Source organism: Lemur catta, chromosome 12, assembly GCF_020740605.2.
Source record: "Lemur catta isolate mLemCat1 chromosome 12, mLemCat1.pri, whole genome shotgun sequence".
In the NCBI taxonomy this organism is placed as follows: domain Eukaryota; kingdom Metazoa; phylum Chordata; class Mammalia; order Primates; family Lemuridae; genus Lemur; species Lemur catta.
The window spans coordinates 49,000,933-49,073,021 of NC_059139.1; the positions used below are offsets into that span (position 1 = coordinate 49,000,933).

Consider the following 72,089-nt stretch of genomic DNA (forward strand, 5'->3'; position numbering starts at 1 on the left):
CTATTGACTTGACAATAGGGTAAAACCTTTAATTTTTCATATAATGTGTTTTGTAGAAAGGCTCTTAAGGCCTAAGGAAGAATGTGTGCAGGACCTAGAGAGAGCAGGTCCTGGCTGGAAAGCTGTTTGTGATAGAGCTAGTAGGCAGTGCACAGGACAAAAAGACACACAGAACAGTGTTTTAAAATATAAGTTTTATTATCATTCAGGTATAGTGAGGCCAACAAATTAGGAGATGATTTACCATTGAAAAGATAAGTTTATTACTCACAGAGCCCAAGGGCACACCAAGCCTACAGGGCCATGTGGGGAAATACCAAGGTCCATAAGGAGGCAGAAGGAGTGTGAGGAAACGTGGCAAGAGCCTTTATTGTGGTTTTCGGTGGGAAGAAATGGAAAAGGTAAGAGAAGCAGGCTTAGGACTGACTAGTTTGAATAATTTCAGTGGGTTCTGAGGTGTAGGGCTTGTCCCTAGTAGTTTGGTACCTAGCTCTGCAATGATTAGGATACGGTTGGAGTGTAACAGCCTGCTAAAGGAGCTAGAAGGTTGGTGGGCTCTGGACCGGTTAGTTTGCATATGGCACGCTTGGGGTGAGTTGTTTGCTATCTCTAGGAATTATTAGCTAACCCTTGAAAGGGCAGTCCCTCCCTAATCACGGAGGCCGCAGATGCCAGAGCATCAAGAATACAGGAAATAAACATAGTTAATGGAAGTGGTCGCTGATTCTCATGTTTAGCTACGTTCAGTAAACATTTATGGATACCTGCTCTGTGGCAGGCGCCGTGCTGGCCCCAGCATGACAGTTGCTGACCCCCGGCAAATCTCAGGACCAGCACTCTGAGCTCAGGGTCTAATTCTAATTGACCTTGGGGAAGGAAGGAATTGTGTTCCAAAGAAGTCCTCGTCAATTTAAAGGCTGGTGAACCAATGCCAGGGTCACGCAAATGAAAGACCAAATAAATCCACCAAACTAGAGCATTCTTCTATTCTGTTCTACAGAATATCGTCTCTTAGTCTCTTATTTCCCTACGAGGGATTTTTTTTTTTTGCAACTCAGACCTAATGCATTTCCTCTCTTTTTCTTGGCCGGGGGGAGGGGCGGGGGGTTCTAAACTGAGGAATCTGCAGAACGACTAAAAAGCAGAGCATCAGAACAGTACGTTCCAATCCTGGTTTATCATTATCTGTGTTAATCCCTGGCATATCATCTGTGGGAAACTCAGTGTTCTCAGCTGTAAAACAAGGAGCTAGGAAATGCACCTGTACAAAAAGCTTTTTCAAAGAGAGCGGCAAGTGCAGATGCCTGAGAACAGAGGCTGCAAGCGCCGCATCACTCCGGGGAGTCGGTAACCACCTCCACACCTCCCCACGCTCTCACGTGCGACCGCCTAGCCTACCCGCGGGCAGGACGTGCGCATGTGCACTGTCAGGCACATCCCGCTTCCCGTCGCTTCCTGTTCCGGCTCGGCCCCGCCCACCGCTGGAGCCATTGTTTCCGGCTCAGCCCGGGAACTGCCCGAGCGTTTGTGGCCCGTGCTTTTCTGGCCCGCCTACTTCTCCAGCGCTCCTCCCGCTGTCTCGGTCGCTGGGGAAGGTAGTTACCAGTAAAGTTTTCCGATTTCAAGGTCGCGCAGATCCGGCGGGGCCGCCTTCCGTCCTCTCGGTCGTTGCCCGAAGCCCCGGTCGGCTACAGGCGACGAGTTTCAGGGCGTCATGACCAGGGGCCACCGCGGCCGGCCGGCTGTGAGGCCGCCTTTCGCTGCCCGCACGCTGCCGTGGCCTCTCGGTCCGCCCGCGCCCGTCTCGGCCTGAGCGCAGCCCTCCGCGCCCGTGGGCCGCCTCGCGCCTGGCCTCATGGCCTCCGAGGCGCCGTCTCCACCGCCGTCGCCTTCGTTGTCGCTGTCGCCGCCCACCTCCCCCGAGCCTGAGCTAGCCCAACTGAGGCGGAAGGTGGAGAAGTTGGAACGCGAACTGCGGAGCTGCAAGCGGCAGGTGCGGGAGATCGAGAAGCTGCTGCATCACACAGAACGGCTGTACCAGAGCGCCGAAAGCAACAACCAGGAGCTCCGCACGCAGGTGCGCGGTCCGCCTTCAGCCCCGCGCCGCATTCTGCCGGAGGCGAGGCCTTTGAAGCCTCTGATAGCGTCGGAAGGGTCCCCAGCAGGGCTCAAAACTACTTTATAAAGTACCTGAAATAAATAAATAACAGCTCAGCGCATTTATAATTCCAAGTACATTTGGAGCAAACCCAAGAGTTCAGGTTATTGATTTAAATAAGTGCCCCGCAGGTGGCGTGAATTGAATTTAAGTACTTCAGCTTACGTTACTTCATTCTCACTTGTGCCAACGTCCCATTGGCAATAGGCGCATTTATAATATTTTATTATAGATCACATTCGGAACTTGAATCAGAATCCCATCTCTACCACTCACCCTATGTGTAAACTACTCCTGAGCCTCATTTGCCCATAAAATGAGGATGATGCTAGCACACAGTTGTGAAGGTTAGATAGACATGAGCATACTGTTTAACAGTTTTACGCTGTTGAATGCTTACATGTGTAAGGTTGCTGTTTGGGCATTTATCATCTTCAGTTTTCTTGTAGAAGCAAGGAATATATAACCATTTTTGTGGAGACATTAAGCAGCTTGTTTCATGATACACAGTAACGACAGATACTTAAACTGTCACATTAAAAGAAAACACAAAGAGGTTAATATTTTTTTGCTGCTTGATCTTTTGGGCAGTTGCACTCTCTTTTGCCAAGTTATTTCCACGTAGTTATTAATTTCAACTGTTGTCTAGTCTTTCAGAATTTATTGGTACATTTCCTGAAACCACATATATGGGCTGAATACTAAAACGTCATCAGACTATTTTGCTTTGTTACTAAATGACCTATGAAAATAACTGCTGAGTTGCAATGACTTTGTGTGCCCATACAAAATTCTTGACATTATGACATTATAGAAAGTTTTTATTTTCTGAACAGTTCTTTCTTGAACATGTATAATATATAAAAACTGTCCTAGAAGGATATAAATGTGGTAAAATTATGGCGGGAGGGAAGCAAACTATGACAGCCTTCTAAAAACCCTTTTATAATTCTAAATTGGTAAAGTACTGGTTGTGTTAGAGATCCTAAAGAAAGCATTGTTTGTTAATCTTTGAAGAGCTGTTTTGGTTATTACTGTTAATTTGATAAATCAGATTGAGTAAAGGGACTTTGTGAAACAGGATCCTTTATTTCTGAAAAAAAAAAATGTTTTTATGCTAAAAGGTCAGCAGTTCTCCCTGAAAAATTAGAAAATTTAAAAACCACAAATTCCCATTCCTACTGAATTATATAATACCACTCAGTGCCATCCACCTGGAATTAACTATTCACTTAAATATGTTAATGCCACTTAAAATCTTCAATGCACATTTTTCTTTAAATAGTAGTCTTATGACTAACTGCAGTAGAAGGGAAGAGAGAAGGTGACTACCAGAGAGGGGCATCTGTCCTCCATGTGCCTCACGCACCGAAATGTCCTTGGAAGGATGCTGTCTAAGCCAGAGCAACAGTGTGGAAATGCCCGTAAGCACATGAGAGGCTGTCTCAGTCAATAAACTTTAGTCAGCCAGGACTTCAGTGTGAGACAATGCCTGCTACATGCATAAAACAAACTAAAAAACAAGCTTCTAAATATTTCTTCAGTGATACGAAAAACTTAAAAAGAAAGCTAGGAAACGAGTTGCTCTTGGCATTTCTCTAAAACTTTTACCAAGAAAAACAATTACTTGTAATAGCAGGAGAATGGGGTATATATTATTAGATTGTTACATGATTTCTTTTTCCTTGTTTTCATTTTTTTTTTCCTATTTTCTTTCAGGTGGAAGAACTCAGTAAAATACTCCATTGTGGGAGAAATGAAGATAATAAAAAGTCTGATGTAGAAGTACAAACAGAGAACCACACTCCTTGGTCCACCTCAGGTATTCAACTCTTATTGTGAGGATATCCTAATACTATTCTTATCATGTTAACATAGAGTTTTCTTTAAATTTAAAATAGGCTAAGATCTAGATAAATATGAGAACCATTAGAACGTTGACTTCTCTGTATGATTTGGTGTTTTCAGATAATCAGTTTGCTCTTCTGGTGGAAAAAGTAGAAATGTATTGTCAGTGCTGTAATTTCTATAATGTTACTAATGTGTTTCACTGTGGCATACTCACTGAGTAATTTTTGCTGTGCAGTAAACCATTTATTTTCATATCTGGGCTTCCTTGTGACCAGGGGCATGTATTTTCTTGATGCATTCCCCTTAGCGTTGTGTACAATGCCAGTTTACCATGGCCTCAGCAGTGTCATTATGTTGTAAGGCAAAATAATAGATAGATAGCAAGTTTTAGTATTAATATATATGGGTCACAAGAAGAAGTAATCTTTCCCATGAAGTTTTGCCTTGATTTATTCAGGACATAATTTAGCTAAATTGCTAAACATAGCAATAGTACTAACCTCACACATCTGTATGATGTATTTTTTTAAAAGTCAACATCAGGGCTGGGTATAATGGCTCGTGCCTGTAATCCCAGCACTTTGGGAGGCCAAGGCAGGAAGATCACTTGAGCCTAGGAGTTAGAGACCAGTCTGGGCAATGCAGAGAGACTCTGTCTCTATGGAAAGTTAAAAAAAATCAGCTGGGCCTGGTTGTGTGTGCCTGTAGTCCTAGTTACTTGGGAGGCTGAAGCAGGAGAATCCCTTGAGCCCCTAGGAATTTGAGGCTGCAGTGAGATATGATTGTACCGCTGAATTCCAGCCTGGGTGACAAAGCAAGAACCTGTCTCTAAAAAAAAAAAAAAAAAAAAATGTCAGCATCAGGAGAGAAATTGGACAGAAAAATCAACCCCTGGTACTTTGCCTTTATTTCATTGTCAATTGATAAGCAATATTAAGGTATGTGGTTAGAAATTATTAAGAGTTGCTAAGTTTTTTTTGACAGAACACAACCTGTCTACCTATTTTATTTTTAATCTTGCTGTGGAAAATCGAAATCTTACCTTTTGTTTTTTAGCTTGACAGCTGGAGTATTAAAGGAGACATTAAGATCAAAGATATATACTTCTGCAGAAGTATCTGCACCATGAGTTTTAATCTTTTAAAATGTGTACAATTGTAGAAATTGTGATTTATTTTGCAATATGTGCTGTTTGTGTTTAGTGCCAGTGTTTTGAAATTAAGTCCTTTTTATCTATACTGTTCTGATATGACATCACTTAATTTGTTTTTGCCACAGATTATTATTATCAGGCATACTATAATGATGTTAGTCTTCCAAATAAAGTGACTGAACTTTCAGATCGGCAAGCTGAAGATACTGAAGCTGCTACTTTTAATTCTAATGACCAGTTCCAAATAGAAAATGATTCCTACACTGGTACTGATGGAACAGAAAATGTTCAATATAGACAAGACCATTTTGCCTCAAATTCCCAGGTAATAAAATGCTAAATATGAAACTGTTGATGCTCAAGAACTTGTCCTTCTTTGTTGTGACGTAGAAAAGTAGACTTCTTTGGTCCATCACAACATACACAAGGATTGTAAACATTCTTATGTATAATTATGCAAAGAATATTATAGTTCTTGAAGAACAAAAATTAGCAACTTATTTTTATGTGTAATTGTGTTCCTGTGACATTATGTTCTAAAATCTTATAATATACATAAACTAAAACAAAATCTGTCAGTATATTTTCACTCAACCAGAGAGAGAACTTTGGACAACTACCACAGTATCATGTTCACACCTAAAAATTTTAATGCTTCCTTTATGTCTAATATCTTGTCACTTTTCAAGTTTCCCTAACTGTTTTATAAATTTGTTTTTACGGTTTGTTTAAGTCAAGATCCCCACCGTGTATGATATATGTCATTTAATCTGTAACTTTCACCTCTATCTCTCTTTCTGAATTTTTTTCCCCATTGAACAGGTAATTATTGAAGAATCTAGATAATTGTCATATAGAATATTTCAAGGTCTGTATTTTGTGAATTGCTTTTCTATGGTATCATACATTTATTTTTAAATAGTTGCCATTCTAGTGTTTTCAAAGCTGGGTCAAAGTTGAATTAACTGACACACTAGTAAATATTTTTTAAAAGTAGTTAAAATTGTAATTGATTGTAACCCTTTTCCATTATAGAAATTGAAGTCATTGTTTAAATGTAGTTCTAAGTATTTATTGTTTCAAATTCTACTAACTTTTAAATTGATATACAGAAGTTTTTGTCTTATTTGATATGACTGTCTTCTGTAGGAGCCAGTGTCTGGATTGGCAACAGAAGATACATCTCTAGAAGGTTCCTCATTAGCTGAAAGTTTGAGAGCTGCAGCAGAAGCTGCTGTATCACAGACTGGATTTAGTTATGATGAAAATACTGGACTGTATTTTGACCACAGCACTGGTTTCTATTACGATTCTGTAAGTATCTCAGACCTTTTAATACTGTATGGTTATATGCTTAGTGCCTGACACCAAATATTAAACCCCAAGCTGAAATAAGAAAAGCAGAAAGCTATTTGACAAAAGAATTATAAAATAGCTTATGATGCTACACATCTAGGTTTTTAATTGTGATTATTATAGATTAATGTTTTAGAGTGGCCTAATAACCTTTTATGTATGAAGTAACATACAAAAATGTTAGAGCTTTTATTAATAAAAGTAGATAATTAACTACATTCTTATAAAACGTTTAAGGACCTAAACTAATATTTTTTTCATAGAATTTCTAGGGAAGTGAGATTGTTAATTATAGGCTTGCGGTGAGATTTTTAAAAATTGTCTCAAATACTTTTATGAGTCCATTTTATGCCACACCGGGAGACTTTTTCTTGAATTCTTGTGTTTATTATTAGTCAATGTTTTATGTTCTGTGTCTTTTAAGCATTTCACTTTTAAAAAATCAGTCTGTTAACAGTGAGAACTGGAGAATTAAGGTGGTCACAAATACAATGGACAACTGACTAGGACATAACCAGAAAATAAAGTTCTTGATCTATACGGATATTGAAGTCTAATTCTTATTTGGATTTCATTCAAGATTTGATGAAAATGATGAAACTCACCCTCATACCTCAATGTTAAGGATCTAAGAATATAATCTAGATCGTTGAAGTCCCCTAGGGAATTACAGAATGTGGTGCTCAAAAGTGGAGTAGGTGTTCAACCTTCCAGTTACTGAAGCTGTTGTTAACTAGTGTAAGGAACTTAATGATAGTACTAAATAAGAGATTTCATTAGCTTGTCAATCTGCACACAGTAGACATTGTAATTTTTTAAGTCCTTTGTGAAGAGAGGGTTTTCTTTCACAGGAGTATGCTAATTGACAATGCTGATACCCAGAAAATTAATATTTAAATTCTTATCCAAAGGTAGTAGCTATTACCTACTGGGTTTCTGGGAAAACAGTGTTTCCAAGTAGACATTAGCTTTTGTCATTCTTCGACCTTCTTTTCTGTATCCTTTCTTCTGACATCAGCTCTGTAAATAGTTATATTTGACAGGTTATATATCTGAGTAAATTAGGGACTTCATTGTGTTCTATTTTTATTGTGCTAGTTTTCATTTTATTTTAATTACTTTTTTCTTGTATTTTGAAAGTGTATGTTTTGTGTTGACAGACATAGCAGATTAGAAAGGTTTGAGTTAGAAATAAAGATTGTAAATCTTCCATTCAGTTTCTTAGTTAAGGGAAAGATCATGAGAATTCTAAATATTTTTCTAAGAGATTTGCAAAATGCATGGGATAAAGATGATAAATTGCAATAGTACCAACAATTAGAAAAATAAATTATTCTTTTTCAGGAAGTTTTAGTTGCTCAATCTCAGTACATCATAAGATGTTTCCAGGTCTGGTCTGCATGGATTTATGATGTAAATAAAATATAGACTGTTCAGTTAAATCTTGGTTATGGAGTACTGGCCAGTATCTATATAAATGCAGGTGATTACATAATTTTCTCTCTCTAGTTTTTAATCCATAATTTGCCAAAATTCATTTTTGCATGGCTGTTTTACTCATAAGATTACTTTACTGTATAATTAATCAATTAATGAAGAGGGAATCGTGTATCGATTTCTTTCTATAGAATGTTACATTGTGGTATTTATGAGCCTAACTTTATTTTCAGATTTTTCTTCAGTGATTTTTATGTAATGAACTCTAAAAGGCCAATCTTTGTTTTGTGACATTGAGATGAGGGTTTGGGAGCTTATACTACCAAACCATTATTACACAATCATAAGAATAATGAGTCTTGAATTGCTTTCATATGGTCAGCTTTTCCTTATGCATGTCTTAGTTTTCACGCCTTCAAAGAGATTTTTTTGTCATCATTCTTTGATGACACGTTCAGCTGAACCCTATGAATTGCCATTGTGTGTAAAAGATGGTCAAGTATTGGCAATTTCTAATGATTCCATTTAATATTTAGATTTATTCATTTTTAACACTAGGAAAATTAGAGCAGATAATGGTAAAGTATGGAAAATTACAAGCATTTTTTATTATATTATCTTTATTATGTTCTGAAAATACTATTGTTATTAAAAGAAACATTAACTGTATTTGAACGCATTTGACGTATCTCTTTTATTTCATCTTACATGAGTAGAACTTAATTGTTTTCTTAACTTTGAAAGGAAAATCAACTATATTATGATCCTTCCACTGGAATTTACTACTACTGTGATGTGGAAAGTGGTCGATATCAGTTTCATTCTCGAGTAGATTTGCAACCTTATCAGACTTCTGGCACAAAACAAAGTAAAGATAAAAAATTGAAGAAGAAAAGAAAGGATCCAGATTCTTGTACAATAAATGAAGAAAAGGTAATGTCTTCATAATTTTTGCATAATCATGATAACATTAACTAAAATTTTTAAGGAAACTGAAAATCATTCAATAACTCTATATTTTAAACATATCCATTGAGATAAGATGTCAGTATCCAACCCCAAGGAGATTTCGGATGGAGCAAACATGGACTTTTTCACAAATTCTCGGTCACTGGAAATAGAAGGCATTTCTTAAAATTTGAAGAAGATAGATTTAGGGCAGATAGAATATCTTATATTTAACTTGGAAGAACAACATTCAGACCCTCAATTGTTAAGTTGATGTCAGTGCACAACTCACAATAAAAAATACAATTTGTAGGTAGACAGGTTCAACTTTCTTAGTCATGTTGAGCAATTTCTTGCCTACTAAATTAGCAAACATTTTTAAAAAACCTATTGCTGGCAAATACGGAGTGAGGTACATATTTATTAGGATTAAAAGTTTAAATGGCCTGCAAGATACTGGTTAAGAAAATGGTGGTACATGTAATTGAAAAAATATTACTTAAGCATTCAAATCGTACTTTATAAAGGGAATTTTAAAAATGTTTATGATATGCATTCTGATATAATGTTAAACTGAAAGAAGGAAAATATAAAAAATGTTGGCCGGGCGCGGTGGCTCACGCCTGTAATCCTAGCACTCTGGAAGGCCGAGGCGGGTGGATCACTCGAGGTCAGGAGTTCGAGACCAGCCTGAGCAAGAGCGAGACCCCGTCGCTACTAAAAATAGAATGAAATTATCTGGCCAATTAAAAATATACAAAAAAAAAATTAGCCAGGCATGGTGGCACATGCCTGTAGTCCCAGCTACTCGGGAGGCTGAGGCAGGAGGATCGCTTGAGCCCAGGAGTTTGAGTTTGCTGTGAGCTAAGCTGACGCCACGGCACTCTAGCCCGGGCAACAGAGCGAGACTCTGTCTCAAAAAAAAAAAAACATGTTACCAATGTTCTTGCTACTCCCTAAACAGATAAGGTTGGTGGTTTATAGTCAGGAAAGTAGGCTTATTTGTTGTATTGAAATTTTGTGAATTGTGGCAACTATATGATACTTAACTCTTGAAATTTTATCTCCTGTTTTTCTCTTCTTAAGCAGAGAAAAATTCTTAAAATAATACTAAATTCTAAAGTTCACATGTAGAATTAGGATTCTGTTGGATTTATTTTCTATTCTCTATTTGATTTGTTTCAAGTATTACTCTGTTTTTCACTGACAGTACCTAGGAATAGAGGAGTATGTGACTAAACTACAAAAAATTATTTTTCTGTTTGCTTTCAAGACCTCTATTTTAATGGCTCATGACTATTTCCAGTGGTTGAACTGTTTGAAAAGCTAGGTTGTGAAAGCACCTCTCCCTGGCAGTGAGAAGAATGTTTAGAGACCCACAGATGGCCTTTCCTGACAAAGCATTCCATGATACTTTGGTCCAGCCTATCTCCCATAACTGCTTATCTTTACCATCCTTCTTTGAAAATACATGAACTCCAGGACAGGAATGTAAGAAAAATCCTGATCGAATTTTGAGAATTCCCTGAGGATTCTCAAAGGTAACTGTGAAAGTATGAGAGACCGGTTAGAGTATACTCATCATTTTCTTTATTTTTAAAGATACTCTTGAGCCATGCTTTTTGGAAGTAAAGGGCATGTGGAAGGAAGACAGTAGTGTGAGGAGATGTCAGTAAATAACTTGAAATATACATATATGCCTCAATGCCCGTGTGTAAACACCCTTTCTTATCTCTTAATACCTAACATGGTGTATTGGCAAATAGCTTATAAAAAGTAACACCTCTGGCAGTTTCACTTATGTTCCTCCTGCATATGTTGTCAATAAGCAATTAGTAGTAATAATAAAATATACAAGATTGGAAACTGCTTTTTTCAAAAGTATATATAGGTAGGGAAATTTTTTGCTATAATTTATGAGGCTTATAAAGCTCCTCATAGTTTTCCAGCTCCTTGCCCTTGTTCTTGTCCTTGGTGAGTTTGTATTGCTTCAAGTGTATATAGTTTATCACACTGTGAATGTTTAGCCAGTCTCCAAACTGAATTTATGTTGCTATTAAAAATATGTGTATGAGATGCTCTCATATTTTATAAAATAACAGAAGAACATATGAATTCACTTCATCATGTTGCTCTGTTGTAGAAAGAAAACTGAGAGTATATTACAAACCAAAGGAAAAAGAGGAAAATAACTCTTTGCTTCTTGTAAGGCTAAAATAATAGATTTGTCTATTATACAGCATGGTGACTATAGTTAATAACAATGTATTGTATTCTTGAAAATTGCTGAGAGTAAATTTTAAGTGCTCTCACCACAAAAAATGGTATGTGAGGGACTGTACATGTTAATTAGCTTAATTTAGCCATTCCACAATGTACACATTTCAAAACCTCATATTGTACATGATAAAAATATATAATTTTTATTTGTGTTTAAAAATAGATTTCTTGATTTACTACAAGGCATGCTGGCTATATATGTACAACAAATTTATAACAGTTATGCTCTGTATGTTGAAATTTGGGGATAAAAGAGATATAACTAATTTGTGCTTCATACTTTTGTATATTATGAAGTCAGTAAAGTACTACATTTTAGCAAAAGCATAATTTTGCTACATTGGGTACATTTCAGTCTTTAAATTCATATTGTAAGTGAAATCAATTCTGTATTTTATGTTTTGACTTGATAATTGGTTAAAAGTTTAGAAGGAAAACTTATAGTAGATGTGTACTCTAGGCCTGCATTATCCAGTAAGCTAGCCACTGGCTACATGTGTGGCTAATGAGCATTTGAAGTGTAGCTAGTCCAAATTGAGATGTGCTATAAGTGTAAATACACTCTGGGTTTTTAAGACTTAGTACAAAAATGGATATAATCCACTTATTAATAATTTTTTTAAATGTGGCTACTAGAAAATTTAAAAGCACAAATATGGCTTACATTATATTTTTATCAGAAAACATTGGTCTAGGTTATCACATGTTTTAGGCATATTTGATGAGGGCCTGGACTGGGAATGTTAGAACATTTAAGAAAAGATAGGGGGACAGATTTGGGATACATGATAGATGAATTCTCTAGCACTTAGTAATAATTAATTTCATATGGTGGTTAAGGGGGTGTCAAAGATAACTATAATATTTTTAATTTGGATGATAAAAGGATGATAATATCATTAACCAATAAAAGGAACATGAGAGGAAGAGGGGATACAGATTATAACTATTATTATTTTACTGTACATTTATCTTTACTAACTCAGTGAAACTTGATGTGATGTTATACTGTGTTTAAGATGATTCTAGGGGCTGGGCGTGGTGGGTCACGCCTGTAATCTTAGCGCTCTGGGAGGCGGAGGCAGGCGGATCGTTGGAGCTCAGGAGTTCGAGACCAGCCTGAGCAAGAGCGAGACCCTGTCTCTACTAAAAGTAGAAAGAAATTATATGGACAGCTAAAAATACATATAGAAAAAAAATTAGCCGGGCATGGTGGCACATGCCTGTAGTCCCAGCTACTTGGGAGGCTGAGGCAGAAGGATCGCTTGAGCCCAGGAGTTTGAGGTTGCTGTGAGCTAGGCTGACGCCACAGCACCCATTCTAGCCCGGGCAACAGAGTGAGACTCTGTCTCAAAAAAAAAAAAAAGATGATTCTACCATGTTCCCACCTATATTACTCACCCTTCTCCAGGATGTGAATTCAGAAGATCAAAAAGTCTCCAGTGTAGAACATATAAGCTGCAATGAAGGAGAAAATTTTGCAAAGGTGAAAAAGAAGGCCAAAGTAGACAATCATTACAAAAATAGTCCCCCAGAATTCACTATTCCAATTAGTGGAAACACTGCAGAATCTCCTCATAATGAAAGCATCTCTAATTCAACTTCACTTAAAGATGAGGAAATCACAGAGACTGATAGTGAGCCAGAGGAAGGTGAAATTACAGACTCTCAGACTGAAGATAGTTATGACGAAGACATTACCAGTGAAGACCATGTAACTGCAGAAGATACTGAGGATGAAGGTGAGTAAATAATCATTGTTTTAACTTAAGTCTGGTAATTATAAAAGAGCAAAACAATTGAAATTGTTAGTGACTCACACAGTAAGTATATCTATCAAAGAGTAAACAGATTATTTTAATGACATTATTGAAAATTATGTGGGCTACCACTTGGGTATTTTTAGAGAGTAGAATGTGAATAAATGACTAATATTAATACTGGGACCTTCAGAAAGTTTCATTGTGGCTTCAAGGCCACATGTGTCCCTCCAGATCTCCAAGTGCAGCCCATTGACCGAATCCAGACTTCACAGAAAAATTCCTTTAGTAAAAGGATTTGTTCTGTAAAATTTGGATTCAGTCAGAAGGCTGCACTCAAGGATCCAGAAGGCCATATATGGCCTGAAGGCCAAAGGTTCCCTGCCCCTGAATCAGTAGAACATAAAACCAAGCTACCTACATTCTAATCCTAAAGTATACATTAAGTCTGTTTTAGTGGGCTAGATATTTGTAGTCTGTTTTAGTAACTAAGTGGGAAAAGGCAAGTTGCCTTTAAAAAGTGTAGTTCATAAATTCAGTTACATAGGTATTATGGTAAATCTAATATTTTTTTATTTGAAGATATAAAGATACATTTTTAAAACACGGGATTTTATATTACAGTTGGCCTTCTGTATCTGTGGGTTCCACATCCATGGATTCAACCAACCTCAAATGGGAAATATTCAGGAAAAAAAATGGATAATTGTGTCTGTACTGAACATGTACAGACTTTTTTTCTTGTTATTCTTTTAATAATACAACTATTTACGTAGCATTTACATTGTATTAGGTATTGTAAGTAATCTAGAGATGATTTAAAGTATATGGGAGGATGTGCATAGGTTCCACGCAAATATACACCATTTTATATAAGGCACTTGAGCATCTGTGGATTTTGGTATCTGTGGATGGGTCCTGGAATCAATTCCCCACAAACACCAAGGGACAACTGTGTAGTCTATTAACTTATTTTGTTCTTTTGTTCTCAGTGGAATTTCGCTTTTTTTAAAAAAAGTGGACCCAATTTTTGTAACTTAAAATAATTTGAAAATTTGTTTGGGATATTTTCAAATTCTAAGACCTTAAAAAGGAGAGAGTTGATTGTTTTATAACTGTGATAGATGCTAAATATGCTGCATACCTTTATGTTGGTCACTTTAATAACAATGGTAAGCCTTACTCATTGCTATATATATGATACATGGCAGAATTTAAGAAGCTTGTTTTAGTCAGGATTAAGATTTTCAACCAGTATATTTTATTTTATGGGTATCTTCTAGGTATCCCTATGAAATTTTTTTTCATAGCATTTAAATTAATGTTTACCCACTTTTTTCCTTGACAGATGAAGAAAAAATTTGGCCCCCATGTATTAGAGTAATTGTTATTAGATCACCAGTGTTGCAGACAGGATCACTTTTTATCATTACTGCTGTAAACCCTGCTACAATTGGAAGGTAAAAATGGTTAATATTATTCTATCATTCTTTCAATTATTTCACAGAGGCTCTATTGAGTATGTATTGTATATCAAGCATTGTTCTGTGTGATCTGGATACAAAGAGGTCTAAGGCAAGATTTCTACCCAAAGAAAGCACAGTATGAAGAAAAAAAAAGACATGTAAACAAATAATTATTGTGTGAAAGCACAGGAAATCTAGAATAGCAGTAAGGAAACTGGGTAATCTATAACCAGGAGACTTACTTTTATAGACTTGCATTTTAACATTATCTGTTTTTAAAAATTCTTTCCTTGTCACTCTGTGTGGCATTTATATAATACGCTTCATCGTTTCTTGGCCTTTTGACTAAGATCAAGTATATAATATACCTCAAAAATTATTAAAGACGCTTTTCTTTGCAGAGAAAAAGATATGGAGCATACTCTCCGAATCCCTGAAGTTGGTGTCAGTAAGGTAAGCTCTTGATTTTTCAAATATAGTCTCCTAGATGTAATTTGTAAAATCATCATTACAGGAGAAAGCTTATGGTTTTTCTCCATTTCATAGGAAGTGTAGTAATGGTAGTGAAGACAGTGCAGATTTGCTTATTCCTGTGTTGGAGAAAATAAAAATTCTTTGTCATACTTTGAATAAACTAAATTATGTTTATTTTTTTTAACAGTCTGGAGCAGGAGTAGAAAATGTAGATTAATCTTACTATTGAAGTAGTACCTATTTAACAAATATTTATCTAGTGAAATAAATATGCTACATTTTATGGTAGTTCAAAAATGAATCATACCTGGGCTCAAGCTTCTTTAGTAGGTGGTTACTTTGAGCCCAGAGTATTTTACAACCCACGAATAGTCTGTCTTCTGCCACCCAAGGATCTTGTTTACAGCTTTTCCCAGTTGAGCTTCCAATGGTTTCAGAAAAAAGAACAAGTGAGTTTTCAAAAAAACTGTACACAACAACTGGGTGAACCTCATGACTTAATGTTAAGCCAAAGAAGCAAAATAAGAGGAATATATGAACAAAGTGCTATGGAATAAGGAGGGAATGATTAGTCCCAAGTATTAAAGATCTGGAAAATTTCTGTGAGAATTTGGCCTTGAGTATTTCAGATCATGTTTTGTATTAAGAATTTTTAATGTTATGGACAAATACTGATATTCGGTGAAAATTTTCAAATTGTATATATGTAGTATAACCTTTATATTAAAAATGTAGAAGAGGTGGGACATATACTAAATTATTAATGGTAATTAAAGGTAGAATTATAGATAATTTTTTTCTTCTATAGCCTTTATATTACTGTCAGAAGCATATAATAATTTGTATTCAGAAAAACATATTAAAAATATTAAAAGTTATTAGGGACTAAAGTTCACATCATACCATAGAGAAATTGTTATCCATAGTTTTAAAAAAAGCATAGTTCTTTATAATTGCTTGATTTTTGTTTTCTAAGTTTCATGCAGAAGTTTATTTTGACCATGATTTACAAAGTTATGTCCTTGTGGATCAAGGCAGTCAAAATGGCACAATTGTTAATGGAAAACAGATTCTTCAGGTGAGTGTATATGTATTAATTACCTACACATTATTTTTAAAACAAATGAAATTTTTTATTCCTGAAGGCCATAGTCATTATAGATATTTGGTTCAGATTAGAGTCAAGCCCAATTGTGTTATTTGGAAATTTGGAAAAGGAACTCCCAGAGACATCTAAAAAAGTATATAATCAGGATACTTGGCTGTTGAGTTTTGACTTCTAGTTATATATCTATGCCTTATTTTTAGATATGAATGCATTGTAAAGCCATTCAGAGTAAATGCTCTTATATCAACTTTAGAGATCCTCCTCCTTTTTTAAAAAATTGTCTTAATGGAATTGTTGCTAAACTGGAAACTCCTTGAAAGCAGGGGCTATGTCTGTCTAGTTAGTGCTTATATCCCCAGCACATAGCAAAGTGCTTGGCGTATAATTAAAAAATACATGGGAAGAGGGGAGAGAGGGAAAAGAGGAGATAAGGAGGGAGGCCTTATTCTTAGTCTATAAGAATAAAAAATGAAATAAAACTGAAATATCAAGAGAAAAGGGGAAAAAAGGGAGATGTGATGCATTTATTCCCTTCTCTTAACACTTCATTTTTTTTTTTTACCATGGTGATTACTTGTTTTGTTAATAGATTGTTTGAGGTCTAGTGTTGAGTATTTCTGATAGGATTACATGGAGATAGGGAGATTGATGGGTTTTGATAAGATAAAAGTTACAAGTTGCTTGGTTCAGCTATCTTCTCCATTAGTAGAACTTTTTTATGGGTCATCTCTCAAGTTGAGAAAATAGGTGCATGTGTGTTTCTATCTCATTGAGAACCATTTGAGATATGTTTTAGAAATTATAGTCAGACATTACTTACAGTAGACATAAAATAACCAACTATTTTGGATTTCTATTTTGTAAAATATTTCCTCTCTAGCCAAAAACTAAATGTGACCCTTACGTACTTGAGCATGGAGATGAAGTGAAAATTGGAGAAACCGTGTTATCCTTTCACATTCATCCTGGCAGTGATACCTGTGATGGCTGTGAACCAGGGCAGGTTAGAGCTCACCTTCGCCTTGATAAGAAAGATGAATCTTTTGGTATGTGAAGTATATGTCACATATTGGTATAACTTTTTGCTTTAATTCTCTGAGTGTTCTAAAAAAGTATCAGTCAGCTACTGGCTTTTGATGTGATACCATATTGAGATATATTTATACAAAGCCATCAGCCTTGGATATAATTGATATAATAATGGAGGGAGATATATTTCAGTAAATATTATCAAATGAGTCTTAAGAAATAACTTATATTTAAAATTTGAGACTTAGTCTTATAAATTATGATTATAGTTGATTTTTCTATGTAGTAATTTAGCTAGGTGATGTTATGGCATTAGATTGCTTTCTGACCAGAAAAGAGACTGATTAGTGCTATTTTAGTAGGCTTTTGAAGTAGACTTCAGTGGTAGCTAAATGTCCTTCAAGAATAATTTTACTTGAAAATTACCAAGAGAGTAGATTTTAAGTGTTCTCACCACAAAAAAAAAAAATGACAAATATGTGAGATAATGCATATGTTAATCAGCTTGATTTATCCAGTTCACAATGTATACATATATCAAAACATCATGTTGTATACCATATATACATTTTTTACATATATACAATTTACATATGTATAATTCATATTTTACATATAAACAATTTTTGTCAATTAAAATAATTTTAAAAGTAATTATGACATAATTATAATGTTGATTTCCTTTTAACTTCTGTTTACTGGTATGAAAACAGTCATCTACAGTTAAACCCTATCATATAATATTAACATAGAAAATCATAGGCCAAGGCATTAAGGATTATTGGTTAAGTTTTCTGTCCTATTGATTGTTTGTGTTGGTATATTGTCTGTATGTACCATTATTTTTTATAATAGCACTGTAAGATATTGCTGTTGTGCTTTAAACCCACCCATCTAAAGCTCCTAAAACTTAAATAGATACTTTGAACTAGTAAGAAATAATCTTTTTTTCACATTAATTTTTCCCTTAGGTGCCCAGTGTGCATGTTCATTGTTTACTTTTTATTTTCTGATACTAATTTAAAAATGAGTATGTCACATTATACAATAACATGAATTTTGGATTCTGCAACTTTTGTTTTTATTTTGCACATGCCTATGTTCCTTTGGAAAAATTACTTATTATTTCTGCATTTTACATTCTGTTATAATAATCATAATGTAAAATTGAGATGTTCATTGTTCATTTTGGTATCTATACTGTAATCTTTCTATATTACTTTCTGAGTAGGTTTGGTTACCAAAATGTTGAAAGAACACAACCCAGGATCCTTATATCTGAGGTCTGAAAACTCCTGGGCCACAGACTGGGTCTGGTCCGTGGCCTATTAGGAACCAGGCTGCACAGCAGGAGGCGAGTGAGCAAGCCAGTGAAGCTTCATCTGGATTTACAGCTGCTCCTCATCACTAGCCTCACTTGCCTGAGCTCTGCCATCTGTCAGATCAGTGGCGGCATTAGATTCTCATAGGAGTGTGAACCCTACTGTAAACTGCGGGTGCGGGGGATCTAGGTTGCACACTCCTTGTGAGAATTTGTCTGAAACCATATCCATCCCCCGTTGCTGCTCCCATCTGTGGAAAAATTGTCTTCCACGAAAGCAGTCCCTGGTGCCAAAAAGATTGGGGACCCCTGCTTTATATTAATGTCGATTTCAACTTCTGGTTAATCTGAATGGGTTACTATTAGTATTTTATTAATTAAATATCATTAATATTTTCTACAAATGAGATCTAATGCATTTTTTTTAACCAAACTTTTTTCCTTTTAGTTGGTCCAACATTAACTAAGGAGGAAAAAGAGTTGGAAAGGCGAAAAGAATTAAAAAAAATACGAGTAAAATATGGTTTACAGGTAAGGATGTTAAATACTGTTTCAAATATTAAGCTATATATCTGGGTTTGAGCAAAAAATGCCTTTAGATATGCTGAGTATATTTTATATATAAATAAAGTTACTTAGTATGATTTTGAAATTTGTGTGATTTCTATTATTTATTCTGATATTCATAACCTAAGAAACTGTTGAGGTTGCAGTAAAAAAAATGGATAATAGCCAACATTTGAATAGCAATTTCTAGTTTTCAAAAAACTTGCACTAAGGTGCCATTCAAGTAGCTGAGAGCAGTGGTATGTGCATGTAATCCTAGCTATTTGAAAGGCTGAGGTGGGAGGATCACTTGAGGCCAGGATTGAGGCTGCAGTGAGCTGTGGTTGTGCCTACGAATAGCCACTGCATTCTAGCCTCGGCAACATAGCGAGACCGTATCTCTGGGGGAAAAAAGAGGCCATTGAAAAACATAGTTAGAGGACTAATACTTCCGATTTCAAGACTCATTATAAACTGTAGTGATTAAAACAGTATCATATTGGCATAAAGATAAACAAATGAATGGAACAATATAATGGGGCCAGAAATAGAGCCATGTATACACATATATGGACAACTGGTTTTCAACAAAGATGTGAAGGTAGTTTGGTGGAGAAAAGGTGATCTTTTCCAGGAAATGGTTCTTGAATAACTGGATGTCCATATGCAAAACAACAACAAAAGAGCATTGATCCATGCCTCCTATTATATACAGAAATGAACTGAAAATGGATCATAGATATAAATGTAAAACCTAAAACTTTAAAACTCTTAGGAACCCTTTTTTAAAAAATGGGAAAGATTTCTAAGATACCTGGACACCAAAAGCACAATCCCTAAGAACAAACTGATAATTTGCACTTCCACGAAATTGAAAACTTTTCCTCTTCCAAAGATACTTTTTAGAGAATGAAAAGATAAGCCTCAGACTGGGAAAAATATTTGCAAATCATATATCTGATAAAAGACATATCCAGAATACGTAAAAACCCTCAAAACTCAGTAATAAGAAAGCAACTCAATTAAAAACTGGGCAAAAGATTTGAGTAGACATTCCACCACAGAAAATAGACAGATGGCAAATAAACACATGCAAAGTTGTTTAGTATCACCAGTCTTTAGAGAAATGCAAATTAAAACCGCAGGTAGATACCACAGTGAGATACCACTACTATTAGAATGGCTGAAATTTTAAAAACTGACTATAACAAATATTAGAAGGGATGCAGAGGAACTAGAACTCACGTTGCTGGTGGGGATGTAAAATGGTACAGTTGCTTTGGAAAGCAGTTTGGTAGTATCTTAAAAAGTTAAGTGTATACCTATCATATGACTCCGCCATTCCATTCCAAGATTTTACCCAGGAGAAATGCAAACGTGTTCATACAAAGACTATTAAGCAAATGTTCGTAGCTATTTTTTTTTTGTAATAGCCCAAAACTGGGAAGAGCTCAAATGTCCATCATATATGGATAAGCAAACAATAATATATCCATATGGTAAAATACTACTTAGCAATTAAATAGCAGGAACTATTGATGTAAGCTACAACCTGGATGAATCTCAAAATAATTATGGTGAGTAAAAGAAGCCAGACAAAACGAGTATATATGCACTATGCTTCCACTTGTGGAGCAAGTTCCCTGTGCACTGGTTTCCAGCTTTTCTGAGTTCTATGAGATAGAACACATTCATATGCAACATGAAGCAGATTTATTACTTACAGATAGGCAGCAATGGACAACAGAAGCCTGGGATTCATTGTGAACCAGGCAAGCTGCCTTCTGGGCAGATGGAACCTTGACTGTGTGTCCCACTGGCACAGCAGATGAGGGACCCTGGAAAGCAGCCTCCCTTGACTTGTATACCCTGGGGCCGTATAACTCACTGGGCTAAAAAATGTTGAAGGTCATCCATTTCTAGGTGGGGACTAGAACAGAGCCCTGGCTATTCCAGCTATTCCCTCCTTATCTCAGGATATTGCATTCCAGCATATGCTAGTTATTTTTGAGAACTATAAGTAAGGGGAGAACTGACTTGCACCATTTATATAAACTTATAGGAAAGCAAACTAATGTATTGGGACAGAAAGATAAACAGTGGTTGCTTGGACATGGGGGAGGAATGATATATAAGGAAGGTCTGGAGAGCTAGATTACAAAGAGGGACAGGGACACTTTTGGGTGACATGGATATGTTTCTTATCTTGCCTAGTAGTAGTAGTTCCATAGGTATATAGATCTCTCAAAAGTATCTTGTACATTCTTAAGTATGCATAATTTATTGTATGTTAATTATGCCTCAGTAAAGCAGTTTTAAAAAGTTACCAGTTACTCTTATGAGTAGACCAGGAAGGTAAATAATATTTCCAGTTTACTTTTGAGAAACTAAAGCTCAGGATCCTCAGCTACTAAATAATAAAGCTAGATGTAGAATTTAGGCCTTAAGTATATTTGTTCAGTGCTTTTTGTACTTCGTAAAAATGTGGAAAAAGAAATTGCTGCCAAAAAATAACATTTTTCTGCAAAATCGTATTTTTTGCTGTTTGGGTGCTTTACTAAGAGAGAGATCACAATAGAAAAAATGTCAGGGTAGGCCAATTTGGGAGGAAAATAGAAGACATATAAAGAGAGATGAAAATTTTCTCAAATTTTAACTCAATTTTATCATCTTCTGGGGGAAAAACTCACTAGGGTAGTTAATTTTATATTTTTCTTCTCTGTTTAAAAGCAAAATTAAGTAAAAACTTCTGTAGTACTTTCCTTGAGTTGCTCTCCAGTCCCTAGCATGTGTCTGCATGAATATCATTCTTTTTATATAAAGGTCAATAAGTAATAGCAAAAGGGAAGGGAAACCTCTGGAGCCCCAAGCTGAACTGACTGCCTCTTCTTTGTGCCACTGTCACACCTTTATTGTTGAACCAGTCATACTGTAGCAGGCTAAAGATTACGTGTGTCTTCCCTCTGGGATTATAAATTTCTTTGCATTCTATCCCCTAGCATGGAACTTGACATTAGTCATATAAATGGAATGATATCGAAGCAAAAAGCTGTTAGTGCCAGGGTAAAAGGGTATTTGCCTTTTTCTCATTTTCAAAAGTCTTTTTGTGTTTTTCCCTTCCAAGAAACAGTATCAAACTATTCTAGGTCCTTTGGAACTTTCAGTTCCTTAGAGAAAGGGGGAAATAGATTTTTTTCCCTAACTTCAAGGGTTCTGTATTTTTCTTTGAATTCTGGTAATTCATATGACAATGTTAGAACACAGCATTAAGTCAAAATATACTATATTTTCACCATATTATCTTTTTACCATTTATGTTGTGGTATAACTTGAAATAATATAAGAATTTTAAAGGAGATAGAATATAAATAGCATATCTGATATCACAATTGTCTTTCTATCATAGCTTGTTTATAAAAGCCACATTGAACCACATTTGCTAAGTAAGGCAAATGTACAGACATTGTATTTTTATTTGTCAGCTTTCTTTTCTTCAATGAGTATTTTGTGTTTGTTAAGAATACAGACTACGAAGATGAAAAGGCATTGAAGAATCCAAAATATAAAGATAGAGCTGGAAAACGTAGAGAGCAGATTGGAAGTGAAGGAACTTTCCAAAGAGATGATGCTCCTGCATCTGTTCATTCGTAAGTATTGAATTACAGTTGCTTGAAACTTTCTTTGTTCCATAATCACATTCATAGGGTGGTCTGACTTACAGGGCTATATATTCTAATAAGTAGCCTTTAAAGGAATGGTTTCAGAGCAAGATGGAAACACTAAGTCTACTTAAACTTTCCTCTAATATTAGAATTCCATATTTCCCCCCAAAATTGCTGAGAATGTACATGAGCACATATACTTAAACATTCATATGTGCATAGCTAACCTTCTAACCACCCAATTGAGTGAGTGTACTTTTATATACTAGATATCTAAAAGGCTGGACCAGTAAGAAATTGGTATGAACTGATATATTTTTTAATTATTTTAACACTCAAATAGTATTGTTCTTATTGACCCTAAAATACTGTTTTCTTATTTATTTTTCTTTGACTCAGTTATTTTCTCTTGGTAAAGTAGCTTTAATATAGAGGAAAAATGTGATTTTTGAGGCCTACAATGTGATATTTCTGCATTTAATCATATACTAGCTAAATTTTTTTCCTTTCTCAGAATATAACTTTTGGGTTTAGTTAAAATTTAAATCTTCCATGTAGAACTGGTAACTAATTATAAAATTTTGATTAAATATCCTATTTCTTTGATTCTAAGATATATTACTTGTGATAGAGTTTTACAATTATAAATGGTGGCAGTGTTTTCTTAATGGTACATAAAATTACAGTGCATCTTACAATTGCTGGAGTCAGATCTATCATCAATGCTATATTTGATGCAATGTGATAGTACAAGTTCAATACACTAAGCAACACACATTAGAGTTAAATAAGGTAGAAATAAATAATGAAACACATTGGTTTGACAATGTTTGGTTTATTGTTATTGAAGAGCTAATTTAGCACATTCTGTAGAACTGAAAAGATAATCTGATAGAACATGAAATTAAAATATCCTTAAGTTAGCAGAATACAAAATCATAGGACAAAATGTAGTTAGGGAGTGAGAGGTTTTATTTCACTTTACCCTTTTAATTAATGTATAGCATATGTACAGAAAATACATAAATCGTAAGTATATAGCTATCAAAGCACGATATAGGCTGAACATTTAAACTAAAAAGAGTACATAGCTCAATGATACATCATAAGATTAACACATTGCAGAATATACATTTCTTGGACAAGAAATAGAAGATTGCAGTAACCCAAGAAGCCTTACCGTCCTTGTGGCCCTTCCTAATCACTGTCCCGTTGTCCCCCCCAGAGGTAACCACCAGTCTGACAGTAGTAGATTAATTTTACTCATTTTAAAATTTTAAATAAATGGAACAAAATGTTTATTTTGTGTCTGTATTCTTTTTATCTCACATTTTGTTAGGTATAGTTTATTTTTATTGCTGTGTAATATTCTATTGTATGACTATACTACAGTTTATCCATTTTAACCATTGATGGACATCTGGATTGTTTCCAATTTGTTGCTATTAGATTTGCTGGAAGAACATTCTAGTTCTTTTTTTTTTTTTTTTTTTTTTTTTGAGACAGAGTCTCACTTTGTTGCCCGGGCTAGAGTGAGTGCCATAGCGTCAGCCCTAGCTCACAGCAGCCTCAAACTCCTGGGCTTAAGCGATCCTACTGCCTCAGCCTCCCGAGTAGCTGAGACTACAGGCATGCACCACCATGCCCGGCTAATTTTTTCTATATATATTTTTAGTTGGCCAGATAATTTCTTTCTATTTTTTTAGTAGAGATGGGGTCTCGCTCTTGCTCAGACTGGTCTCGAACTCCTGACCTTGAGCGATCCACCTGCCTCGGCCTCCTAGAGTGCTAGGATTACAGGCGTGAGCCACCACGCCTGGCCAGAACATTCTTACAGTATGTCTTTTGATGCATATGTACCTGCTCTTCTGTTAAGTAGTATGTGTAGGAGTAGAATTTGTGTGCCTTCAAGTTTATTAGGTAATGCCAGTTTTCTAAAGTAGTTGTATCAATTTTTAATTCATGAATTTATTATAAATGTGGCCTAAAACATCTTTTGTAAATTAGCTATCCTCTTAATTTTCCTCAAAGTGAAATTACTGATAGCAACAAAGGTCGGAAGATGTTGGAGAAGATGGGTTGGAAAAAAGGAGAGGGACTGGGAAAGGATGGTGGAGGAATGAAAACTCCGGTAAGACTTGCATTTTCTTTCATTCATTCATTCTTACAGCAAACATTTACTGTGTAACATAATGTGCCAGGCATTGCTTAAGTGTTAGGAATATAGTAGCCAGCAAAACAGACATGATTACTGCCTTTGTGGTATTCACAATTACCAAATATATATGTGTGTTTTATATTTTATGTTTTTAGAAAGCCTTATTTAGAGTTTTTTCCTACATCAAAGCTGGGATAGTAGGTGATGTTTCCTGAGCCAAAAGTTCTTCTGTCTTTTAGTTGGGTTTTTTTGTTTGTTTTTGTTTTTCCTTTTTTTTTCTTTTGAGATAGAGTCTCTCTCTCTCTCTCTGTTGCCTGGGCTGGAGTGCAGTGGTATCATCATAGCTCACTGCAGCCTCAAATTCTGGGACGCAAGCCATCCTCCTGCCTCAGCCCATGTAGCTGGGTCTACGGACACATGCCACCACGCCTGGCTAATTTTTCTGTTTTTTGGCAGAGACTGGATCATGCTCTTGCTCAGGCTGGTCTCAAACTCCTGGCCTCAAGCAGTCCTCCTCCCTTAGCCTGCCAAAGTGCTAGGATTACAGGCATGAGCCACTAGGCCTGGCCTTTTAGTTGTTTTTAATGACTTCTTTACTATACCTGGTACTGAACATTGCAGGAACAATCACAGTGACAGGCAGTTTCTGTATAGCTAGTACAGAATCTGTTAGGTTCAAGAATTAGAGCATGAACATGCATACAGAGAGTAATATCTGGGAAACAAAATAGTGTTTTAATTCTACAGTCCCGTAGTTCATAGGAGGTTTGGGTTATCTCTCACAAAAACTTTAAAAAGTAACCTGACTACAGAACTTTCATGATAACTACTTGGTACCTAAAGAAATAATAGATTGATCAGTGTGAGTATATACTAGTTTTCTCATTTTTATTGAGGGGCAATGGAAAGAACAAAAGTTTTGTAGTCTGACCTCAGTTAGAGTGTGTGCTCTTACCATCTACTAGCTGTGTGCCTTTGGGCAGGTTTAGACTTCAGTTTTCTTATGTAAAAATGGGAATTAGAAGAACAGTTTTTCAGGGATGTCTTGAAGATAAAGTCCCTAAAGCATGGTACCTTACATTAAGCATTCAGTAACTGGTAGCTTTTAATGTTCTTAAAATATTGGGAAGGCCTCCCCTTCTGTTAGGAAAATAATGAAATTCTCATTACAACTCTTATAAAGTTTAGCCTACTTGTTCACTTACTTAAGTGAGGATAGGACAGTAGGTTTAAATATGTCCATTGCCTTTATTTCTAGTTCTGTTCTGCATGTAAATTAAATTTGTTGATTGCTGTTTAAGGAGCACCTTATTTTCTGTAGAATTGCCTGTTATTAATAGGCAAGACAATGTAGAAAAATAAGTTAAAGTTCCATTTTTGATAGTGTGTATATTCGTCTATGTATTTGATGCATTTAACAGGTTTTTCTTTTGCATAAATCTTTAATAAATCAACAAATTATAGTTAAAGTACCAAGTTGGACACAGCAGATTTCAATGAGTTTAGACTCTAAAATAAGTCTTCTGCTTAACTTTTGGTAACAGATCCAGCTTCAGCTTCGGCGAACACATGCAGGTTTGGGGACAGGCAAACCATCCTCAATTGAAGATGTCCATCTTCTCCAAAACAAGAGCAAAAAAAACTGGGACAAAGCACGAGAGAGGTTTGCTGAAAAATTCCCAGAAACTAAACCTCAAAAAGATTCACCAGGGACCATGCCTTGGGTAAAAGGGACTGTCGAATGATGGTTAATCATAGAACAGTATTTAATCTTTTTTAAAAAAGAGTTTGGAAACTCTTATTTTATTGCAGAACTTTTCTCCCCAAAAGATTCAGTGGTACAAAGGAACTGTGTCACAGTTTACTCTCTCATGATTCAGAAATGTGTAATAAAGTGTGGTTTACAGCTTTTAAAAATCATTTTTTAAAACTAATAAATAATGACTGAATCAAGTTATGCAGTAAGTGGACTAAAGTTCACAAGACACGGAAAAGTTTATCAAATTTTGTTATTTTACATTGTCATTTACAACATCCATATAAGCAACTAGCCATATAAGTAAAATTCATATAACCACTAATGACTTAATTGTATATTTGTCTTCTGGAAGAGTTTATCAAACTTTGTTATTTTATCTTGTCATTTACAACATCCATATAAGCAAGTAGCCATACAAGCAAAATTCATATAGCCACTAATGACTTAATTGTATATTTGTTCTCGTTTCCATGTATTCATTATTGTAAGGTGCACAGGAAAAGAAAGAAACATCAAAAGTTTATAAAAACAATTCTGACTGTACACATCCTTGTTTAAGCCGTTTAGAACCTAGATAAAAAATGTTGAGAAAACATGGGTAGTGGTGCATAAATTGTATTATCCTTGAAATAGCCTAAGTAATATTATCAAAGAACTAATGAACAGGTGACATGTTGTAGTAAATTAGTCTTTTATTGCTTTCTTCTGTGAAGAATCTGTTGATTGTACTATATATTCAGCATTTACCTTTGGTTTGTTTCATAGCTAATGGAGATATTTAGGTATGAACAACTGAGTACAGTATTGAAATATTCAGTGTGCTGGCATTTGTAGTTTTGATAAATACCATTGCGGGCAATGGAGTTGTGCCAGAGAAATCTGATTTCTGGTGCGAAAGGAATACCTAGCCAAGGCCTCAAGCTCAAGATACTTATTAAACATGTCCCCAAATGCAATAAAAACATTATAAAATTAAAAGGAATGATTTGTTGAACCAATAATTTAAACATACTGATACGCTTTGAATTTGCAACCAGCTGGAATTTTCCTCTTAAAGTCAGCAGAGCAGTAACAAAGGAGAGCCTCAAGTATTGAACTGTAGTGCAGCTTTCTGGGTGCAGGTGTCACTGCTCTGCCAGCTATTACTGTTCTTTTCCTTTCTTTTCACCTCTTCTCCCAGCTGTTTGCTGGGAAATTAACACTGGAACAGACTCTTTTCTGGCAGTGAATATAAGCTATAGCTCCCCATCTACTATAAGAAATGTCTTTGAGATTTAGAAATAAGGAAAGGAAAATTCTGAAAATAAAAATTTTAAAGTAGTGAAGATAATTTAGAAAGAACGGCAACCTATTGGAATTTCTAGTCTAAATAGTATAAGATGCTTCTGGAGAAAGGGAAACGGGGAAAGAGAAATAAATTGTGACTAAAGATAAGAGATATGAACAAACTGTCAAGTCGCTGTAAGGTTTACACTGGGATAATCAGGCCCTATAACTCCAAATTTGGATGAAGTCTTTTTCTGTATCCTTCCTGGCCACCTACACAGTTTAGCACATACATTAATATATGAACATTAGTCTTTGAGGCAGCAGGAGTGCCCTGCATTATTTTCACTAAAATAGAAAAAGAAGTATTGGTCTAATGTAGTTCTGGTGCTGCTGCCCTGTGTATAGGTAACAATATAGAACCCCCCAAATAGATTTTGCTTCTGGTGAACCTTACTCATTGGGTTCATATAGACTGACTATAATATTTTCCATTATTTTATGGGGAAAGACTTTTTTCATAGTTTTCTTTTGTTAAGAAAATAGGAAACTTGAAAATGGTGATAAAAATTGAAATATATGTGGTGTTTCCATTATTAAACCCTTCTGCAGATCTAAAGTCTCAGGGCTACACTATATAGTGGTTAAAGTGCTGAATAATGTCTGGGTTTATTTCCATCTGTAAAATAAGAATATCACATATGTTTGTCTTGAATAGCAAATGAGAAAATGTATATAAAAAGCACTTTGTAAACTGTAAAAGTAATACAGATGTGAGCTTCTACTTGTTTAGAAGCATAAATGTGAATTATGTACAATTTGGATTCTGCATAAAATTGTTTTGTGTCTAATATTTTAAATATTAGTTTATTCACACAGTAAAAATTTACTAATTTAGTAGTTTTTACATGTTTAAGTGAAGGTACAAGTTACTGAATTTTAAGAGATCTAATATCTCATATTTCTGCCAGAACGTGAGAAGAACAGAAGAAACCATCAATATCAGAATAAAATAGAAGTTGTTTTCTAGTATTAAGTAGCTCGAGGACGCACTCTTACCCTCAAAGAGAGGAACTTTGAAATAATTTTTACTTCTGGTGTTTTATTGTTATTTTAGTAATGAACTTATGAAAAGTTATTGTTAACCCAAATCAAAAACTGTCTGACTTTTCATGTGAAAGATTATTTATTAATTTGTCATATTTTCAAAGAGCAGGCAAAAGAAGATAGCAATCTCAAGGGAAAGCAGGAGGTGTCAGAGATTGTGTACAAAGGCTGTCCTGTGAAGTTGCAGGACAGAGGAATATGCTTGGCAAAGAGCCAGAAAGCACTTCTGGACCCAACACCTGAAGACGGTCTCAGGAGCAGTTGAAAGTATTTTCCCCAGCATCTTGTTCTAAGTGGGCTGCTGTGTTTTGTAGGGCATCACTTATATCTCTGCCCTGAATCTTTAATTCAAAACAAACATTGCATTTTACTTTTTCAGACTTTAAAGTGGAAATACATTAGAATTCTTTAAAATGAGGCAGTATTTACCTATGTGTCTTTGTGTTTCAGGGGCCAGGCTTTGTCTTCTGCCTCTCTGCTTCACTAGTCTTAGTGTTGGCTGATGGCCTCATAGTTGGAAAATGACTGTTGAAACTCTAAACTAGACATCATATTCACATCTAAAACAGGAAGAAACGGGAAAGAGCAGCACGTAGTGTTAGTTCTCTTATTAGGAAAACAAAAACACACTCGGAAGCTCTCACAGTTGACTTCTCCTTTAGGGTCATCAGCCAGAACCAGGTGGCATGGCTACCCATGCGTAGAAGGAAACCGTTGGCTTAAGCCAATCGTGAACCATCACCTGGGGCTGAGCATGTTGCCATGAAGAAAGCAGAAGGGGATGCAGAAGGGGGACAATGGATATTGAATGATCAGCTAGGTAACTGCCAGATTATCAGTGGGGACCAGGGAGTTGGGTAAATTGTGAAGCAACTGATTTCATAACCATAAATCAGCTGTGTCCTACAATTAGATTTTCAAACTCTCAGAACCTGTAGTATTGCCTTAGGAGTTGCAGCTGTGTGGGTGTGTGCGTGATGGGAGTGGGGAGGGGTCAGGATGCCAAACTGGTGACTCCAGTTCTCGTGCTCTCAACCACAATTGGTCTATACCGATCTGGTTTACAATTCAAGCTTCCAAATAGGTTTCATATGAAGAAAAGCTTTCATACACTCACAAAAGGGGGGGGCATTCTCACCTATTGTGTTAAATTTACATAATTAAGAAATTAAAGATTTTATCTCTGAGGCAATGAGGAATCCACTGAAGGATTTTAATCAGGAAAGGGCCCTCAATAGATTACTTTGTAGCACAATAACTGGTTGATTGAAGAGAGGCAGAGTGGAGGCTGGAGACATCCTTGAGAGTAGCTTGACCTCCCTGAGGGTTTGATTCAAGTATTTATTGAGCACCCACCAAGTGCTGTGCAGACACTGCAAGGCAGGATCTTGCCTGTCTTATTCTCTGCTGTATCTTCAGCACCTGCTGCAGGGTTGGAGCTCGGGAGGGCCTCAAGCATTTGCTGGTGGAATGGATGGAATGCACCTTTGTGGTATGTCAGACACCATACTAAGCTCTTAATATATGTGCTTTATTATGGCCACTATTTTATGAATTAGAAAACTGAGTCTTGAGAGGTTTTTATTTTGCTTGAGATCAAAAAGTATGACAACTGGCAGGGCTGGGGTTTCAGTCTCGGTTCTTTTCATCTCAGAGGGATGGTTAAGAGTACAGGCTGACTGGATTCAAATTAAAATCCCACCACTTCTGAGCTGAGTGACCTTTAAAAATTTATTTAAAACCTCTGTACCCAAGTGTCTTCATGGGGTTTTGGAGAAGATTAAATGAGATAAGGTGTGTGTGGCACTGAGAAGAGTGTCTGGCACATAATAAGCCCTCAGGTGTTAGTGATTATTAGCACCATTATTCATGCTGTCAATACTAGGGTGCAGTTGTAGGAGTAAAATCCTGGGAGTGGAGATGGTGTCATTGAAGTCAGAGGGGAAGAGCAGTGAGGCTAGCAAGTTGGGTGGGTCATCTTCATTCCCCAATGGGATGATAGGAGATAGGTGTGGGCAAGAAGACTGAGCCAGGAGCTGGATTTCTCAATACTGGAGAATGAGCAGGAGATTGGTAAGATGGTGGACAGTGAGAAAGGATAGAAGGTATTGTACGTGACCTTCATCCTCAAAGGAGGAGTGGATGTTATGACTTTGGAAGTGGAGCCATCTGGAGAAATGATAGGAGATCTATCAGGCCAACCCTGGCTCTCAATACCCTGTGGGAGCAGGAGAGCTACAGGGAGAATTCCAAGAACTAGATTTCAGATACTGATATATAAAAATCTTTCAACAGCTTACATTAATTCAGCAAATTGCCAAGAAGCACTTAACACAGGCCAGGCGCTGTTCTAGGCACTAGAGATACAGCAGTGAACAAAACAGACAGGACTCCCTGCCTCCTTTCATGGAGCTTTCATTTATTTTTAGACAGTATGTGGTAGAATATGAAGGCAAAGTGATAAAAAGAAGCCCTTGATATTTCCAATAGAGTATTAATCCAAAATAGTTTCTGTTCATTCCAGAACTTTAAAGCAAATATTCTTGGGGTGGAGTGAGGTGAGGGGGGGATGTGGAGTTTTTAAAATTTTTTAGGCCGGGCGCGGTGGCTCACGCCTGTAATCCTAGCACTCTGGGAGGCCGAGGCAGGTGGATCGCTCGAGATCAGGAGTTTGAGACCAGCCTGAGCAAGAGCGAGACCCCATTTCTACTAAAAGTAGAAAGAAATTAGCCAGACAACTAAAAATACATAGAAAAAAATTAGCCGGGCGTGGTGGCACATGCCTGTAGTCCCAGCTACTCGGGAGGCTGAGGCAGTAGGATCGCTTAAGCCCAGGAGTTTGAGGTTGCTGTGAGCTAGGCTGACGCCACGGCACTCACTCTAGCCCAGGCAACAGAGCGAAACTCTGTCTCAAAAAAAAAAAAAAAAATTAAAAAATTTCAGATATGTCTCTAAACCAGACCTATTTAGGGGACTGCTGCCTTCAAAATTGTTTTAGTCATGTTTTTGAGAGTTTTGGACATATAGACAACAAATAGACCTGAGACTGCAGCCCCTCATTTAGTTATGTATCTCCTCTAATTACCTGAGAGTAACAGTAACTGCCTGCTCAGACATTTGGGTTTTATGGGTCTAAATCTGAGCGATAGGTTATTGAAGTAGTCATGCGTCGCTGAACAATGGGGATGTGTTCTGAGAAATGCATCATTAGGCAATTTTGTTGTGCAAACATCAGTGTATTCATACAAACCTAGGTGGAGTAGACCGTATAGCCTAATACACACCTAGGCTATATAGTATAACTATAGCTCCTAGGCTGCAAACCTGTACAGCATGTTACTGTACTGAATAGGCAATTCACAGTTGTGTATCTAAACATAGAAAAGGTGCAGTCAAAATACGGAATAATCTCATGGGACCACTGTTGTACATGCAGTCTGTTGTAGACCAAAACATTGTTATGTGCTGCATGACTGTACAGGGGGAAAAAGGCAACATGAATCAGGTTATTGGAAACTGGAGTTGATGGAGAAAATGCAAATCAAAAAGTCGCTGGAGGATGAAGAGCAGACACAGTTGGGGAAGTTAACATGAAGGAAGGCAAACAATGTCTCTACTGAGTAAGAATGGTTTTTTGGAAATTCTTCATCTTGTTAAAATGCCATGGTATTTCATTGCCCAGGACACAGAAGCCAGTTAGTGAGAAGCTGGTGGAATATTATTAAGTGTATTTAAACATGTGACAAGGTTTTACTTAGCTTCCAATTACTAGTAGACTTCAGAGGTCAGGAAGGTTGCCAGCTCATTCATCTGATCATTACTTATCTTGACCAAAAGCCCATGAGAATATATACTGAAAGAATAAAGCTTTCATTACCATTTAATGTTTTTCCTTAAAGCCTCATTTTAATACTATGAAATCAGATTTCAGAGAATGTCATAATTAAGATTTTCATAAAAAGAAACATTTAATACTATTTAAATATATAATGACTCCCAGTGCTACCTGAATTCATTCACATCATAAACCAACTAAAATGGGCTTTAATCTCTACCATGACCATACTGCCTTTACTTAACCTTAATATACAACACTATCAAGACCAATTTATGAGTCACATTAAAATAATTATCATTGTTTTATTATAATCTCACCTTATTAACTGGAAATGTTAATCTGGTTAATCATCAATCATATTCACCAGTCTGGCCTCTGAGTAATTGGCAGCTCTTTTTAAAAAACAAATTTATCCTGGAAAGATGAATATTTGCCAACTTAAGGACATTTTAAAGAATGTGCTAGAGATTCCAATGGCCACAGAGGAGTTCCAGCAATGTTTCAAGCATTTTGGGAATAACTAGTTGTCCCAGGTGACTACTTTGATGGGAAAACCACTTACATGGATAGGTTTTTCTATATTCACTGTGAGAGTCATCAGATGACTGTGTAGTCACAAGTCATATTGATTCTTGACTAAAACAGCTCATTTGGCAAATAAAGTGTGAAATTCGTGGTTTTTTTTTTTTTTTTTTGAGACAGAGTCTCACTCTGTTGCCCAGGCTAGAATGAGTGCCGTGGCATCAGCCTAGCTCACAGCAACCTCAAACTCCTGGGTTTAAGCGATCCATCTGCCTCAGCCTCCCAAGTAGCTGGGACTACAGGCATGCGCCACCATGCCCGGCTAATTTTTTCTATATATATTTTTAGCTGTCCATATAATTTCTTTTCTATTTTTAGTAGAGACAGGGTCTCGCTCTTGCTCAGGCTGGTCTCGAACTCCTGAGCTCCAACGATCCGCCCGCCTCGGCCTCCCAGAGTGCTAGGATTACAGGTGTGAGCCACCACACCCGGCCGAAATTCGTGTTTTGATAGAAAAATAGTTCTATCATGAAGGAGAATGACTTGGCAAATCTTTCTGGCTTACATGTAGCTGCTCTCAGGAATTCTCCCAAGGAACCTGCTCTTTCTGGGGGGTCCTTAGGATTAGTCTCAGCTCCCATTCAGATAAAAGAAACAGAAGTCATAGTTATGGAGTTCAAACTATATGTCCAAATTTCCCTAAATAATATCCTCCTCCTTACAGCAACCCTGTAAGGCTGTGGTCCCCAAGACCCCAGGTCCATGGCCTGTTAGGCACCTGGCTGCAGAGCTCCGCCATGCCCCTCACACCCCTGTCTGTGGAAAAACTGTCTTCCATGAAACTTAGGAACTGGGGGGGCTGCATGGCAGGAGGTGAGTGGCGGTTGAGTGAGCATATTTACAGCCACTCCCCATCACTTGCACCACTGCCTGAGCTCTGCCAACGCCGTCCCCTGTGGGAAAATTGTCTTCCATGAAACTGGTCCCTGGTGCCAAAAAGGACTACTGCTGTAAGGCATGTATTATCCCCATTTTACAGATGAACAAACTGGGTTTCGGGAAGGTTAAGGAGGTTGCCTAGGTGACACCTTAACATCAGTGGTTGGAAACTTAGACTTTAATTCATAACTGACTCCAAAAGCTTGGTCAACTAACTCCTCACACGCCACCATGCAGCCTTCCTAGTCAAACAGATCTTAGCACACACATTTACAAACATTCTCAGATCTGTGGAGGCCTCTGATTTTCCTTCACAGGCATCCCTGACATCCACCTTCCAGGTACCTGTTCCAGAAAAGTCTATGAGCATTCCTTGCACTGGGCAGAGAGACAGGTGAACCCCTACTGAAGTGTTCATTTCTGGGGAAGAGGGTTCGCCCATCAAGCAGATCCCTTTCTCCTATCCCCCAGCCCTGCCAAAACCTGGAACTGTCAATGTCACATGGTGGGGTTGGGGAGGGGGGCATTAAAGCTGTAGATAGAATTAGGTTGCTCACTAGGTAACTTTAAGGAGAAGCACCTTTCAATGTGGAAGAGGGAGGCAGAGTAGTGAAATGCGAGCAAGACACGACTGGCCCCTTGCAAGGGGGACACAAGCCAAGGAATGTGGGCCATCCCTAGAAGCTGGAAAAGGCAGAACCAGATTGTCTCCTAGAGCCCCCAAGAAGGAACACAGCTGGCCAACACTTTTGAGATCCCTTTTGGACTCCTAACCTGCCGAACTATAAGATAAATTTGTGTTGTTTTAAGTTACTAAATTTGTGGTAATCTGGTACAGCAGCAGCAGGAAACTCATAGGAAGGCCAACCTCACTACTGGGAAAGCTGGCTGGCTCATCCCCAACCCCAGAGCTCATGGTGGGAAGTAGCCAGTATCAACCCAAGTATTAGCAGAGCACTTGGGACAAGATCCAGAGGTCCTAGCACTGCTGAAGAGGTGGCCGGGAGAGAGGCCTTCAAGGAAGCACAGCTGTTGGGCCACAGACATGAAGGGACCCATGGATTGGGCTCTAGCTCCAGTCTGCTACTTACCAGCTGTGCGGCCTTCCGCAGGGCACTCAACCTTCTTGAAGTCTGCGGCCTCATTTGTCAAACATGGATTTGTACCTGCCCTGCCTGCTGGGTGTTACGAGGGCAGAAAGAAGTATAGTGCAGGAGTGTGCTGCTTACTGCTGCACACGTTTACAGTTCTAGGTAGTGAATCTGATAGAATTAGGACCTTAATACTGTTGTATTAAGTGGTATATCAAATTTCTTATTCGATATACATTGTTTTTCATAAGTACATATATGTGACTTTTAACGTTTTTTTCTAAATCTGCGGTAAACAAAATCCAGTTAAACAGCAACTGTATTCACTAAAGTGTTGATTGATGTTTTACTGTATTTTGTGTAATCATAGCATATTAGAACTAAAAGGTGCCTTAATGATCACTTCATCCATTTTTATAGGCAAAGAAGCAGATTCAGGTTGCTGAAAGGTAAGAAGGTCAAACCTTTAGCGATAAACTTCCTCAACGAGTCCATGGCAGCAAAACAAAATACTCAGTGTTTATGAATCCTTCTGAGACATTAAGGACATAGATAACTATTTAAAGTGGAAACTCAGCCCATACCATACCACACTCCTCTCTAGCCTCCAAAATGACAGCTTAGGTGCTTGATGGGCCCTGGCCATTTCAAGTTTGGTGGTCCTTACCTTGCTTTTCCCACTCCTTCCTCCCTGCCAGATTTCAACCTCAAGAAGTGGACATTCACTTTACACCACAGCAGTCATTAAGGAGTTGAGTCGCAGGGTTACAGTCTGCATCCCAGTTCCAGCCATCCACCTCACCATGCATGCACGGCTCTCAGAGGCAGCATGGGTGGTGCTGTCAGCAAGCCCAGTCACTGAAATCGGGAAACCCTGCTGGTAACAGGCAAGGTGTGTCACGCTCACCAATTAGCAGTGGCAACTCTCTGTGAGAGGCCAATTCAATCACCTGAACCCACTTCCGCACTCTCAAATCCCTCCTCTTAGCTCACATCAGGATGCTGATGGCCTTTGTGTGTTGCCAGATGAGCAAGCAGGAGCCCTCAAGGCCAAAGAGGTGGCGTATCTGTTGAGAAGGTTGGCGCCAGGTGGCTCGCCACAGCCACTGTCTCCTGAGAGTGGACAAGTCGCTCTAAGACTCTTGCCTTATCTATCAAATAATGGCCTTGGATTGGACAAGGGCTACATTTCTTTCTAGGCTTTTCTGGAAGTGAGGATTATATCCATGCTTGTGTTGGAGGTTTTACTTTAAGGAAGCTGAATGCTGACAGAGGATTGTTTGCAAAAGGAGGATAATTTTATTTTTTATTATAAAAATAATTCATGCTTAGTATAAAAAGTTACAACAGTGTAGAAGTGTATAAAGCAGAAGATAAAACCTCTTCCCTTAACTCCCACAGCCAGCACTCAGGCTGATTGTTCTCTCCTGTCTCCTGCACGGGCCTCTGGCTCCCATAAGCCATCTTTCTAGAAAGTGGTTAAGTAAGACTCGAAATCTTTGCTTTATTTTAATGGTCTTAATAGTCTTTTCTTCCTTCTAAAAAGTCCAAATTCAGATCTTTTAGCCCAACTTACAAATCCACATGACGACATTAAATTCCAATACTTAGTAAGAGTGAAGTTCAAATCTCACTCTGCTTCTTCACAGCCATGTCTCTGAAGACATTACTTATAATATTATTACAATAATATAAAAATTGCAAAAAACAAAATAAAATGCATTGAAACGTTTTTATGAGTTTATTTATTTTGTTTTTGTTTTTAATTTTTTTATTTATTGCAGAATATTACAGGGGTACAAATGTTTTGGTTATGTGGGTTGCTTTTGTGCTGCTTAAGTCAAAGTTGTAAGTGTTCCCATGACCCAGATAGTGTACATTGTACCTGTTAGGTATGATTTCACCCATCCCCTCCACCCGCCTCCCACCTGCATTTCTGTTGAGTTTTACTTCCAGTGCTGACTGGTTAGTTCCAATTTAATAGTGAGTACATGTGGTGTTTGTTTTTCCATTCTTGTGATGTTTCACTTAGGAGGATGGTCTCTAGCTCCATCCAGATTGTTGCAAAAGGAATTAATTCATTTTTTATGGCTGAGTAGTACTCCACAGTGTACATACACCATGTTTTATTTTTTTAATCCACTCATGAACTGAAGGGCACTTGGGCTGATTCCACATCATTGTGATTGACTTGTGCTGCAATAAACATTCTAGTGTAAGTGTCTTTTTGATAAAAAATAAATGGAATGCTTCACGAATTTGCATGTTATCCTTGCGCTGGGGCCATGCTGATCTTCTCTGTGTCGTTCCAATTTTAATATATGTGCTGCAAAAGAGAGCACTACGTTAAAGTGTTAGCAGTTTTATCAAGGTGATTAGATTTTGGGTTTTTTTTGCTCTTCTTCCTAGACTGGGGCAATACATTTGTGTTACTTGTATTAAAAAACAACAACAACAACAAAAGTTTCACGTGCTACAATAGCTGAATAGCCCAAAACTGAATCTTATTAAATTAAATCTTTATTGACAAAACAGCTTTAAAAAATTATTAGTTATTTCTCTGTAAGCTTTTGTTATGAATTTCACTCAAAGAATTAAAGATAAATGAATTACTACAGAAACACTAACTTGTAAAAACTTAAAACACATTGAATCGGTTCATTGCCTCAAATATTTGAGCACCTACTGTATGCAAGGCATTGTGGGGGGAGGACGAATCAGTTACCCCCCAGGGTTCAGGGTCTGGCGGGGGAAATAAGACAGAAACCCACATAGCCATATGCTAGATGGCCTGCTCCGAGGGCTGTGAGATACAAAATGGTGAGTCCAGAGAAGTCAGGAAATGCCTTGAAATGAGAAACCAAGGAAAGCTTCATGCTCTTAGAAAATCGGTAGAGTTTTTTGTACTCACGGAGATTGAAGGGGCTTTTTAAGAGACACAGAAATGCTAACACCAGAACATGTCAGGAAGAAGAGCCCAGTATGGCTGGGGCATACAGTGTACATAGGGCAGGGGACAATAAGAATGGCACTGGGGAGGGGGAGGAACTTGAATGCTGGGCCACAAAGTCAAAGCTTGCAGTCTAGTAAGTGGGTGATGGGTGACCTTGGGGGCTCTGGAGCAGGAAGTGATACAAGTAATGAGGGGTGGCTCAGGACCATTCCTTGTCTTTGGCCAAGTTTTGTGTCAGGTAGGGGATGACAGGGGAAGACAAGGATGCAAGGATGAATCCCAGATGAATGATAAATGGGGCTTGAGCTTGGCAGGTGGCATCAGAAGGCAGGCAGCTACAATATTTTGTAGCAATAGGCTCAGTAGAGCAGGTGCCTAGGATTTAGTGAGACTGGAGTTCAAATCCCACTCTGCCTCTTTGCAGCTGTGTCTCTGAAGACGTTTAACTCCCCTGAACCTGTCTCATCTACAAAGTGGGCACAGCACCTAAGTCATGAGGTTGCTGCGTGGCAGGTCATTATTCTTGTAAAGCATTAAGCACAGCTCTGACACATAGTGAACTCAGTAAATGTTAATGTTACTAATTGCAGTTAATTCCACTAACTGGAATTAGTCAGCTGGAGTTAAGAAGGAAAGAGCTGAGGTGCTTCAGGAACGAGGGAAGCAGAGCTCTCGGGAGGCAGTACAGTAGCTAGGAACATGGCGTCCGGGGGTAGCCTGACTGCATTTGGCTCCTACCTCTACTGCTCCCCAGCTGTGCTTTCATACTTAACCCCTCTCTAGCTTAGTTTCCTTAGCTGCAAAGCAGGCACAGTATTAGCACGGAGCCGCTGTGAGAGTAAAGTGAGAGAATACCCGCAAAGCGTGTGGTCTGTACCTAATACATTGGGAGAGCCCTGTGAATGTTACCAGGTGAGAGGCAGGATGCAGGGTTAAATAGAGCTGCCCCTTCCATTTCAGAGGCGGGATATGCGAGTAGAGGTGGAGACATGCAGCAGGGGGTTGGACATGAAGAACCAGTCCCAGGGAGAACACTGAGGGCTAGAGATAGTCAGGATTCCCTGGCACAGAAAAAGTTATCGTAGCTCTACAGGGAAATGAGCCAAGAGCATAGAAATTGGCCCAAAGAAACAATCAGACAAATCCAGAATATAGGACATTCCATAAGACAGCTGGCCTGGATGCTTCAAAAAGTGAGTATCATGGGGAAAAATGTAAGGGGGTTGTTCTAGACTAAAAGAGACTGAAGAGTCATAACCAAAGGTAATGTATGAACTTTGATTGGGCTTGGTTAAAAAAAAAAAAAAGACAAAAAGATGTTCTTGAGACAATTAGTGAATTTTGATTAAGGATGCTATATTAGAGGCTTTTGATTATATTCCTAGGTCTGATAATCATACTACAATCATGTAGAACAATGTCTTTTTCTTAGGAAATATATGCTGAAATATTTAAGGGTGAAATGTCATTATATACACCCATGCATGGGGTGAAGGAAAAGTAAATATGGCAAAACCTTAACAATTGTTCAATCTGGGAAAAGGGGATGTATCTGGGTATTCATTGTACTAGCCTTTCAACTTTTTCTGGATACATGGAATTTATCAATATAAAAAAATGAGAAAAAAAGAGGACGGAGGAAAAGCTGGGAACCAGTATACATAGGAAACAGAATTCTTTGGAGTAAAAGTATGGTCCACCTCCCAAGAAAGGAATTTCAAGAAGGGAAAGATTAAGCAAAATGAAGGCTGAAAATAAATCATCATATTTGGTCATTAGGAGATTGTGGTGGCTTCAAAGGTGTCCCATGTAGCATGGAAAGCTAACCAGGAGTGAAGGAGTGAAAACTGAGAAGTGTAGGCAGCAGGGACTACCTGACCCTTTGGGGCTGAATCTTTCTTTTCAGTACAAGGGAGACTGGGCACTGCCCAGGGAGAAGAGCCTGAGGAAAGGGAGGGAATGAGATGGAGAGGAAGAATACTACTGGAGCAAAGACCCAGTAAATGAGGAAGAGGAATGGGATGAAGACATGACAGGAAGACGTGGCCTTAGGTGGGAGGGATGCTTTCTCCTTTGGCCCAGAAGTGAGGACTGTGAAGACCTGGGGAAGGAACTGCCCTTCCTAGTGACTAGGGGATGAGGCGATGTCTTGCTGGCAAGGAAGCAGATGTGATGACTGAAAGAGGAGAAATGCACCACACCTGGCACTGGGTCTGAACCGAGGGCAAGATAGCTGCGGTGAGACAGAGCACCTGGTATTGGCTGGGCAACGTGGGAGGAGGGGAGTAAAACGAGGGGCTCTCTGGGACGGCCCATGAAGCTCTAGCGATGACGGGATAAAGAGCAGTTACAGAAACTCAAGGTCCCCTTTTCTGAACTTGGTGCTGGGCAGGTTATGCATTAGGAAATGAGTAAGACTCCTTTGGGTAAACAGCTTTATCCTCATTGCCATGCACCCTCCATCTTGGGCCACCTGGCATATAGGCACATAGGGTGATAAGTCTTAGGTGTGGAAAGCAGCTTCCGTCCTTTCAAAGTCACCAGGTTCAGGTTACCAGCCCTAAATGGCCTTGGCTCCGGGTAATCTGGGTTCATGGGGCTGCTGAAGCACTCAGGTTTCCCGTGTGCCACCACATCCCTTGCACGCCTGCCCACGAAAGGCCACCCAGATACTAAAGATGACCCCACCGAGGACGCGTTGCTGGTTCTGCTCTGGCCTCCGAAGCGCATCTCACACCGAAGGCCAGCACCGGGGTGCGGGCCCACATTCGGAGCTTCCGGGTCAGCACGGGCAGCGGGCCTGGATCCCGTGCCAGCCAGGGGAGGCTGCGCGGGGCCTGGCCAGCAGCCCACACTTGGAGGAGCGCAGGCGTGGGGTGGCGGAAGTAGCCAAACTCCTACAGGAGGACCTTCGTGATGACACGGCCGTCCCTGTCGCCCTCGGGGTCGTCTTTGAGAGGCGCGGGTGGCGAGGCCGCGGCCCAGCCCAGCGCGCCCTCTCGGCGGCTCACCTCGCGCAGCCGCGCCTGCAGGGCCTCCCGCTCGGCCTGCAGCTCGCGGCGCGCCTGGGCCACGGCGCGCTCCTGCTCCTGCAGCGCCCGCCGCCGCCGCTCCAGGGCGCGCTCGCCCCGCTCCACGGCCGCCGCGCGCCGCTCCAGCTCCCGCTCGCGCCGGCTGCCGCGCACGGCCAGCGCGCCCATCTGCTCCAGCAGGCGCGCCCAGTCGCCCTCGGCGGGGCGGGCCGGCGGGGAGGGCGCGGCGGGCGGCGGGCAATGGGCACCGCTGCCCTCCAGCTCCCGCCGGTGCGCGCTCTCCAGGTGCCGCCACAGCGCCGCCGTCCCCGCGTGGAAGCCCGGGCCGCGGCCCACCCGCTCCCCGCACAGGCGGCACGTGGCCCAGTGGCCCGACGGGTGCCCCGGGCGCGCGGGCGCCAGATGGAAGTACCCCCAGGCCTCGGAGTACGGCGCCCCCAGCGGGCCGGGAGCAGCCGGCGCCAGCCCCGGACTCGGCCCGCGGCTCTCCTCCATGGTGCCCGCCAGCTCTTCACTCCGCATTCTGCAGCGCCTGCATACCCACGGGAAGAAGGGGGAGATGATGGTTATAGTTACTGCACACACCTCCCGTGGCTGCAGGTAGCCTATGAAGAAACCATGCCTCCCTCGCTTTTATTACCGATAAAAATCCTATGGTCAGTTTGGGTAGATGTCTGGGTTTCCTTCTTATTCAGTATTGATTCCTCAGAAAAAAAAGTAAAAAAGGCCGGGCGCGGTGGCTCACGCCTGTAATCCTAGCCCTCTGGGAGGTCGAGGCGGGTGGATCGCTCGAGGTCAGGAGTTCGAGACCAGCCTGAGCGAGACCCCGTCTCTACTAAAAAAATAGAAATAAATTATCTGGCCAACTAAAATATATATAGAAAAAATTAGCCGGGCATGGTGGCACATGCCTGTAGTCCCAGGTACTCGGGAGGCTGAGGCAGGAGGATCGCTTAAGCCCAGGAGTTTGAGGTTGCTGTGAGCTAGGCTGACGCCATGGCACTCACTCTAGCCCGGGCAACAGAGTGACACTCTGTCTCAAAAACAAAAAAAAAGTAAAAAAATGCCTAGCCCTTCCTACACTAGGAATTCTCTTCAAAATCAAGCGGGTTCCAGGCTAACAAGTATTCATACTAGTGGAGGGAGCCTAAGCTTCTGGAACAGAAAGAACTAGCTACATAAGTGCTGCATTTATATATTCGTTTTAACTAGTTTCCTTTGCTTTCTTAAAAAAAAAAAAGTTACTGTCTTCCCTTCAGAGTAGGAGCGAGGCTCCCTTCTGTAGTCTTCTCTGAGTGTTGCAGAGCACACTTTCAAAACGAGCAGAAATAAAGCTTTGAGAATGAAGATTTTGTTTCTTAAAAACTTCAGGGGCAGAAGTGCTTGTGGTGAACAGCCTTTGAAAAAGCTTTCAATGGCTGTACTTTTTTCAAGATAAAATATCTGTTTTTATCATTATAAAAAACAATCTGCTTATGAGAAAATTGGCTTGCACTGAAAGTCATTAAAATGTTTTAGAAATATGCACATTTAGGAAACAGCAATATACAAAGCAACATACTAAACTTTTACCTTTAAATGAGATGTTGGGCATGTCCCAAGGACCTTGGAGGTCCCTGTCATTGCCTCAGGGTTTCCAACCAACCCAAGTGCGAGGAGTAGAAACTGCATGCAGCATGACTGCTGAGGTCTGACGGATGCTAGGAGGAAATTCAGAGGACAGGCAGCCAGGTAAAAGAAATTCATTCAAACAGTCTTAAAGATAGATGCTAGAAATACTACTAGTGCCTTGTCTCTCTGGTGTTCATTTTTTCTGGCCCTTTTATAGATACCAAGGCATAAAACAAATACAATTAGCTTTCTTTGAACTCAACATCCCCCTTTACATATCTGCAAGATACAAAGCTTGCTCAATACTTTTAACCAAGGGAGAAAAATAAATAAAACAAATGGTGTTTTTTTTTTTTTTCCCAACACAATATCCCTTTGTTAAAGGCACCCAAACATAATACGATGACTATCATTGCAAAGTCTTTTCTATTAGGAAAACAACTCACTACTGCAATAATCTATCCCAAAACAGGGAGTATAGCAAAAGGTGAAGTTTATTCTTTAGGAAATAAGTTCACAAAGGACCAAATGTGTGATTCTAGACAAATTTGCTTTGAAAGTGAAAAACAGTAAGAAGAGAACACATGACAGACTCATTAAGCTTTTCTGAGAACTTAGCTCAGGGACAAAATCAAGGCCAAGACCAGGCACAGTGAGACAGCCAATGTCTGCGCATACTATCAGGTTTTGAACCTGCAACAGTGAATATGATAAAGTTCCGGAATCTGTCTTGTTGAAAACAATGAGGAATGAATCAAAACAAAGATGAGAACAGGAAAAATAAGCTGCTGTAACAACACTAGCATTTAGTGTAAGTGTTTAATTCAATTGCTAATAGTCTTGTTATAACTGTACCATAATTTTCTAAACCTAATCTTTTCACCAACAAGCAAATCCACTCGGGATCAGGCATGACATTTAACATATTTCTCATTTTAAAAAAAGATAACAAATTTACCAGAATCATCCAAAAAGACAAGTACCTTGCCTCTTCTAATAAAAGTCAATTTACATGTCTTCTGACACATAGGCATGTATCAGAATAGTTATTCATGATGGTTATTCATGATGATTAATTAGCTTAAAAAGTCTTAAGAAATTAAAAGCTACATTTCCTCTCAAGAGATTTATTAAATTGCTGAAGTCTCAAAAGTAGAGGTAGGTGGGATGAGGAGTTACAAACCTCCTTCAAGAGGAACATTTTTATGGTCAGTAAATATTTTGGTTATGTAACATTGTAGTTAGTAAACAGAACAAGATTTTAGTCTTAGAAACGTTTTTTTTTTCAGACACAGTCTCACTCTGTTGCCCAGGCTAGAGTACAGTGGTGTCATCACAGCTCACAGCAACCTAACTCCTGGGCTCAAGTGATCCTCCTGCCTCAGCCTCCCGAGTAGCTGGGACTACAGGCATGTGCCACCATGCCCAGCTAATTTTCTTCCATTTTTGGTAGAGATGGGGGTCTCATTCTTGTTCAGGCTGGTCTCAAACTTCTGACCTCAAGCAATCCTCCCGCCTCAGCCTCCCAGAGTGCTAGGATTACAGGTGTGAGCCACCGTACCCAGCCAGAAATGTTTTTAATTATCCAACTTAACCTAAAATTGTTCCTATACTTCTTTTTTCGTTTTTTAGAATTCCATTTCCTTCTACATTGAATGTGATCTTCTCAGAGTTCCCTTTTTATTACTAGACATAGACAAAAGTAGAGTGATTACTATAATGAATTCTTATGATTGATTTTATATATCAAAAGAGATGTAAACTTTTCCTCTAAGACTATTGCTTTGCATTCTGATATGCTTTGTTGAGCTGGGATTGAAAATTCCACATAACCTGCAGATTCTCTTACCTGTGCCCAAGTCTGAAAGTCATTATTACTGATGTGCCCCTAATAGTGCCGGAGGTGACCCATCACTGTCGAACTTTTTACCTCCCTGAAAGTTGTCTCTGGGTTTCTTTAAAATCTGGAATGCCCAGAGGAGTGTCACACAGGTGAAGGCCATCTGTTATGGGCACAAGGATGATTTTGATATCTTAATCTTTTTCCCTTGGTGCAAAGCCTCACCTGAGCCAGGGACAAGCAGCACCACAAATGTCGGCCAGCACAGCGCTGCCCCTCTGAGGGTGGCAGAGGGACATCCTCTGCCTGGGCAGCCCTTCACTTTCGGAGGACTTAACCAGTGGAAGGCAGCACAGTGCAGAACTGCCTCACCTTCTCAGTCCTCCATACTCAGCTATATTCTGGCTTAATACGGTCTTCTGTTCAGAGTTAGTATCTAAAGCGTGGCCACAGGTCATAATACCTGCCTAGTTCTGCTGAACAAGCCCTGAGCTCATTTCAACTGCCCCTACAGTGCAGAGGGGAAGATTCCATCATCTTGCTTGGAAGATGCAAGAGTCTGAAGTGAGTGTCTTCAGACTCCTCAGCCACAACCATAACACACAAAGAGCTCTTAAAAACTGGCAAGAAAAAAACAACCCCATGGAAAAATAGACATGGAAATATGAGTAGCCAAGTGACCTAAGAACAAATGCAAATGACCAGGAAATTTGTGAAAAGATGCAAGACATCTCATATATTCAGAGAAATGCTATTAAAGTAACAATAAAATATCATTTTATATCCATCATACTAACAAAAATGAAGAGGTCTAACAGCCAAAACAAGAAGGAAGGCAGAGAAAAGGGCACATTCATGCATTACTGGTGAAGACGGGATGGCTTTAAGGAGAGAAATCTGGTAATTTCTGTATTAATTAAAAATAGGAATAATCTGAGATTCCACTCCTGGAGATTTCTTCTGTAGAACTAAAGGCATCAATACAAATGTCATATGCGTTAGGATGTTTATCACAGCATCATTTAGAATGGCAAAAAACTGGAAACAAGGGAATGCCTGCCAGCAGGTGAATGGCTGAATACTCGTCCACACCATGGAATATTGTGCAGTCATTAAAAAGGATGGAATGAAGCTCTGTCTGCTGTCCCACAGGGATTTCTGGAGTAACTGTTCAGGGAGCAAAGCAAGATGTGGAAAAGTGTGTAATATGATCCCACTATTATTAAATAATGTACAGATCTGTATAGGAATAGGTACAGATGAAGAAAAATAAAGAAGGAGATACTATGGTTTGAGGCAATGGTAGCTGATGTGAAAGGAGGGAGAAGGGGAAAAGGTAAACACAAAAGCAAAAGAAAAGAGGTACTAAGAAAGCATGCATGTGGTTATGTGCGTGCATATAGGCAGAGTGTATATACTGCAGGATATATACATAAATAAAAAATAATTTTATAAAATAACCCTTGGTTCCTCAGGCAGGGCCAGCCCAGCATTAACTATGGAGCTGGAGGGGACACTCCCATGGGGAAGCCCACTGCTGGGCTGCTCAGAGATCTACAGGCATAGAAGCTGCCATCTGGCCCTGGAGGAAATCCAGTGGGCAGGTGGTTTGCTGCGCCCTGTACAAGCAGGAGATTTTGTATCCACAGGAGATGGAGGATGTGATGGGAGAGGAGCTCATCACGTTCATCTCCCAGGCACAGGGTAGACACTTGGGATGCTGCATTAAATGATGTGAACCCGACTCTGTTTCTTAGCCCCTGCTCACCTCAGTCTCAATCTCCCCGTCTGTCAAGGGCAATGATAAAAGTATTTGCCTCTATAAACAGGTGGCTGAAGTTCGATAAGGCAAATGATCTCAGTTTTGGACTCTGTAGTGCTATATAAAGTCAAGGCCTGAACAAAAAATAAGCTACGGATATTTACTGCTCAGACACGCTCACATTAAGATTTTAGTGCTAAAAGGCGGTGTTATTTTTTTCTTTGACGTTCTATTATTCAGTAGAGTAGGTTGTCTAAGTTGGAAGGATTCCCTTGGGGATTTTTGAATACAAAATGCAAACTAAAAAGAATAACAGATCCAAGACCCTACCCCCCCAAATTTATTTTCCCTTCCTGAATTGATCTTCATGCAAAATAGGTTGCTTACCACCCAGGTAAAAGAAGATAATGGGAGGTTTCATTAGCTGAGGCCCTGTGATATGCATTTCTTCCTTACCAAGTACCCAATAAAAATGCATATCATTAATTGCATGGTTAGCTAACAAGAAGAAAATGAAAAATAAGAGCTCCCTTAGTTTTTCCTTAAACATTTTCCTAAACTTCCAGAAAGGTGCCAATGGATGTGATTATTTTTCTTACATCCATTCACTCCAGCTAACTCGTTGATTCAAATGCTCATGGTGCACCTGCTCAGGCACGTGCTTGCTGTTGAGCATTCCAAGAGGAGCACCACACAGTCTCTGCCTTAGGTAAGCTCACTGGTGGGGAAAGTGATGCTTCCAACAGTAATTCCCATACCTGTGGTAAAAGGCAGATCAGTGTTCACTCATTAGGGTGAATCCATCCTGTGATCTCCACACTGGGGAAGGATGGGCAGGGGACAGCTCCTTGGTTCTGAGGCCTTGGGGCCCCAACACAAAAGTTCATGCCACTCAGTATCCCGTTCCCTTCCCAAACCCCACAGGGTTCTACTCCAAAAGACATTACCATTAGTTTTTGACTCTACCTTTTTTTCTTTCTTAAAGAGATAGAATCTCCCTCTGTTGCCCAGGCTGCAGTGCAGTAGCAAGATCATAGCTCACTATAACCTCGAACTCCTGGGCTCAAGTGATTCTCCTGCCTCAGCCTCCCAAGTAGCTAGGACTACAGGTGTGTGTCACCACGCTGGGCAAATTTTTAAGAAGTTTTTGTAGAGATGGGGTATTGCTCTGTTGCCCAGGCTGGTCTCCAACTCCTGGCCTCAAGCGATCCTCCCATCTCGGCCTCCCAAAGTGCTGGGATTACAGGCCTGAGCCACCATGACCAATTTAGTACTTGACTCTATTTTTTTTTATGAGACAGGATCTCACTCTGTCACCCAGGCTGGAGTGCAGTGGCGCCATCATAGCTCACTGCAGCCTTAAACTCCTAGGCTAAATTGATCCTCCTGCCTCAACCTCCTGAGTAGCTAGGATTACAGGTGTTAGCCACTGTGCCCAGTTTAATATTTGACTCTAATAAATAAAGTTCCAGGTCTTCAGTTTCTATTTATAAACAGATCCAGAGAGTTAGAAAAATTAGTCTGAAATCATCAGGCTGAAGGTCTAGATGAAATTAAAAGGCAAGTAACAATGCCTCCAAACTGTAAAATGTGGATACCTGAGTTGGGGAATAAAGGGTTAAGTGTGAAAAATCTTAGAAAAAGGTTATGTATCTTACTACATGGTCAGTTTAATGTTATATATGGACTACAAAAAATGTACTGGACCCACAGAATTAACTAGTAAATCAGAGATGTTCCCTAAATGTCATAAGCCCAACTGTTAGCTATTTCTACCATTAGCTAAAAGGCAGAGAAGCACACTCTCTATTAACCCATTTTTAAAAATGAAAATTGTAAAGTGTTCTGCTCTAAAGTGGACCTTTACTTCAGGGCTGCATTACTTAATACATATGGTCCTAAAAAGAAAGGCGGTGATACATTTTATCCTGTAAAAACGCATAACTTAATATGAATTAAAGGGATTTAAAGCTGCCCTACTCTGAAGGCTTTTGTAACTCAAAGATTTTTAAGTTGCGAACTACCTGGTTTTGGCTCTTGGTCTTTTTATACATTGTCGTATACTTTGTATTGTCGGTTGCCTCAAGCTATTCTTGGCCCCAAAACGTGTAATAATAATTCATGAATAAAAAGAGCAGGAAATAATTACCCCAATTATGTCAATGTATTAAGCTATTTTCTACAACAGTTTCTCTTAAACACCTTATCTTTGCAGTCTTGGCTAATTAGAAGTTCAAGCAGTGGCAAGTACTTATTTTTTGCTTTCAAGGAGGTCAAAATAACTTCGCTTGGTCAGCTTCGGGCACTGGGTCAGTGTAAGAAATCACAGCAAGCTGCTCCAGTGTGCTCCAAAAGGACCAGAACATTCTTTTGTTCCAGTACCCTGATGGGTGGGGGTGGGGAACCTGGTTTGCACATCTGGCTCGCATTCGGTTTCTTCCGCCCTAAACGGGAAACGTGAAGAAAGTCCTAACTCGAGAAAGAGCCCGCTACGGGCCGGCACTTGCACGGTTAACAGCCAGCCTGCAGTAGGGCAACTGTAACAAAGGGAGAGCAGGCGGCCGGCCACGGTTTCCGACATTCCGCAGAACTTGTTGAAGGGAGGTTGAGGGAAGGCGCGGAAACGAGGTGCTAGAGAGCGTAAGCGGGGCCTTTGCGCAGACCCAGGCCCGGTGCCCCTTTCATTAATACAATCGCGACCGCCGGCGGCCTCGAGGGGCGTCCCCGCGCCCGGCGCCCCCGCGGGCGGCCCGCTGGCGGTCGCCGGCTTACCTGCCGTCCCACCGTCCCGGCCCCGCGAGTGTCGCGGCCCGCACTCACCCAGGCCCCACCGAGCGAGGCGGGGGCCGCGGGGGCCGGGAACGGGATCGCCGCAGCCCCTCCCGGCTCCATTTTGTCCCGGAGGGAAACCTCCGCGCGTCCCCCTTAAAGACACAGCGCCCAATTCACGCCTCCGGGGGTGCAGAGGGGACCGAAGCTTGTGGCCTTCCCGCGAACGCGGTGGGGCAGTGGCTCTTAAGCCACCCAGGTCCGCGAGTGACAGGCTTGTGTTTAGCAGGGGTTTAAAATGACGCACTAGCTTAGTGTTGTTTAAAATGTAACTATTGTTTCGTGAGCTTGCGTTACCCTTCCAAGACCTGGATCCCCCGTCCCGAGTCTCTGAGCGCGGTTTGGATCCTTTCTGGCTCGAGGCATGTGACGTCACAAATTGGAAGAAATCCCCCCAACCAAAGTCTGGACAGATAAAGGCAGCGCTCACGGGTGTTCACCAAAACACCGGCGTGGTGTGTCAGCTTTGGCTAGATAATGCTCAGGTAACAAACGATCCCTGCATCTCAGCGGTTTGCAATAGCAAAGGTCCAGGTCTGAAGCAAATGACGTCAGCTGCAGGTGGCTCTGGCACTGTTCCTGCAGCTTTCATTATTCCGGGCTCCAGGCTGAAAGATCAACTTTTCAGGGACATGCTCACTGCTGTGCTGGTAAACCAACTCTGTAGTGTTTGCTATTTCTGTGGTGTAAATACTCCCACCATGGCCGATTTCAAGCTACAAACGTTGAACAGGTGGCTTGCCAAGTTCCTGGAAATGTAGCCATCAGGTCTTCTGCCACAGCTAACACATGCTGCTCTTAAACTCACATTCTGCACACCTCAATTCTGTTCACATTCTGTTGGCTAAAGCCTACTATTAATGGGTGGGGTTTCTCTTAGGAAATCATGTGACAATGAGCAGAGCTGTATAATACTCTTAAAAGGAAGACAAGAACTAACTGGGTACAGTAATACAATTCACCATTCCAAGAATGGTTTCAGAAGAAGAAACTGGTTGGGTGTCTTCAAAGGGATAATTTTGCAATGTGAAGGTTAACTATTAGGTTAACTATTTGGCCCAAAGGACACTTAACAGCTGCGGACATCTGATTAAAAGAAAAGTAGTGACTATGCTGTTGGTGGGAATGTAAATTGGTATAACCATGATGGAAAACAGTATGTAGGCTTCTTAAAAAACTAAAAATAGAACTACCGTATGATCCAGCAATCCCACTGCTTGGTATTTATCCAAAGGAAAGGAAATCAGTATATCAAAGGGATGTGTGCACCCCTATGTTTATTGCAGCACTATTGGCCACTGCAAAGGTATGGAATCAACCTAAGTTGTCCATCAGTGGATAAACAGACAAAGAAAATATTGTGCGTACGCACAATAGAATAGTATTCAGCCACAAAAAAGAATGAAATCCTGTCATTGTCAGCAACAGGGATGAAACTGAAGGTCATTAAGTGAAGTAAGCTAGGCGCAGAAAGACAAATGTCACATGTACTCACTCATGTGAGAGCTAAGAAAAAAAAGTGGATCTCATGGAGTAGAGAGTAGAATGATACTAGGTGTAGGAGGTATGAAGAGATGTTGGTTGATGGGGACAAACATACAGTTAGATAGAAGGTATAGGTTTTAGTGTTTGATAGCACAGTAGGGTCACTATAGTTAACAACAATATATTGTACGTTTCAAAATAGCTAGAAGGGACAATTTGAAATGTTCCCAGTATAGTGTACAGCCATACCACCCTGAAGATGCCCAGTCTTGTCTGAAATGTTCCCAATACAAAAATATGATAAAAGTTCAAGGTGAGCCGGGGCGCGGTGGCTCACGTCTGTAATCCTAGCACTCTGGGAGGCCGAGGCGGGTGGATTGCTTGAGCTCAGGAGTTCGAGACCAGCCTGAGCAAGAGCGAGACCACGTCTCTACTAAAAAAAAAAAAAAAAAAAAAAAAAAAAAGAAAGAAATTATCTGGCCAACTAAAAATCTATATAGAAAAAATTAGTTGGGCATGGTGGCGCATGCCTGTAGTCCCAGCTACTCGGGAAGCTGAGGCAGTAGGATTGCTTGAGCCCAGGAGTCTGAGGTTGCTCTGAGCTAGGCTGACGCCACGGCACTCGCTCTAGCCTGGGCAACAAAGCGAGACTCTGTCTCAAAAAAAAAAAAAAAAGAGTTCAAGGTGATGGATATTCTAAATAGACTGATTTGATCATTACACATTGCATGTATCAAAATATCACATGTACCCCATAATTATGTACAAATATTATGTAGCCATAAAAAATGAAAAAAAGAAGAAAAGTAAGTAGTATAAATGAATCAAATTAAAGCCATCTCTAATTCATGTTTTAATATATGAACACATTTTTAAAGTTTATTATATCTGGCAATTCTTTTAATAAGAGGCTTTATTGCTTTGAATGTCTTAAAAATACATTTAACTTTAAACTGACCATGTAGTAAGATCCATAACATTATTTTTAGTAGTGCTGAGTTTTTAGTAAGTGCTGGTTATGGACAAAGCACTATCTTAAGCCTGTGTAGGAGTCTAGAGACCATTTGTGCCCTCAACAAGATTATACTCCAGTAAGACGAATGCAACTCCAGGAAGAAAGTGAAGAATGATGTAGGAGGAAACATTCAAGTACCATAATAAATTTAGAACAGCTACACAGTTTTGAAAATGGCAGCATTTAATCAAGGCCTGAAAAAGGGTGGGATTTAGACTCTTGGCATTATATATTTATTATCCCAACAAGATGTGTTTTTGATTTATTTTTAAAGTCCAGAGAAAAGAAGCCTGTTTTTTTCTGTGAATCAATGCTTCACTTTTCTTATAATCAGAAATCTCTTTCTTATGGTTTTAAATTAAATTTTAAATCAAATTATAAAATATGTCTCAATAGCTAATAACTCTTCTTTGCCCCACATCCATTGTTCAAGTTTCAGCAAAAAAAAAAAAACACAGTTCTTGTTGTTTTGGTAGTGGCACTTCCCCTAATTTTCATTGTTAATTTAACAATAAATAAATAACATTTAATTTTCATAATAAGATATCATTTCTATCCCCTGCCCTTGAAGTTGGCAAAAAGTAAGGACATTGGAAATGCAGAACATTTACTTTCCATATTCTCTCCAAAAATTATATCCTTGAAATATACTATCTAATCCTTATCAAAAACCAAATTTGAGAAAAATATTTATGGAGGTTGCCTCAAAGACATGAAATCATAGAGCCATGTACTTTGGACTATAGTTTTCCAATACATCCTATAGTTTTCTTTTCTTCTGCTGTTTTTATCCGGTTTTGACACCAGGGTGTATTACTGGCCTCATAAAATGAGTTGAGAAGTATTCTTTTCTCTTCTGTTTTTTGAAAGAGTTTGTGAAGAGTTAGTATTAATTTTTCTTTAAATGGTTGGTAGAATTCAACAGTGAAGCCATCTGGGCCCAGGCTTTTCTTTATGGATAGGGTTTTTTTTTATTACTATTTCAATTTCTTCACTTGTTATAGGTCTATTCAGATTGTCTATTTCATCAGCATATGTTGGTATACACTTGTTCATAGTGTTCTCTTATGATCTTTTTATTTCTGTAAGGTTGATAGTAATGTCCTCTCTTTCATTTCTGGTTCCTAGATGTGCTTTTACTAAACTGTCTCTTGGGGTTACACCATCTGCCTTCAGTGAGGCACCTAGTAGGAAATAGATTTAGTAGGAATCATCAGATTTAGTGTCATGACATCAACTGCTACAGTTGTCCACTGCATCCCACAGTGTTTTCTCTGCAAGATCCAGAAGAGAACTTTCTTTGATCTCTCAGCATCATGAAAAGCTCTGTATCACCTGAACAAATGGGACCTTTTAGTCCCTTTGTGGATTGTATAACAGACTGTTTCCTTGCTATAGCTGCTAGGGAGTCTAAGAGTCAAATATGGAATACCTACGCTACTAGTTTCCTAGGGCTTCCGTAACCAAGTACCACAAACTGAGTGGCTTAAAACAACAGGTATTTATTTTCCTACAGTTCTGAAGGTTAGAAGTCAAAATCAAGGTGAAAGCAGGGCTGGGCTACCTTCAAAATCTGTAAGGGAGAATACAAGGGAACTTCAAAAAATTTGTAGAAAAATGGAATTAAAATATAAAGATAAAAATATAAACTTTATTTGTTAACATAAGCTCCATCAAGTTCAAGACAGTTTTGTAAGTGATGATACCAGCCATTCAGTCCATCCCTGAAGAACTGAGAGTGCTGGGAATTTAAACAGTGCCCATGCAGTCTTTTTTTACATCCCTAACTGAATGAAATAAAAAGAAGTCAGAAGGAGCCAAATCAGCCAAATTAGGTAAGGTGGATACTTAATGATTTCCCATTGAAAATCTCAAAAAATTCCCCTTTTTTGATGAGAGGAATGAGCAGGAGCATTATCGTGATGGAGAAAGACTTTCTGGTAAAGCTTTCCCAGGTGTTTTTCTGCTAAAGCTTGGCTAACATTTTCAAAACACTCTCATAATAAGTAGATGTTATTGTTCTTTGGCCCTTCAGCAAGTCAACAAGCAAAATTCCTTGAGCATGCCCCAGATTGTTGCCATAACCTTTGCTCTTGACTGGTCCACTTTTGCTTTGCCTGGACCACTTCCATCTCTTGGTCGCCATTGCTTTGATTGTGCTTTGTCTTTGGGATCATACCAGTAAAGCCATATTTCATCCCCTGTTGCAATTTTTCAAAGAAATGCTTCAGAATCTTGATCCCACTGGTTTAAAATTTCCATTGAAAGCTCTGCTCTTACCTGCAGCTGATCTGGGTGCAACAGTTTTAGCACCTGAGTAGAAAGTTTGCTCAACAGGAATTTTTTTGTTAGAATTGTGTAAGCTAAACTAATTGATATATCTATGGTGTTGGCTATTGTTTGTGTTGTTAATCATCAGTCCTCTTCAATTATGCCATGAACAAGACTAATTTTTTCCTTGCAAATTAATGTGGATGGCCTAGCGCTGTAGGCTGCAGGTTTCATCTTCAACATTGTCTCGTCCCTTCTTAAAATGAGTTTTCTGTTTTTATAAACAGAAAACTGCTGATTTCTTTGGAGCGTTTTCCCCATAAACTTTTCATAAAGTAGCAATGGTTACACCATTCTTCCATACAAGCTTCGCCATAAATTTGATGTTTGTTCTTGCTTTAATTTTAGCAGAATTCATGTTGCTCTGATAGGGGCTCTTTTCCAACTGATGTCTTGTTCCTGTTAGTGCCTCAAACTAGATCCTGTTCAGACATATTATAACAAGTTAGTGTGAGCTTATTTTGGTGCAAAAAATCCTTTGAAATCCATGCAAAATCTTCCATGAAATTTTTGAAGACTCCCTGTACTTCCTTTCCTTTTCCTAGCTTCTGGTGGTGGCTGGCTGTCTTAGTCCACTTTGTCCCTGCTACAACAGAATATCTGAGACTGGATAATCTATGATGAACAGAAATTTATTTGCTTACAGTTCTGGGGTTTTGTCCAACAGTAAGGTGCAGGCATCTAGTGAGGGTGTTCTTGCTGCATCATCACATGGCAGAGTGAGAGGAAGGGAAGGAGACAGGGATGGAGAGACGAGAGGAGAGAGAAACTCCCTTCATCAGCTCTTTATAATGGCATTAATCCATTCATGAGAGCACAGCCCTCAAGACCAAAACACCTCCAATTAGGCTGTGCTTCACAACACACCAGGGGTTACATTTCAACATAAGTTTTGGAAAGGACATAAAATCCAAACCATAGCACCAGCAATCCTTGGTGTTCCTTGGCTTGTGGTTGCATCACTCTAATCTCTACCTCTATCACCACATGATGTTTTCCCTGTATGGCTGTATCCAAATTTGCCTCTTCTTATAAGGATACCAGTTATATTGGATTAAGACCCACCCCAAAGACTTCATCTTAACATAATTACATCTGCAAAGTCCCTATTTCCTAATAAGGTCACATTCATAGATACCCAGGGTTAGGACTTAAGCACATCTTTTGCAGAGACACAGTTCAACTCAAAACACCTACCAGTTCTACATGGACTACTTTTCTGTGTGTTAATATTACCCTTCTAACCCCATCTTTTATTTTCCTCCCTTTACTTTCCTTTTGTCCTGCTTCCCTAGATTACTTAGTTTTTCCTCAATTATATGCATCTTTGGCTGGATATGAAAGAAAGAAGACAGAAGGATGGGAAGGAAGTAGGGAAGAAGGGAGTAAAAGAAAGAAGGGGAATGAGGAAGAAAATCTTGCCAAAAAAGATTATACATGGAACAGAGTTGCTGGAATGGGAAGTCAGGGTGGGGAAGACTGGCTGGAGAAGTGTTTTTGCTGTCTGGGTTTCATCAGCACTTCAGAATTACTCTTTTTTTTTGCAGGGGAGAGGGAATAGATGCAGTGGTTAGCAGCTGCTTGCAGCTCAGCTGACCTAGGAAAAGCTGGAAGATAATCTGAGGAATTTGGAATTAGAAAAGTAAAATTATGTTCCAGCAATTTTTATATCAATGTAGATCTAGACACAATATAGATCCAGGTTTTGTGGTGATAGAAAGCTTAAACATGGAAGACCTTTGTATTCTAGCTGCTGGGGGCAAAGACCCATAAATCATTGACTTAATACATATTATACAATTTATCCTGGAGGAGAACATCTCATTCCTCTAGGGTATCATCCCCCAAATGGCACCTTCACTGAAACTTTAATAGGCTATTCCAACAATTTATCAGGCTAGCTGCTTCTGGATATATACTTTTTTATAGGACCAGCTAAAGCTACTGTGTAAACCAACATTTCCCCTTCCACCTGTTCCTCATCTTAATGCATCACAGGTGAGAGTCTTACTCCTAATGTTGTAGCCCACCAAGGGTTACCATCACTCCACTTACCACTACAAATGGGGTCCTTGTTACCATTTGGGGTGGGTAAGTGATCCAGTTCCAGAATCCCATCCTGAGGTTTGGAGGTTCAGAGGTTCTAAGCTCCTAGTTTCTAAGGCCACTCTGCTTCATACATTTTTAGCTTGGGTTGCCCTGAATGCAATGACCAAGACAAAGATTGGGATGCAGCTAATTTAAGAGGTGATTGCAGGAAGCAGGACCAGGGGAGCAGGGAGAGTCATCAAAGACATAAATGTCAACACAAGGAGGCTGTGTTTCTCTAACTGAATAGTTGTATGTCTTTCAAATAATATCTTCATTTTACATTTGATTATGATTGTAACAAAACTTGCTCCCAAATGGTGAACTGTTTTCAATGCTCACCTATAGGATATTTAAGACTTTTTTTTTTTAACTTATCATCTTAGTCCATTTTGTGCTGCTATTAACAGTACATCAAAAAATGCATAATTTATAAAGAAAAAAATTTTATTTGGCTCATGGTTCTGGAGGCAGGGAAGTCTAAGATAAAAGGGCCACATCTGGTGAGGGTCTTCTTATGGCATCATCCCATGGCAGAAGGCAGAGGACAGGAAAGAATGAGACACACACACACCCACACACACTCACCTTTATAAGAAACTCACTCCCTTGATAATGACATTAATCCATTCATGAGGGCTCTGTAATCACCTCTTAATGTCCCACCTCTAATCATTGTTGCATTGAGGATTAAGTTTCCAACACATGAACTTTGGGGGATACATTCAAACCACAGCAATCATCTTCTGCCATTTAATGTTAGAAAAACATTAATACATATTTTATGTTTATTTCATTGGTTGACTTTTGTCTCAGAGACTTATGTAATTTTTTAAAACTTATCTTTGAGACTGGAAATTTTTATAATTTTGTAATTATATATGTGAAGTCTCTTTTTGCTTGAAACATAGTGAGCTAAGCTTGGAGTTTATCCTGGAGGTAGTTTTAGGCAAGAGAGTTATATGGTGAGAGTTACGTTTTAAATATACCACTTCGGGGAAGTATGGGGGATGTGTTTGGAAAAAGTACAGACTAGAGCTGAGTAGACCAGTTGGACTGTTGAAATACTGTAGGCCAGAACGGAGGTATTTTTAAGATTCAGCCTGTTCAATACATAGCAGAAAGTAATAAAGAAGAGAATGGATGGAAGAGGGAGTTAGAAATAAGTTAACTCCAGTGCGGTTTGTAGTTCCTGGGTCTCACTCTCCCATGTCCGTTGTTGGCCTCAATGTACTTGAGGAGACTGAGCTCCTGCTCAAGGGGAAACATCCCTGGGGTGCTCAACTCTAGAGAGTAGTAGTGCTCCCAGGGGTGACTATGCCAGGTCACTGGAATGAGAGGGAAACACTGATACCAGAAAGAAATGGCTCTCTTCCTATGGGAATCCTCAGAGAGGCATTAGATGTTGCTTTGTATTTCTCAGAAGTATTAGGGAGAAATGGTACAGAGATTTATCCCAGAATTTTAACTCATTTTCAGAATCCATTAGTCCACAGTACTGTGTTTTTTGTGGTTTATGTGCATCCATTCCCCATAAACTACTACATGCCCAAGACTAGGGGAGGCTGGCAGGGGATGCAGGCAGGACCCACTTGCTGCCAACTATGTTTTCCTCTCCTAGGATTCTAAGATACCCTATAAAGGCCTATGGTGCCCTTTCTGGCTGCTTCACTTGGCCCCACATTTGCAATTTCAGTTAACATACTTACAGTTGAATGGACAGTCAAAACCAAACCTGTCTGCTGTGAGACACAATGAGAAATGTTTGTGTCTACAAGTAGGAGTACTTTACTGCTACATCTTCAGAGAAGGAAAGAGGAGAAAAAAGAAAGAAAGGAGAGAAAAGGCAAAGCAATATGAGTGGCAGTGGCGCAGGCCTTCCTGTTCTGACCTACCCCCCAGAGGCCCTAAATGAGGCTTGTGTTTGGAAGGCAGAGCAGGCGGTGGGGGAGACATGGAGAAGACCTGGGAGGTGGCTGGCACAGAGAGCCGTGTCTCATGGGCCCACTTACTCCAAGAGCTAGCAGCGTGGCAGTAGGGCGTCCATACTGCTGGCCTAAGGACTGCTGTGGTGGTTAGAGTGGACATCTGGAGGCTTTTCTCACTGCAATTCCAGGATTCTGACTCTCCAACTGTAGTCAGGGTCGGCGTGACCTGACCCTGGTGGTCAGACATTCCACACAGGTTTCTGAAGTGTTTACAAACTCCTTTTGCCAAAGGGAAAAGACATACTTGCGCAAAAGAGCTGGTTTAGCTATTTTCTGAGATAATTATAAAAAACAAGCCCCTCCTTCCATTTAAAAAATGTTTTTCCTTTGTATCTGTTTTGCAATAGGAGACAAGTAAACCATTACCTGAGTATATACAAGCAGAAGTCCGATTCCTAGTCTAGGGTTTATTGCTGTGTCCTCATAGAAACCGTACCAGAATGCTGCTGCCTTTTGGAGTTGGCAGGCTCTACTTGGGATGAGCCAGCCTGCCTGGATTTGTGATTTAGTTAATCCAAAATCCTCCTCTCTGCCCAACCAAACCTCCTACTCATTCATTGAGTCACCACCAGAAGAAGTCTTATAAAGACTTCTTAGCTCTAAATTTCTCTTGTCCTCCAAGTTCTAACACATTGTTTCTTAGAAGCTAGCCTTGCCTTTGCAGCTGAACTGGAATGATCTCAGTGGCAGGAATCAAATCTCATATATTCCACTCATTAAATCTAGCACAGCGCTGGGCAAATAGCAGATCTCAGTAAATACTTGGAGGGATTGAAATCATACACAATATCCCTTACTTGAGTTATCTAATGTAGTCAAATTTATAGAAACAGAAAGAGGAATGGTGGTTGCTGGGGGCTGGGAGGAGATGGGAAGTTGTTGTTTAATGGGTATAAGGTTTCAATTTGGGAAAATGAAAAGGTTCTGGGGATGGACCGTGGTGATGGGTGCACAACAATATGAATATACTTAATGTCACCGAACTGTGCACTTAAAAAGGCACACTTTATTTTATGTATATTTTACCGCAATAAAGTTTATTTACAAAAAAAGCATATACTGTAGAAATGTGAGGCTCTTCCCCAGCTCCATCCTCAGCCGCTCTGCTTGGTGCCCACGTGCGAGATCAGGAGCTGTGTCTGAGTGAGGTTTCCAGTTTGATTGCCATGCTGGGCGGGCTCCAGGTCCTGGGCTCAGCTTCCCACTTGCCGGCTCCGTTTGTTTTTGTCAATAGGGACATTTGCACCAGGCTTTTAGTTTAGATTTGTTTTTGTAGTTTGTGTCTACACAAGGTTGTTTAGGAAAGAATCCAGATCTAGAGCAAGCAATGTTATAGCTTCCCTTGGAGTAATGGAAAAAAGCTTAGTGATGGTGAGATTGTGGCCAAGTTACTTAGCACCTCAGAGCCTCACATTTTGTTTGGTTTTGTTTTTAAATGGAGATTATGATAGTATCTACCTCCATAGGGTTGTTGTGGGACTAAATGAAGTGAATTGCATCAAATCCCTTGCAGAGTACCTGAGACAGAGTAGGAGCTGGAAAGCCTGGTTCGTTGTCTGTAAATTGCAGTGAGCACTCTTGGATCCTGGGACTCCAGCTTGGGTTCAAGAAGAACAGAAGCCGAGCACAGGGTCCTTGACACAGTGCCTTGTCTAGGTGACATGACTGCACATGTAACCAAACTCCTGGAAGGTACCAGGCTGGTGGTTGGAGGAACAACCAGGCCCAGAGTATCAGGGCTTTTTATCTCAGACGTCTCCACTCAGCCAGAAACACAGTTGCTAGCTGCACCTGGGATCACATGTCCCAGCTGTGCTCTGTTTCTATAGTTCACATTTGAAAAATCCTGGGAAGGGACTTGAAGAGACCCGGCTTGGCTGGCTTTCCCACCTGCGTGGTCAAGATGCCGGTGCTCACTTGACCACATGGTTGGGAGTGAGGAGGGCAGTTTTCCAAGAGGGGAGGAATCGTGGGCGAGGAAAAATGAGGCCACAGTGAACTGCGTGGTCTGGGAAAGTCAAAGAAAAAGGAGCCATGGGTGCCACCCTCAAGGATCTTCTTCCTTAGTGACTCATGGCTTATATGCCTCATGTTCCTTCTTGTGAAAGGGACTCGAGCACATTGATCTTAAAGTTTTCCAAGTTAGCATCTACAATTATTTGACCTTGGTTTAATATGGGGAAATTTATAGGGTTGTGAAAATCAAAATAAAAAATGAAAAATACTTGAAATAAATTCAAGGCCACATTAACATTTATTTACACTTCCAAACAGAAGCTATTTTTATGTTCCTATTTACTAGTATGATGTACTGTAGTTATTTTTCCCCATGACTCAATACAACAGGATATTTTTTCTCTTTCTTCAAATAGTTCTCAATTTGGATGTGACATAGAGTTCCCATTTCCCCCATAAATTACATATTTATAGCATACAGGAATAGCAGGAATTGCTGTGTGACTCTTAAAAGTACTTTTGTATTTGAATTATAGAGAAAATGACTTAATAGGATTCTGAACTTTGGACACTCTCGATGTGGCTGGGACAGAGAGGAGAACAGAACTCCGTGTTCCGGGCCTAGGTCCTGTCTGTTCTGAACACGAGCCTGTCGCCGACTGTGTGCAGGGCGGGAGGAGGGTGTGAGGGACGGGTGGGCACCAGCGCTGGGAGCAAAGTCAGGGCGGTGGTGAGGACACAGCTTGGCATCACGCGTCCTGGGGTCTGTTCTGCGATGTACTGGCTCTGTCGGCTGGGGACAGCTCCTTAGCTGCTCTGCTCCTTTTGCTTTTTCCTCTGTAAACCAGTGGAACAGGAGTGACACTTAGGGTGATTATAAGAATTGAATAAGATAACATGCGGAAAACTCCCACCATCATGTTTGGCATGGAGAGAATCACCAATAAAGCATGCTTATTGTTCCTGAGACAGTTACAAAGCAGGACAAAGGTGTCTTCTCTTCGGTGCACCCTTCTTCCCCTTCTTGTTTACCCCTTTGGAAGCCCGGTGGCCAAGGACACTAAGCTCTGTACTTGGGAGGAGGTGCCCTTCCTCCCCCTCAGAAAGCTAAGTGGGCCCCGAGGGTGGGGGAGCACAGAGTAGGTCCCTCAAGCCTGCCCCTGCCCCAGGCCTCATGCAGAGGTTCATGTGGGGCCTAATCGTCCTCACCACAGTAAGAAAGCGTATGAAGGCTTGGCAGCCAGAGTACTTAGTATAGTCCTCAGTATAGTAGATTTCCCTTTATAACCCTGCACCCACCCAGGTGACAATGGGCAGTGCTACGGTTTGAATGCTTGCATCTCTGCAAAATTCATGTTGAAACTTAATCCCCAATACAATGAAAGTACTAAGAGGTGGGGCCTTTCAGAGGTGATTAGGTCACAGGGCTATAAAAGAGGATTCCTGTGATCTTCGGCTCTCTTTGCCCTTCCACCCTCCACCACCTGAGGACACAGGCTCATTTTCTCTGGAGGACACAGCAACAAGGCACCATCTAGGAAGCAAACAGCAGCCCTGCCTGCTCCGTGATCTTAGACTTCCCAGCCTCCAGAACTCTGAGAATTAAGTTTCTATTGTTTGTAAACTACCAAGTCTGTGGGTATTTTGTTATAGCAGCAGGAATGGAGTGAGATAAGCAGCTAGTTGAGGATTCAGCAACTTGGGTGGTTGTTTTGTTTTGTTTTAGCAAACCTTTTTGTAGTACATTTTAGACATTTTAGATGCAATAAAATGCTTCCATTTTAAATGTATGGTTTGATGGGTTTTGAAAAATGTGTACAGCCATGTAAGCACTACCTCAATCAAAATGCAGAACATTTTCATAATCTTCAAAAGGCCTCTTGTGTCTCCTGTTGCAATTAATCTTCCATCTCCACCGTGCCCAGGCAACCACTAACCTGCTTTCTGTCACTGTAGAAAACTCTGCATTTCCTAGAATTTCATATAAATGGAATGTTTCATTTATCATAGTGTTTTTGAGATTCATCCATATTCTTGCATGTATCAGTGGATTCTTCCTTTTTATTGCTAAGTTTTATTCCATTATATAGATATGCCACAATTGCTTATCAATTCCTTATGGATGGACATTTAGATTGTTTCTGGTTCTGGTGTATTTTATGGATACCAATGGTCCCTAACTTATGATGGTTCAACTTAGGATTTTTTTTGACTTTATGATGGTGTGAAAGCAATATGCATTCAGTAGAAACCATACTTCAAGTACCCATACAACCATTCGGTTTTTCACTTTCAGTACAGTATTCAGTAAATTTCATGAGACTTCATTATAAAATAGGCTTTGTATCAGATGATTTTGTCCAACTCTAGGCTAATGTAAGTGTTCTGAGCATGTTGAAGGTAGGCTAAGCTATGACGTTTGGTAGGTTAGGTATATTAAATGCATTTTTGACATCATGATATTTTCAATTTATGATATGTTTATTGGGATATAACCCCATTGTAAGTCAAGGAACATCTGTATATAAAAAAGCTTTTATGGACATATGTATACAAGTCTTTGTGTGGATGCATGTTTTCATTTCTTTTGAAGAAATACCTGGGGTGGGATTGCTGAATCATATGGTAAGGACTTGTTTAAATTTATGAGCAAAGTAGCAGTAACATTTTACACTCCTACCAGTAAGGTCAGAAAATTCTAGGTGCTCCACATCCTTGTTGACACTTAGTATTGCCTGTCTCTTTAATTTTGGTCATTCTAGTGGGTGTGAAGTGGTATCTCATTTAGTTTTAATTTGCATTTCCCTAATGCCTATTAGCATTTTCCTTAGCCCAATGGCTAATGGTTTTGAGGTTTTTCCATGTGCTTATTAGTCATTTATAGATCTTCTTTTGCAAAGGATCTTTTCAAATATTTTGCCTATATTGGTTTCTTTCTTCATAGCTGAATTGTATTAGTCGTTTATATGTTCTACATACAAGTCCTTTGTCAGGACTTGTATATGTATTATTGCAGTTATTTTTGCCCATTCTGTGGCTTCCCTTTCATTTTCCTAATAGTGTTTTTCAATGAGCAAAAATTTTATAAATGCCCAGTTTACCAATTATATCTTTAATGGTTTGTGGTTTTTATGCCCTGAGAAATATTTGCCTATGCCAAAGTTGTAAAGGATTTTTTTCCTAGGTTTTCTTCTAGGAGTTTTATAGTTTTCACTTTCACATGTTGTCTATTATACCTTTTGAGTTAATTATTGAGTATGCTGTGAGGCAAGGGCCAATAATTATATTTTTTGACATGAATATCCAATGGTTCTAGCACCATTTGTTGGAGCATCCCTTTACCCCAATGAAATGCCTTGGCATGTTTGTCAAAAATCACTTGACCTTATACATGTGGGTCTATTCTGGTCTGTCTCTGTCCCATTGATCTGAATGTCTATCTTTTTGCCATTATCACATATTGATTACTATGGTTTTACAGAAAGTCTTGAAATTGCTTTGGTTATTCTAGATTGTTCTTATTTCCATATAAAATTTAGAATCAGCTTCTCAAGTTTTAAAAAAATCCACTGGGATTTTGACTGAGATTGTGTCCAATCTATGAATCAATTTGGGGATAACTGCCATTTTAACAATATTTAATCTTCATATCTATGAACATGAGATATGTCTCTGTTTATTTAGGTCTTATTTAATTATTTTAGCAATGTTTTATAGTTTTTAGTGTACAGGTCTTGCACAAATTTTGTTAAATTTACTCCAAACTGTGTCATGTTTTTTGATGGCATTGTAAATGTAATTGTATTTTTTATTTTACCTTCCAAGTGTTCATTGCTGGTATACAGTAATATACTTGAGTTTATATGTTGTCCTTGTATCCTATGATCTTGCTAAATTCAACTTATTATACTATTTCTAGTAGCCTTTTTTTTTGTAGATTCCTTAGGATTTTCCAACACAACAATGTTATCTGTGAAAAAGATAGTTCTATTATTTTCTTGTCCAATATCTATACCTTTTCTTTCTTTTTCATGTCTTTTTTGTAATGGTTAAAATTTCTAGTACAATATTGAATAGAACTGATGAGAGAGGGTATCCTTGCCTGTTCAGCATCTCAGGAGGGAAGTATTCAATCTTTCACCATTAAGTATGATAGTTACCTATAGGTTCTTTGTAGATGTCCTAAAATGTAGTCTGCTTCTAATTATTACCATGGTCTGGCAATTCTAAACAAAGCCAATGATAAAATCTTATCACCCGCAAAATAACTTTTGTTGGTTTAAGTTCCAAACAGTTGCTGAAGTTACTGTTGTGTTTTATTAATATATATGCTTAAGGTTCAAATTTATACATTTGCATCAATTATCCTTTAGTAATTGTATTCTATGTGGAAGTTCATTAAAAGAATTCCCAATTACACAGGTGTCCTCTTGTTCCCTCCCCTTTCCCCCACTACCTCACACACTGACCTAGCTACGTGCTTGCTTTGGAGAAGAAAATTTTTTAATGGATTGAAATCATTCCTGCTTGATTCAGGGACAATTTATGCCTCCAATCCCTGGGGTCCACATATTTCTGCATTTATACTGTGGAGTCCAAATAAACAATTATAGCAGAATGATTGCAAAGATGAAGAAACAGAACTTTACTTACTTCAATTCTATCATCTATATGATCTCTTGGAATTTTTGGTTTTGTGTTTAGAATTTAAAGCAGTGAAACTGTGAGGTGCAATATTTTTGTTTGGCAAGGGCAAATTTTCATTCATACATGAAATAGTTTACTGATTTGAGTTATAGTGTTATAATTGATGTTTATTCATTTTAATCACTATTGTTATTTGTTAATTAATTATAATATTATTCATTTCTGTGACAGACCAATATGTAGGTCTTACTTAGGGTTTTTTCCCTTTAAAAGTATATTGATGGAATGAAAAAAAACAATCATTATTTTTGCATAATTGTGCTATAATATCTTATTTTTTACTTTTTGTTTTATTGACATACTTATGTGTACCAAATTCAATTAAAAAAACTGTTATTGTTAGCATAGCTTTTCTGATCATTGTTATTATTCGTTACAGTGCATGATTATTCATGACAATTATTTTAGTACAGAGAAGGAGAATTTGCTCCAGGGTTGAGTATGCCATTACAGCCATTGGTGTGATGGCACCTGGCAGGTCCAGCCCCAGGTGGCTGTCAGCCCACAGACTGCCCTACCAGTCAGACAGGGTGCAGCTTGGTTGGTTGCTTGTGATTATTTGTCTTCTGGGGAACATTTTGAGTGTTCTGATACAGGGGCACAGATAAGACAGATTAATGGTGAGTAGCTGTGAGCCAATTTTGCCAAGTTCTAGTGGAAAACCCTGGACTGAGAGTCAGGACCCTCTGCCCCGTCACCATATCATCTGCTGTCCATCTCTTGGGGTTGAATGAGAAAATCTCAATGATTTCTTCTGGTTTGAAATTCAGAGTCTCTTAACCTGCTCTGATCTATAGGGTTATTATTACTCTTATATTTGTTGTTTATATTAATGAACAAAGAAGAGGCTCTGGAGACTTCGACCAATGGGGCAGGAAGGACAGAAAGACAGATAAATATTTTAAAATTTTCTAAGCCAGGTGTGGTGGCACACCACTGTAGTCCCAGCTACTTGGGAGGCTGGGGTGGGAGGATTGCTTGAGCGCAGGGGTTCGAGGCTGCAGTACGCTGTGATCCCACCATGAATAGCCACTGCACTCCAGCCTGGGCAACATAGCAAGACCTTGTCTCTATCAGAAAATTTTTTTTCCCCAAAGGCAAGCTAAAGAGTCTTGTCCTCAGCTATTTCAATTGTGCTCACTCCTATCACCATCTGTGACCTTACACCTCATTTCCAAGGCTATGGAAACTTTATCAAGTTAAGTTGCAGAAGGTAGACGCTAGAGTTGGCTAACCTGTGATATGTCTGCCCTCGAGGCCCTCCAGGGTGTTCAGCTCAAACCCACCTCTGCCTGGGAATTTTCTGTGGGCTGAGACAGCAGAGACAGAGCCACGCTTGATACAGTCCTGTTACTGGCAGAGCCAGTTATAATACCAGAGATCAGAGCTCTCCAAAAGTGTTCATGGATCACCTGCATCAGAGTCACTGGGAGTGCTTCCAGACCTAGTGAACCAGCATCAAAGGGCAGGGCCCAGGAATTTGCCATAAATATGTTTATACGATGATTGATATGACGCATTGTGGTCTGAACACCATTCATACAGAAGAATGGCCGAGAGAGTGAGGATTTGAAAATGGTTCAAAGCTAATACAATAGAAATGAATTACTAAAACATATTTTACTGCCTTTGTTATTTCACAGTATCTTTAATTATTAAATGATCAGTGCTTTCTCCTTCAAACTTGTCATTCTGCAAAATCAGGTGTCATTTTAAGTAACATCAAATGCTGTAAGATAAAATAAAGAGATATGACTGATATGACAAATTATAAGGTGACATTCATCACATGGAATCCTTGGCCTGAATGAAAGGTTAGGGAAACTATGGGTTTTTAATGAGAAAGTCAAGTTTAATTAATTGTCCTCTGAATAGATTTGCATTGGGGGCTTGGCACCTGAAGCTTAATAGCTAATTACGAGGACTGCCAGTGAACAGTGGGTACTCTGCATCCCCAGTTTCATGTTGGAGATGTCATCACTGCTGTATGTCACAGAACAGTGTGGCAGAGGGAATGGAGACAAGCTGCAGCTCCCCAGATGCCACTCTGAGGATTGAAGAACAGACCCCAGTTGTCAGCCATAGACTGGGATGAAATCAGCAGTTTCAAGGCATGCTCCGTGTACCTGATTGTCTTTGAATCACAGGGACTGCCAGATGGCCTCTAGCTGATCCCCTTTCACCACGCCATAATGCAACCAATGTCCAATTATTTCAGACAATACCGTCTCCCCCTCCCCCCTCCCATCCTTCCGCCCCATCCTTCTAACTCTATCTCCCATTCAGCCAATTCCCTTCAGTAGTTAGGTATCAGGCAGAGTTCCTGTAATTCACCATATCAAAAGCATTTGGCAAAATTCAACACCCATACATGGCAAAAGTTGTCAGCAAACTTAGACTAGAAGGGAACTCCCTTAACCTGAGAAACGGCATCTACAAAAATATAGACAAGTAACATCATACTTAATGGTGCATGACAATGTTTTCCCCTAATGTTGAAAAAAAATCACTTTGGCTGCAGAATGAAGAATGGATTGTAGAGAGATGGGCAGAAGTCAAGGATGTAATGGCATCCAGGAAGTTATTGCAGTAGTTCAGGCAAAGATGAGAGCATAGACTTGGGTGGCAGCAATAGAAATGGGAGGTTTTTAGGAGGCAAAATAGACAGGACTCATTCACAGACTGGATATGGGGATAGAGGGAGAGTTGCACGGATAACTCCCAGGCATTGGCTTGCTCAGTGGGTGGGTGGTGCTGCTATTACCGAGCAGGAAAATCAGGATGATGGAATGATCCACCCTCTATGCCATGGCCCCCAAAAGTCATGATATCTAGGGAAAGAGAGGTGTATTCAGAATGAGAGTGAGGTATTTTAAAGCACATGAAAATATATTTAAATATATTTTAATATATTTAAAAATAGACAGGCCTCCTTGACTACAGTCATTGAAGGAGAAAATCAGGTCTTATGAAATAAATTATTGGGAAGATGCGCCAATACTGAAATACTGGAAAAGAGGTGAGAATGATATATTTCAAGGTGCTTTACCACAAGGCTCTTTAACATATTACCTATTAATAGTTTAGATATTACCACAGCCATGCGAGGTAGAATTTTTCTGATATCTGTTTTCAGATGATAATTGGAGTTCTAATTTATTAAGTGAGTCGAAATTATTCAAGGGTAAAAGGGGTTTTTAAATTTAAATCTTCTGATTCCAGTGTCCCTGATCTTTTCAATGCTACAGTGAAAATTAATTTTAGCTAGGAAGAGAGTCGGCAGAAAGAATTCAGTTCTGTGCAGGCTGGGTAGTCTCCGATAGCCTGTTTCCGCTTTCTCCCACCCAGCTAAATCCTACTCACCCTTCAAGGCTCAGTTCAGATTTTTATCTCCAGTAAATCTCTTGTGCCCATTCCTGCCTACTGATTTCTTCCATTCTTTTTTTTAAATTTAAGAATTATATATTTTTAATGCAATATATTAAAATAATATCATTTCAGCATTATCAATATAAACATTGAGAGATTTTACATTCCTTTTTTCTGTACTAAATCTTTAAAACCAGTGTGTATTTTACACTTACAACACATCATGATTTGACGTAGTCACATTTCAAATGCTTGATAGCCAATGGTGGCTGGTGGCTACCGTATTGGGCAGCACAGTCTACAGTCTAACAATCCCCTTCAGACCTCCAGTGTAATACTCACCTTAAAATGTACAAAAGAGGTGCATAGTAGTTGATCCAAAATTAAAATGCTCTGTTAAAATGGCAAGTGAAAGACAAAAATGTTATAAGTCCTTTGACCTTTTCTAATGACTAATGAGAAATGTTGCTGTGATTGAGAAATGGCCGTGCAAGTCTTTTTGTCATCATTTTGACAATGCTTTGAAGACTGTTTTCCTCTTTCCATCACCTCTTAGAAAGTGTTTCAGGGCACTTGGTTATTTTGTTCTCCTTCCCCCTTTGACTAGTTCACTGTCATTCAATAAATACCAGCTGACAAGTATTTGCAAAATACTGTGCTCGATGCAGGGAGGGTGTAGAAGACACTCCACTTCTGCTTTCACAAAGCTCCCCAACTAGTGAAAAAGGGAAAGAGAATGACAAACATGTGAAAAGATATCTTTGTGCTATATTTGACTGTTCTAACTCTGTGTCAATTATTTGTTTGCATATTAGTTTTCCCTCAATTCTTTAATTGGAATAAAAGGAATGGACTTTTTTGTTGTTTTTCTCTTCCCAGGACCTAACAGAATGCCTTAATAAATACTTGTGGAATGCACTGCAATGGATGAATAAGTATATGTTATTTTCTAGAACAGAGAACCCTACAAAGTATACTAGAAATATAAAGAAACATTTCATCTTTCCTATGGGAAACAAAAAAGAATATAAGGCAGAGGAGTTATATGGGCCAGGCCTTGAAAGACTTGACACACATAAGGTGGTGAAAAGGAGGTTTGAAGGGAAGGATGGACAAGAGTTTACAGGTGAGAAAGTCTGGGAGGAAAAGTATATCACTTAGGTACTCTCTGGATGCTTGCTTATTAAATGCACAAATGGATGAAAGGAAGAGGCTGAATGATACAATTTGTGAAGCTATTATAGAAATGGAGAATTTGGGGGAATGAAGGATGCAGCACAAGTTGTACAGAAAAAAAAATGATGTCCATGAATAAGCAGTTGCAGCTGTTAACATTTTTAAAGCAAAACAACACAGCAGCAACAACCCTCCTGACTTTGGAAGTAGAGTACTGTGCCCTGTTTTCTTACCTTTGGGGTAATTCTTACTGTATCCATCTGAGAACTTAATGATTCCATGATCTCTCATTAACTTGAACAATTTCATTCGAGAATGTTTATGGGCAGAGTGAAAAATAAGAAACCTAGCACAGTGACAAGGTTTCATTTTACCATCATGCATATAAAGGAAGACACATAGGACAATAATACCCTTCTGATTTGGTAGAACAATCTCACAAGTATTCAGGAAAAGAGATGCATCCATGACTAACTCGTTACCCGGTAAAATTACCAAGTATGACAATCAATCGGAGCCACAGGTTTTTGTAGGTTATTTTTCCAGGAAGACAACAGTTTCCAAAGTCTTCAGACTCTAACAAGATCAAGTCATTCAAATTACTTTCTAAGGACACAGTTTTAATAGAGACAAGAGCAAATTGAAAACTGTTGGAAATATTCACATAAGTCTCTATATTGTGCAGGAAAGTAAAATTGTTATTCTCTCAGTGTTCCCAGTTAAAAGCAAACACAAACCCGTACAGCTCAATCTTTCCTGTAGGCAGAAACAAAGAAAATAATAGGATTTTACTAAATACTAGTGAAAAAAAGAGAACAGTATTAATCTTCCACATAATCAAGTCACACGGAAACATGAGAAAACTCCTGAAGTTGCATTGTTTGTGTTTCTTTAAGGAATCCTTCTCTAAGCAACATATTTGACACTCCATCCACTTCAGTCCCCCCATCCCAGTCCTTCCACCGCCACCAGAATAAGTCCTTTCCCCACAGGCTGCGGCCAGGCCAGCCTGCCTTCTAGGCTGTTCTCACCTGGCTCGTTTCTGCCTCTGGCCCTTTATTCAATTTTCTCTGCTTGGGCATCCACCCCAGTCTCTTCAGCTCTCCCATCCATCCTGAACTAGCAATCATCTCTCATTCCATGCAGATCTGTTTCCTTTCAACCCGCCACCTCGCTAAGGGTGGGTGGAGACGGGGGTGAGAGCAGAGGGGGCATTCAGAGCTCTCGCAGTCTCTTCTCCAGGACAGGTGCTCTGTCCCTGGAAGTGGCAAAGACAGTCAGATTCAACTAAAAGTCCCACAGCAACCACTTGACCCAGAGCTTCTCCCTTCCACCTGTATCTCATCCCCATCCGCCATGGGTAAGAATATATATATATTTTTGTATGAGTAAGAATCTTAATTGCGTCGCTACCGGGTCTGCACCAGCAATGGAGCTCTTATTTCTGTTTACCTACAACATCCCATCCAAAGGGGGTCTCAAAAATAGTAATTGCCCAACACTTCTGGACTGTGTACATGTGACTGCCAGGCAGCTTTCCGCAGGCATCACAGACGGTAGTCACAGAAGACTGGAGCAAGAGTGAGAGGTCCAATGTCTGGACTGAGGCACTGTCAGCTCATGTCTGTGTGAAGCCAGTCACCGCCCACATAGAAGGCAGCAGGGGCGGGGGTAAGTGGCAGGGCCAGGAGGTTGGGAAATGGTGCTTCAGTGTTCTGGTGCCCTGCAGGCTCTGCCTGTAGCCAAGTGTCAGCATATAAGACATTGTCAGCTCATTCCTAAGCATTTACTTAAACCCAAGTAAATTAAAAGTCAACTCTAGATGCATTTGACCAGAACTAGGTCAAAGTCTATTTGGCTAATCAGTTTCCTGGCTACCCTTTTATCTGTGTGGTCTGGTACTAAGTTTGGTCTGAAGACCATGATCACAAATCCATTTCTCAGTGGACTGAAAAAGGAAACCAGGCTAAGGATTCCCAGACTTATTAACATCCTACCTTCAGCCAGACATTAACCTGACGGTGACTTCATTCAACATAGCTTTGCACAGTTTTCAGTATCCAAACTCTTTCTGGATAGTTTTTTTTCCTCTTCCGTTATTAGATCTGTAATCTTTTATATGATCTAATGTGTCTACATAAAAATTACCAACATTTTCCCAAATAGTTTATTTATTTAGACCTAGGTCTCACTCTGTGGCTGGGGCTGGAATGCAGTGGTATCATCATAGCTCACCATAACCTTGAACACCTGGGCTCAAGAGATCCTCCCAACTCAGCCTCCTGAGTATCTGGGACTACAGGCAAGTGGCTGGCTAATTTTTTAAATTTTTTGTAGAGATAGGGTCTCACTATGTTGTCCAGGCTGATCTCCATCTCCTGGCCTCAAACAATCTTCCTGCCTCAGCCTCCCAAAGTGCTGAGATTACAGGTATGAGCCACCATGCCCAGCCCCAACTATTTTATTAAGGAAAGTACCTTCTAATTTAAAAAATATCTTTTTTTTTTTTTTGAGACAGAGTGTCACTTTGTTGCCCTGGCTACAGTGAGTGCCGTGGCGTCAGCCTAGCTCACAGCAACCTCAAACTCCTGGGCTTAAGCAATCCTACTGCCTCAGCCTCCCGAGTAGCTGGGACTACAGGCATGCGCCACCATGCCTGACTAATTTTTTCTATATATATTTTAGTTGGCCAGATAATTTATTTCTATTTTTAGTAGA

At 39.5% G+C, this 72,089-nt stretch overlaps 2 protein-coding genes and 2 non-coding genes across 9 annotated transcripts; 1 reads left to right on the forward strand and 3 right to left on the reverse strand.

Annotated features, from left to right (window-relative positions):
• The first annotated feature begins 1,498 nt into the window (after positions 1-1,498).
• Positions 1,499-28,568, forward strand: AGGF1 (angiogenic factor with G-patch and FHA domains 1). Its single transcript, XM_045566435.1, has 14 exons — positions 1,499-2,077; positions 3,878-3,980; positions 5,288-5,487; positions 6,312-6,476; positions 8,700-8,888; positions 12,595-12,925; positions 14,292-14,403; positions 14,811-14,862; positions 15,860-15,961; positions 16,872-17,037; positions 18,790-18,872; positions 22,407-22,534; positions 24,581-24,680; positions 26,252-28,568. The coding sequence occupies exons 1-14, from the start codon at positions 1,856-1,858 to the stop codon at positions 26,450-26,452; spliced, it is 2,154 nt and encodes a 717-aa protein (XP_045422391.1). The 5' UTR covers positions 1,499-1,855; the 3' UTR covers positions 26,453-28,568.
• An 8,896-nt stretch (positions 28,569-37,464) lies between these two features.
• On the reverse strand, positions 37,465-37,571 carry LOC123648689. Its single transcript, XR_006738715.1, has one exon. It is a non-coding gene; the product is annotated as a U6 spliceosomal RNA (small nuclear RNA).
• A 160-nt stretch (positions 37,572-37,731) lies between these two features.
• Positions 37,732-49,699, reverse strand: ZBED3 (zinc finger BED-type containing 3). 6 transcript variants are annotated; one of them, XM_045566440.1, is made up of 3 exons: positions 49,687-49,699; positions 42,787-42,914; positions 37,732-41,746 (listed from the first exon to the last, which is right to left on the reverse strand). In XM_045566440.1, exon 3 carries the CDS (start codon positions 41,734-41,736, stop codon positions 41,080-41,082), a length of 657 nt encoding a protein of 218 aa, XP_045422396.1. In that variant the 5' UTR covers positions 41,737-41,746; positions 42,787-42,914; positions 49,687-49,699; the 3' UTR covers positions 37,732-41,079. The 6 variants fall into 6 exon arrangements, with proteins under 6 accessions (XP_045422396.1, XP_045422394.1, XP_045422392.1 ...); XM_045566438.1 differs by lacking the exon at positions 49,687-49,699 and adding an exon at positions 49,248-49,494; XM_045566436.1 differs by lacking the exon at positions 49,687-49,699 and adding an exon at positions 49,200-49,494.
• Positions 44,915-45,052, reverse strand: LOC123648760. Its single transcript, XR_006738772.1, has one exon. It is a non-coding gene; the product is annotated as a small nucleolar RNA SNORA47 (small nucleolar RNA).
• Positions 49,700-72,089: the final 22,390 nt, after the last annotated feature.

What these genes read in the sequence shown, in the direction of transcription:
- AGGF1 (XM_045566435.1), top strand. Translation starts at nt 1,856, where the DNA reads ATGGCCTCCGAGGCGCCGTCTCCACCGCCGTCGCCTTCGTTGTCGCTG. An exon ending in GTACAATAAATGAAGAAAAG is followed by an intron (nt 8,889 to 12,594) that starts GTAATGTCTTCA and finishes ACCCTTCTCCAG; the next exon opens with GATGTGAATTCAGAAGATCA. An exon ending in CTGAAGTTGGTGTCAGTAAG is followed by an intron (nt 14,863 to 15,859) that starts GTAAGCTCTTGA and finishes TTGTTTTCTAAG; the next exon opens with TTTCATGCAGAAGTTTATTT.
- ZBED3 (XM_045566440.1), bottom strand. Translation starts at nt 41,736, where the DNA reads ATGCGGAGTGAAGAGCTGGCGGGCACCATGGAGGAGAGCCGCGGGCCG.